Source organism: Molossus molossus, unplaced genomic scaffold (assembly GCF_014108415.1).
Source record: "Molossus molossus isolate mMolMol1 unplaced genomic scaffold, mMolMol1.p scaffold_m16_p_4, whole genome shotgun sequence".
In the NCBI taxonomy this organism is placed as follows: Eukaryota; Metazoa; Chordata; class Mammalia; order Chiroptera; family Molossidae; genus Molossus; species Molossus molossus.
In genome coordinates this window covers 86,314,976-86,387,064 of record NW_023425377.1, presented here as the reverse complement: position 1 = coordinate 86,387,064, position 72,089 = coordinate 86,314,976, and the positions used below count along the sequence as shown (strand labels likewise).

Genomic DNA, 72,089 nt, shown 5'->3' with positions numbered 1-72,089 from the left:
ATTAACAATCATTCTCTATCTTCCCCTCCCTTCAGACCCTGGCAATCACTAATCTGCTTTCTGTCTCTATCAATTTACCTTTTCTGGACATTTAATATAATCATACAATATGTGACCCTTTGTGCCTGTTTTCTTTTACTTAGCATAATGATTTTCAAAGTTCACCCATGTTGTAGCATGCTTTAATATTTAATTTCTTTCAACTGATGAATAGTGTTCTAGTAAATGGATATACTACTTTTTATTCATCCATTCATCATTGATGGGTTTTTGGATTGTCTCTACTTTGGACCTATTATGAATGATGCTGTAATGAACATTTATGTCCAAGTTTTAGTGTGGACATATTTCTGACTCTCTTAGGTAAATACCTGGGAATAGAATTGCTGTGTTATATAAGTAACTATGTTTAACTTTCTGGGGACTTGCCAAACAGTGTTCCATGGCTGCAGGCTTCATTTTACAATCTCACCAGCAATGCATGAGAGTTTCAATTTCTCCACATACTCACCAACACTTGCTATTATCTGTCTTTTTTTATTATAAGTAATCTTAGTGTAAAGCAATATCTCTTATAGTTTTAATTTGCATTTTACTTTGCAGTTCATTTGCAATGTTGAACATCTTTTCATGTGTTAATTGGCCACTTGCGTATCTTTTTTATAGAAATATCTATTCAAAGTTCCTCACTAACTTTTAATTAGGTTGTCTTTTATTATTGAGTTGTCAGTTTTTTACATAATCTAGACACTAAAACTTTAATATATATAAGTTTGAAAATATTCTCTCCCATTCTGTGAGTTGTTAGGTTTTTTTTTAATATTTTACTGGACATGCTTGCTGTAGCAGTACGTGTTTCCAGGCTTCGAGTTACAAACAACTCAAACTCACTTGGCTTAAACAATAAATAAAATATAAATATATTATTACACATAACAAGAAGTCCAAAGATTAAATAATTCTGAAATTGGTTAATGCATCAGATCATCCATCCCATTAAGGGTCAGAAAAGTACCTGATTTATCCTTAACTAGTTCCTCTTGAGGTCTGAAGATAGCGGTTGTTGTTGTAAACATCATATCCAGACTCACCAAGTTACACCAAAATAAAAAAGGGGCACTTCTTCTTATATCAGCAAGGAATACTTTCCCAGAAGTTCCCAAAAAATGGATATATCCACCCCCAAACTAACCACTGGCAAAGAAATGAAGAATAAGACTATCGGCTTCGACGAATACAGATTTGCGCTGAGGGTATCTAGAAAAGCGCTAGACAACTGAACAGTATCAGGACTCTGGCACCGAAGCACATCACATATCTATACTGTCTAGTTTTGTCACATTGCTTTAAAATGTACATAAATAGAACTATTCAATAATCCTTTTCTATCTGGCTTAGTTCACTCCATATTACATTGATAAAATTAAACTATGTTGCTGTGCATAACTATAATTCATTAACTTTTATTTCTATATAGTGTTCCATCACAGAACTATACCACAGTTAATTTATTCATTTTACCTTTGATGAACATTTTGACTATTTCCAGGTTCTGGATGCTATGAAGACTATTACTGCTAAAACTTTTCATTAAGTGGTTCTTGTTGTATATGTGAACACATATTTATTGGGTACATATTGAAATAAAAGTGTTTGTCATAGGACATGTGTATCTTCAACTTTAGGAAGGAATGTCAGTTTCCCAGGTAGTAGAGCAAACTTTCAAGTGTTCCGCCCATTATCCCATTGAGTACTTGTCATTTTCTCGGTAATCTGTACGCTTTCATTATAAATTCTGATGTAGCTCCTTCTTGGGTCACAAGTATCTTCTGCTTTATGGCTTGCCTCTTCACCCCCTTTATCATGTCATTTTATAGACAGACATTCTTAATATTAATGTAGCACAACTTATCAAACTTCTTTTCAATTTAGTGCTTTTGTGTCCCTTTCTCCACCTAAAGCTCACAAAGATATTCTCTGAATATCTTCAAAAGCTTTTCTTTGTCTTCCAAAAGCTTTATTATTTTGCCAATGACATGTAAATTATAAATTTCTACCTGATGTTGCTTTTCATGAAATAGGGGTCAAATTTGTTATTTGTTTTTACCATATGGGTTACTAATTGACCCAGAACACTTTCTTGAAAAAAAAACACCACCTTTTTCTCAATGACTGACAGTGGCCTCTCCGTCATAAATCTAGTGTCTGTTTTAGGCTATCTACTCTGTTCCATTGCTCTATTTTTCTCTCTCAGCATAAATAATACACTATCAGAATTCATGACAATTTTTATGTTTTCATATCTTGGAGAGAAATATATCTACATTTTCTCCTTTTTAAAAGAGTATTTTAAATATTCTTATTCCTTTGAATTTCCATATAAATTTTAGAATCAGCTATTCAACTATACATATACACACATTGAATGAGGATTTTCATTAAGATTGCAGTAAATTTAGAGATCAATTTTGTAAAGCTAACATCTTTACAAAATTGAATCTACAGCTTTGTAATATTTTGAAATCAGAAAGTGTAATGCCTCCATTTTTATTCTTCTTTCTCAAGATTGCTTTAGCTATTCAGTCTTTTGTGGTTCCACATGAATTTTAGAATTGCTTTTATTTTTATTTTTTATTTAATTGTGTTGAATCATCATTGCATCATTTTAAAAATATAAAGTCTTCCAATTCATGAACATGCAACTTATTTTTATGTGGACTTTATATTCTATAACTTTACTAAATTTATTTATTAGTTCTAACAGTTTTTGGTAGAATCATTAGCGTGTCCACATGTAAGATCATGTGACTGAAAAACAGAAATAATGTTATCCCTTTCTGGTTTGGATGCCTTTTATTTCTTTTTCTAAAAGCAGTATGGTACTGGCATAAAAACAGACATACAGACCAAGGAAATAGACTAGAAAGTTCACAAGTAAACTGATTCAAATATGTAATTTTTTACAAGAGGGCCAAGAATATATGATGGAAAAGGACATGCCCTTCAATAAATGGTGCTGGGAACACTTGATATCCACATGTAGAAAACTGAAATTAAATCTTTATTTTACACTATACACAAAAATAAACTCAAAATGGATTAAATTTATTAACTTAAGGCTGAAACTGTAAAAAATACTTTAAAAAAAACATAGAGAAAAAGTTTTTATTAATTTATTTTTGTTACAGATGTTTCTCCTTTTTCCCCCCTCAACATCCTCCTCCCTATCCCACCCCCACCCCAGCATTGTTGTCTGTGTCCATTAGTTATTCCTACATGCATATAAGTTCTTTGTCTCATCCATCACTGACACACCCCTCCTCTGAGGTTTGTCAGTCTGAACCATACTCCTTTCTGTCTCTGAGTCTATTTTGTTCATCTGCTTATTTTGCTCATTATATTCCATGAATAACTGAGATCATGTGGTATTTGTCTTTCTCTGATTGGCTTATTTCACCTAGAATAATGCTCTCAAGGTCCCTCTATGTCGTCTCAAAGGATAAGAGGTCTTTCTTTTTTACAACTGCATAGTGTACCATTGTGTATATGTACCACAGCTTTTTTATCCACTCATCTATTGATGGACACTTGGTCTGTTTCCAGATTTTAGCAATTGTAGATAGTGCTGCTATGAACATAGGGGTACATATATTCTTTATGATTGGTGCTTCACGCTTCTTAGGATATATTCCTAGAAGTGGGATCAGTGAGTCAAATGGCAGATTAATATTTAGTTGTTTTTTTTTATTAATTTATTTTCACACATTGATCCCCTCCTCCCGATCCCACCCCCACACATGTCCCAAGCATTGTCCATGTCCATGGTTATGCATACCTGCATATAATTCTGTGTTTTATCTCTTATCTCCCTGACCCCCCAAACCCCCTTCTGAGGTTTGTCAGTCTGTACCCTGCTACTATGTCTCTGAGTTTATTTTGTTCATCAGTTTGTTTTGTTCATTATATACCACAAATAAGGGAGATCATGTGATATTTATCTTTCTCTGACTGACTTGTTTCTCTGATTGGCTTAGGATAATACTCTCCAGGTCCCTCCATGTCATCTCAAAGGATAAGAGATCTTTCTTTCTTACAGCTGCATAGTACTCCATTGTGTATATGTACCACAGCTTTTTTAGCCACTCATCTATTGATAGACATTTGGGCTGCTATGAACATATTCTTTCTGATTGGTGTTTCAGGCTTCTTAAGATATATTCCTAGAAGTAGAATCACTGGGTCAAATGGCAGTTCAATTTTTAACTTTTAGAGGTAACACCATATTGTCTTCCATAGTGGTTTCATCAGCCTATATTCCCACCAGAAGTGTAGTAGAGTCCCCTTTCTCCACACCCTCACCAGCACTTGTTCGATGATTTGTTGATGGCAGCCATTCTGGCAGGTGTGAGGTGATACCTCATAGTTGTTTCAATTTGCATCTCTCTGATGATTAGTGATGTTGAGCATTTTTTCATATGTCTCTTGTCCATTTGTATGTCCTTTTTGAAGAGGTGTTTATTTAGGTCTTCTGCTCATTTTTCAATTGGGTTCTTTGTCTTCCTTTTGTTGAGTTGTATAAGTACTTCATATATTTTGAAATTAACCCCTTATCTAATGTATCCTTGGCAATTATGTTTTCCCATAAAATAAGTTCCCTTTCCATTTTGATGGTTGTATCATTTGCTGTGCAGGAGATTATTAGTTTGATGTAGTCCCATGTATTAATTTTTTCCTTTGTTTACTCTTACCTTAGGCATTGGATAAGTGAAAATTCTGCTGCATATGATGTCTGAGATTTTGTTGCTCACAGTTTCTTCTAGGATTTTTATGGATTCACAAGTCACATTTAAGTCTTTTATCCATTTTTAGTTTATTCTTGTGTATAGTGTAAGTTGGTGGTCTAGTTTCACTTTTTTGCATGTAGCTGTCCAATTTTCTTAACACCGTTTATTAAAGAGGCTGTCTTTACTCCAGTGTATACTCTTGCCACCTTTGTCAACTATTAGTTGAGTGTAATGTCTTGGGTCCATTTCCAGGTTCTCTGTTCTGTTCCATTGATCTATCTGCCTGTTCTTATGCCAGTACCAGGCTATTTTGATTACAATGGTTTTGTAGTGTTACGTGATATCCAGTATTGTAATTCCTCCTACCTTGCCCTTCTTTCTTAAGATTGCTGTGGCTATTCAGGGTCATTTTTTGTTCCATATAAACTCTAATTGCTATGGCTAAGACTTCCAATACTGTATTAAATAAGAGTAGTAAAAGTGGGCATCCCTGTCTTGTTCCTGTTCTTAAAGAAAATGCTTTTAGTTTTTGCCCATTTTGAAGTATTTTCTAGTTCTGTGAAATATGTCATTGTATTTTAATGGGTATTGCAGTGAATCTATACATTGCTTTGCATAGTATAGACATTTTAATGATGTTGATTTTTCGAATTCATGAACAAGGTATATGCTTCTACTTTCTATATCTTCCTCTATTTCTTTGTTCAATCTTCTGTAGTTTTCTGCAAATAAGCCCTTTACTTTTTTGGTTAATTTTATTTCTAGGTATCTTAATTTTTTTTGCTGCAATGGTAAATGGGAATTTTTTTAGTTCTCTTTCTGTGAGTTAACTATTGTTGTATAAGAACGCTGTCAATTTCTTGACGTTAATTTTGTATCCTGCTACATTGCCAAATTTGTTTATTAAATCTAGTAGTTTTTTCATGGAGTCTTTAGGGTTTTCTATGTACAATATCATGTCATCTGCAAATAATGACAGTTTCACTTCCTCCTTCCTAATTTGGATCCCTTTTATTTTTTCTTCATGCCTAACTGCTGTGGCTAAGACTTCGATTACTATGTTAAATAAGAGTGATGAAAGTGGGCATCCCTGTATTGTTCCTGTTCTTAAGGAAGATGCATTTTTTTTTTTTTGTCCATTGAGTACAATATTGGCTGTAGATTTTTCATATATGGCCTTTATTATGTCAAGATATGATACCTCTATTCTGCTGAACATTTTTATCAGAAGTGCGTGCTGGATTTTTTCAAATGCTTTTTCAGCATCTATTGATATGATCATATGGTTTTTAACTTTCATTTTGTTTATGTGTTGTATCACATTTATTGATTTGCAAATATTGTACCAGCCTTGCATCCCTAGAATGAATCCCACTTGGTCATGGTGAATAACTTTTTTAATGTGCTGCAGGATCCGATTTGTTAATATTTGTTCAGGATTTAGGAATCCATGTTCATCAGGGATATTGGTCTGTAGTTTTTCTTCTGTGTAGTGTCTTTATGTGGTTTTGGAATTAGAATTCTGGCCTTATAAAATCAGTTTGTAAGTCTTCCTTCTTAAATTTTTTGGAATAGTTTGAGGAGAGTGGGTGTTATTTCTTTGAATGTTCAGTAAAACTCCCCCGTGAAGCCATCTGGCCCAGGCTTTGTTTGCTGGGAGTTTCTTGATTGCATCTTCAATTTTCTTAGTTGTTACTGGTCTGTTCTAGTTTTCAATCTCGTCCCAGTTCAGTTTTTGGAGACTATGTGTTTCTAGAAATTTTTTCATTTTGCCTAGGTTGTCCAATTTGTTGGTGTATAATTGTTCATAGTATGGATAAATGTTCCTTTGTATTTTTGTGGTGTCAGTTGTTACTTCTCCTCTTTTGTTTCTGATTTTGTTTATTTGGGTACTCTTGTCTCTTGGTGAGTCTGGTAAGGGTCCATCAATCGTGTATATCCTTTTTTTCTTTTTTTTCTCTTTTATTACCGATGTTCCTAATTTTTCCCCCATTGACCCCCTTCTCCTCACTTTGGCACCCCTCCCACATCCCTCCCACCTTTTCTCACACTGTTGTCTGTGTCCATTGGTTATGCATATAAGTTCTTTGGTTTATTTCTTCCTACTCCCCAACCTCCTTCCCTTTGAGGCTTGTCAGTCTAACAACAAATTTGTACTTCTTAATCCCTTCACCTTTTTCACCCATTCCCCCAAACCCCGTCTTATCTGGCAACCAACAAAATGTTCTCTGTATCTATGAGAATGTTTCTGTTCTACTTGTTCATTTTGTTTGTAGATTCGATTGCCGATAGATATGTATTCATTGTCATTTTGTTTGTTCATATATTTTATCTTTTTCTTCAAAAAGACCCTTCATCATTTCATATAATAATGGTTCGGTGGTGATGAACTCCTTTAACTTTTTCTTGTCTGGGAAAGTCTTTATATGGCCATCAATTCTAAATGACAGCTTTGCAGGACAGAGTAATCTTGGTTGTAGGTTCTTGCTTTTCATCACTCTGAATATTTCTTGCCACTCCCTTCTGGCCTGCAAAATTTCTTTTGAGAAATCAGCTGACAGCCTTATGGGAACTCCCTTGTATGTAACTAGCTGCTTTTCTCTTGCTACTTTTAAGATTCTCTCTTTGTTTTGAACCTTTTGCATTTTGATGATGATGTGTCTTGGTGTGGGCCTCTTGGGGTTCATCTTGTTTGGGACTCTCTGTGCTTCCTGGACTTGTATGTCTGTTTCCTTCACCAAGTTAGGAAAGTTTTCTGCCATTATTGTTTCAAACAGGTTTTCGATTTCTTGTTCTCGCTCTTCTCCTTCCGGCACCCCCAAGATGCGAATGTTGGCACACTTGAAGTTGTCCCAGAGGTTCCTTACACTAGCCTCATTTTTTTAAATTCCTTTTTCTTTTTGCTGTTCTAATTGGGCGTTTTTTGCTTCCTTATATTCCAAATCAATGGTTTGTTTCTTGGATTTACATGCTCTACTATTGAGTCTTTGTAAATTATTCTTTATTTCAGTTAAAGCCTCCTTTGTTTCTAACTGTGCATCGATCATTTCTGACATGTCCTTTTTTATGCTCTTGAGGCCCTCACTGAGTTCATTGAGCATCCTTACAAGCAGTATTTTGAACTCAGCAACTGTTAGGTTACTTATCTCCATTTCGCTTAGTTCTTTTCTTGGGGTTTTGTTCTGTTCTTTCATTTGGGACCTGTTTCTTTGCCTCCTCATTTTGGCTGCCTCCCTGTGTTTGTTTCTGTGTATTACTTAACGAGCGGTATGGGGCTAGCTGAGACCAGATGCTGCTTGTTTGAAAGAATTTAGGAAAAACCTGAAGCAGGATCCAAGACAGGCCAATCCTATGGTTAGGCGAGTAGCAACAGCTTGGGTGGGCCTGAAAGTTGGGTGGGGTGGGGCGGGGCCTCAAGGAGTCACCAGGGCAGGGCTACCAGTGTGAGCTAGATTGCTGGAGTCCCAGATATGGTGGCTGTCTGCCACCCCAGGGAAGGGCTCATCAAAGGAACAAAGGCCTCTAACAGCACGTTTGTCCCGGAGAAAGCCCCCTCTCCAGTCCTCGCTACAGTGCCAAACAGCTCAGTTCTTCCCTGTATGTCTCTGGTGTCCCTCGAGCTGCCTCCCCTCCAAGCTTAGAGGGAGAGAGTCCAATAAGTCTGTGTTCGGGCCCTTTAAGGAGCTGCCTGGGGCTCCAGCCCCATCAGCCTCCCTGAGCCTCAGTTCCTGCTGGTTTTTCCAGCCAGAAGTTATGGGGACTTCTCTTCCTGGCACTGAAACACTGAGCGGGGCACCTGGTGTGGAACAGGGACCCCTCAGTCCTCAGGAAGGACCTTCCCAGCCGAGGTAGCCTCCTGATTTTTATCTGCCACATGTGGGTGTGGGATCAGCCCGTCCTGCACCTCCGCCCCTCCTACCAATCTCGATGCAGCTTCTTTAATTCCGTAGTTGTAAGACTTTCATTCAGCTTGAATTCAGGTGGTTTTGAATGATGGTTGTTCTGTAGTTTAGTTGTAACTTGGATGTAGTTGTGGGAGGACACGATACTGCATTTACCTACGCCGCCATCTTGACCAGAAGTCCTCATTTTACCTCATTGATCTTTTGAAATTTTTTTTTTAGTCTCTATGTCATTTATTTCTGCTCTGACCTTTACTATTTCTCTTCTTCTACTTGCTCTGGGTTTTTCTTTTTGTTTGTTTTCCAGTTCTTTGAGATGTGAGGTTTCATATTCAATTAGAAATGTTTCTTGTTTCTTGAGGTTGGCCTGTAGTGCTAAGAACTTCCCTCTCAAGGCTGCTTTTGCTGTGCCCCATAGATTTTGTGTTGTGTGTTCATTGGTTTCCAGAAAGATTTTAATTTCTTCCTTGATCTCCTTGGTAACCCATTCATTGTTTAAGAACATGCTATTTAGCCTCCATGTGTTTAAATGTTTTTGTGTATTTTTGTTGTAATTGATTTCTAGTTTCATGCCAATGTGATCTGAGAAGACGTTTGATATGATGTCAATCTTCTTGAACTTGTCAAGACTTAGTTTGTGTCCTAACATATGGTCTACCTTTGGGAATGTCCCATGTGCACTTGAGACAAATGTGAATTCTGCAATTTTGGGCCATAATCTTCTGTAGATATCTTTAAATGAATTTGATCTAGTGAATCATTTAGAATCTCTGTTTCCTTGTTAATTTTTTTTTTTAGAGGATCTATCCATTGATGTCAGCATGGTGTTGAAGTCTCCTGCCATGATTGTGATTGTATTGCTGTCAATTTCTCCTTTGTAGTCCTCCAGAAGTTTTTTAGTATATTTTGGTGCTCCAATATTGAGTGCATATATGTTTACCAAGGTTATATCTTCCTGTTGGATAGATCCTTTCAATATTATGTAGTGGCCTTCTTTGTCTCTAGTTATGGCCTTTATTTTGAAGTCTATTTTATTGGATGTGAGTATAGCTACCCAGCTTTTTTTTTTTTTTTTTTCCATTTGCTTGGAAATTTTTTTTCCATTTCTTCACTTTCAACCTGTATGAGTCTTTTGTTGTGGAGTTGGTCTTTTGAAAATGACATATATATATGAGTCATACTTTCTTATCCAATCAGCTATTCTGTGCCTTTTGATTGGAGTATTCAATCCATTTACATTGAAAGTTATTATTGATATGTGTTTATTTATTGCCATTTTTGTTTATTATGGTTATGTTTCTCTTCCTATTTCTTCTGCTTATTATAGCAGTCCTTTTAACATTTCTGGGAGTGCTGGTTTGGTGCTAATATATTCCTTGAGACATTTTTTTTTTTTTTGGTCTGGGAAGCTCTTTTATTTTATATAATAGCCTTGCTGAATGAAGTAGTTTTAGATTCAGATCCTTGTTTTTCATTATCTTGATTACTTCATGCCATTCCCTTCTGGCCTGTGGTGTTTCAGCTGATAGCCTTATGGGGGGGGGGGGTCCTTTATAGGTGACCTGTTGCTTATCTCTTGCTGCCTTTAGGATTCTCTCTTTGTCTTTAATTTTTGACATTTTAATTATGATGTGTCTTGGTGTGGGCTTCTTTGGGTTCTTCTTCCTTGGAGCTCTCTGTGCTTCTTGAACTTGAATGCCTTTTTCCTTCACCAAGTTAGGGAAGTTTTCGGTCACTATGTCTTCAAATATATTCACTAATCCTTGCTCATTTTCTCCTTCTTCTGGAACTCCTATAATACTAATGTTGTGACATTTCTTATTGTCCCACAGTTCTCTTAGGCTGTCTTCCTGTTTTTTAATTGTTTTTTCATTTTGGTTTTCTGATTGGGTAATTTTTTGTATTTTCTTTTTTTATTGATTTTTAGAGAGGGAGAAAGGGAGAGGGAGAGAGACATAGAAACATCAATGAAAAAAAACATTAATTGGCCACCTCTGGGGATTTCCCTCCACTGGGGATTGGGCTCACAACCTAGGCATGTGCCCTGACTGGGAATTTAACTGGCAACCTCTTGGTGCAGGAGTCGATGCTCAACAACTGAGTCACACTGGCTGGGCTTGGGTGATTTTTTCCTACCCTGCCTTCTAATTCACTGATCTAGTCCTTGGCTTCCTCTACTCTGTTACTTATTCCTTCCAGTGTGTTCTTTATTTCTATGTCATTCTTTATTTCTAATTGTTTGGTTTTCAATGTTTCTATATCTTTACTCATACTGTTGAGCTCTTTACTCATACTGTTGAGCTTCCTCGTTATCATCCTTCTGAACTCTGCCTCTGATAACTTGCTTAACTACATTTCATTTATCTCTTTTTCAGTAGAGTGCCCTTGTTTTTCATTTGGGATTTGCTTTTTTCTTTCACCATTTTGGCTGTCTCAGTGGGTTTTGGAACCTGCTAAATTTTTCCTGTGAGTTTGGTGTTCCACTGATTGTGGTCCCTCTACTGAATTTGGATGAGTATGGGAGGAGGCACATTAAATGCTACTGTCAAGTCTTACATTTCTGGGTAGGTTTGCAAGCCCAGGAAAGTTTTGGTTATCCTCTAGCTTTTTACCTGGAGACTATACGTCTCAGTTACTTGATGAGCCTTGAGTTGTAGCCCTCAACTGAATGAAAAAATTCCTCAAGTGTCAGGGTAATAGGAGTTCCAGAGGGTGGGACAGTTACTTGCTGGCTGTTAATGAGCCTCAGTTTGCATTTCTCTAGCCTGGCTAGGTGTTGTTACATTCCTGAGAGAAGGGCTGTTGCTTCTCCCTGAGGCTCTGGAAGGGGCTCTTTGAGTATGATGGCTACTGTTCTGTGAGGCAGTGATTTGGCAAAAATCTCCCAATCCCCTCCCAGCTCTCCCTGCTCCTGAGTCTCCATACAGTTCTAGTCCGGTCCACCCTCCCTCTGCTGGAGCCCAAGATGAGTGGGTGTAGCTAATTTAGTGCTCTGTCCCAACCCTCTGCACTGTGGAGCCAGCTTGGGATGTTAACCCTGAGGGAGCTGCTCACAGCTAAAATAGCTGCTGTCCATGAGGTCCCAGCCCACCTCTCGAGCCTCCACAGTTTCTACCTGGCTTGATTTAGTGTCCTTTTTTTTTTGTTCCTCATTATATAGATTCTCTCTGGCTGCTTTTCTGTTGCTTTTTCTCAATGATTTGTCTTTATTTTAGTTGTAATTCCAGTTTGGTTCTGTGAGATGGTCTGTGTAGCTTCTATTCACTCCACTACCATTTTGGAATCTTGGAGAAAAGTTTCTTGACATTGGTTTTGACATTGCTTTCTTAGCTATGACACCAAAAGCCCAAGCAGCAAAAGAAGATTAGATAACTGGGACTGCATTAAACTTAAAAGCTCTGAGCAGCAATTGAAGTCATCAAAGGGTAAAAAGACAATTTATAAAATGAGGTAAAATATTTTCAAACCATGTATCTGATAAATTAAAATCCAACATATAGCAGGATCTCATACAACTGAATAACAAAATGGGCAAGGTACCCAAATAGATATTTTTCCTAAGAAGATATACACACAATCAACAAGAATACAAAAAGGTGTTCAACATCACTTATCATAAGGAAAATGCAAAATCACAATGAGATATCACTTCACACCTGTTACAATGGCTATTTTTTTTTCTCCTCACCCAAGGACATTTTTGCATTTATCTTCAGACAGAGTGGGAAGGAGAGAGGGGGAAAGAGAGAGAGAAACATCGATGTGAGAAAGATACATCAAGTGGTTGCCACCCACACAACCCCAGCTGAGGCCAGGGACAAACTGCAACTAAGGTACGTGCCCTTAGCGGGAACCAAACCTGGGACTCTCTGGTACACAGGCCGATGTTCTAACTGCTGAGCCAAACCTGCCACGGCAGCTTTTTTTTTAAAGATAACAAATGTTGGTAAATATATGGAGTAAAAGGAACCCTTATACACTCTTGGCAGAAATGTAAATTTTTACAGCCATTATGAAAAGCATTATGAAGCTTCCTCAAAAAATTAAAATTAGAGCTGCCATCTGATCCAACAATCCCACTTCTGATTTATATCCAAAGGAACACAATTGAATGTTGACAAGATATCTGCACTCCCATATTCATCACAGTATTATTTACGCTAGTCAAGATTTGGAAACAACCTAAGTGTCCATCAGTTGATGTATGGGTAATGAAATTGTGTAATATATATACAACAAAATATAATTCAGCCTTAAAAAGAAGGAAACTAAGCAATTTGCAACAACATGAACGAGCCTGAAGGACATTATGCAAGTCAAATAAGTGAGACACAGAAAGATCAATACAATATTATCTTACTTATATGTGAAATGTAAAAATGTCAAACTCAAAGAAGTAAATAGTGTAATGGTGGCTGCCAGAGGATGAGGGAGAAGGAATGGAAAGATATTGGTCAAAGGGTACAAACTTCCCAATTTAAGGGAGAGAGAGGAAGAGAGAGAGAGAGAAACATCGATGTGAAAGGGACACATCGAGTGGCTGCCACCCGCACAACCGACCAGGGCCGGGGACAAACTGCAACCAAGGTACATGCCCTTAGCGGGAACCGAACCCGGGTCTCTCGGACCGCAGGCCGACGCTCTAACCGCTGAGCCAAACCGGCCAGGGCAACTTCCCAATTTAAAATGAACAAGTTCTGGAGACTTAATGTATAGCATGGTGACTATAGTTAATAATGTATTGTATGCTTGACATTTGCCAAGAGAGTAGATTTCAGGTGATCTTACCACATAAAGAAAGAAAATAACTCTGTGAGGTAGTGGATATGTTATCTCATGGTGGTAACAAGTTCACAATGCATATTATATCAAAACATATTGTACACCTTTAATATATTCAATTTTATTAATCAATCATTCATCAATAAAGGTGAGAAAAATATATGCACAAAACTATGTGATACATACATAAAATGGATCACCATTCAGCCTTAGGAAGGAAGAGAATATTGCCATTTGCAACAACATGGGTGGACCTTGAAGCACTAAGCTAAGTGAAATAAGCCAAGCATAGGAAGACAAATACTGCATAATCTCACTTACATATTGGATCTAAAAAAGTCATACTCATAGTAACGGAAAGTAGAATGGTGTTTACCTGGGGCTGAGGGGTAGGAAAAATGTGGACTGTTGGTCAAAAATTCAGTTATGCAATATCAATAAGTTCTAAAGGTCTGATATACACACAGTACCTATGGCTAACAACACAGTATTGTATACTTAAAATTTGCTAAGAATATAGAACTTATGCTAAGTATTCTTGCCATAAATAATAACATTAATAATAATAATGAAGAAGGTGGGAGAAAACTGTGGTAGGTGATGGATATGTCTATGACATTGATAGTCATGATGGTTTCATAGGGGTACACTTGTCTCCAAACTTATCAAGTTCTATACATTAAACATGTACAGTTTTTTACATCAGTCATGTCATGATAAAGTGGTTAAGATTGATTAAATAAAATGTCTTTTTATTAAAATATTGCAACAAAACAATAAAAAAGACATGATATATTTACAAGATCATCAGTGTGCAACCCCCATTTTATTAATGAATCTAGCCGTTGAGCATCAATAGCTGCTATCATCTCCAGAAGAAAGACGACCAGATATCATGAGTCTCCTTAGAAAAGAAACACACACACACATACACAGACACACATCCACACCAATACATTGCAGCCAGCTAAAGAAATCAAACATGAGTCTGATCAAGCCTCTGAATGGTACTGTTCTGAAAATATAGAAAACAGAGCAACTTGAATTCTCTGAGAGTATAAAATCAGAAACTATCAACTCTGGGGAACACTACAAGTTAAACATTTCAAGTTCTTCAGTATAAAAAATTATAAGAAAAGGATTTGGGAAGGACATGTAGATTTAAAGGAAATATCAAACATTGTGATGAGAAAAAAATTAAACTGTAATGTCTAGGGATGAAAATGCAGGTAATAAAACAAATATTAAAAAGTAAGGAAATGATTACTATAAAACAGAATACTTTGGGGACAAAGGATAGAGGAAAATGCTGTGTGTGTGTGTATGTGTGTGTGCGCACACACGTGCACAAGAGAGAGAGAGAGATTTGGGAACCAAAGTGAGAGATTATGGTTTGTGGGATCTTGTACAGATCTCAGAAACTTCCTCAGTAAACAAGACATAGTTTAGGGCCTAAATACACTGGAAAGTTGGAACCAAACCCCAACTCCCTCTGTTCCGTCTCACTCTCTATTGGTGACATTTTTTTAATAAACCAAGAAAGTAAAGGGAACAAGAGATAACTTCTCATATTCCCACCACTATATAGCCTCTAATTTTAGCTTACTCTTGTCTTCTCTAGATTTTCTGATGTAAAGCTAACCCTTCCTCTTATACACGGAATTTTATCCCCACTCACTTTTTAAGACCTTCACTCTTGAAATTAAACATTCTTTCTTGCATCACAAATTCTCACCCTTAAATGGATGTTTCATTTGAGACAGAAATATGCTGTAACAGTTCTCATCAAAAACCCTTCCCCTTTTCAGATACTGCCTCCTATATCTGTTCTCTTATAGAAGATATACGCACTTATCTTTATTTATTATCTCCACTTTTCTCTATGGCAACCTTTTTTGTTATTTTTTTCTGGGCAAGTTCTTTATTGTTATTGTTTTAATTTATCATGAAACACTTTCAATATTAAAATATGCAAATAACTAACAAAATACAATATCATGTACTTTTTCTTTTCAAAGCCAGAAGCTTATATTTTAACAGAAATTGTGCTTCAGCAAACTATAAATGCAGAATGACGTGCAATTCAGATGAACGTGCAGTTAAGTATTGTAATGACTGGAGCATCTGCTGCAAAACGAAGACTTCTCAAAAAAAGAAAAGAAAGAAGTGGTGAAAAGTCCAACTCTATCTCCTTCAGACTCCAAGAAAAGAAACTGAAGATAAATAAGATTCCCTTGTCTATATACAAATAATTAATATGGTTGATAATGGAAATTCATGATAATTCTGTTGAGATGGTCAGGTTAAAGTAAATATATATTTTATAAAGGCTTACACTCTATTCTCATGTGTGCACTTTTACATTAATTTCCTCAGTTTACATCCATAACCACATTGTTGTTTCATCAATTATACTATAGCCCAGCCTCACCACTTATCAACTTTTTAATCTTGGGGAAATTCTTTAGTATCTCTCTACCTCGGTTTCCTTATTTATAATGTGGGATAACAATAGTACCTTGGTGTTATGAAGATCATATGCATTAATATCATAAATTCTTAAGTAGCACCCGACCCCACTGTAAGTTCCATATGTGTTCATTATAATTTCATGGACCAGAGGATGTGATCTGCCTTATAACATTTTGGAATTCATTAACTCATTCTTTGTGGTCTAAGATAAAATTGATAGTTGTTAAAATTCCCCATGGTTTTGAAAATAAGGTGTATTTTCTGTTTCTAGGATAATACGATCTTATATAAACACAACATATTTATGCAACATATTTTGGTAATCTAGGACTGGAACACTGGCGGTGAGGACTAAAAAGAAAGAAGAGAGTTAGATGGATTTCAGAAGAAGAATTGACAGAATTTAGTGGCCACATAAGAATAAAGTATAAAAGGAGATCCTGAGATTCCACAGCTGGCAAAGGGATGGTTAGCAATGTAGCTCACTAGAGTCCAGAAAGAAAGTAGGTTGGGAGTGTGGGGAAGGTCAATAGAGCTGTTTTAATATAATGGGATTTTGGCAAAAGGGGATATAAATACCAATCCACTAGGTACATTTGTAAAAGTATAACTTTTTTTTTTTTAATAAATGAACTTAGCTCCTATGATGAACCTCATTCTGCCTGGTCACAGAAACTTAAACACATTCAATTCACGGTTGCTCGTCTTTTCTCCAAGTTACATGTAAGTTCCAGAGGAGTTAAACAGTGGTGAGGCATCTGAGAGATCCTTGATTAAGAAATCCTCCTGACTTAGTCTTCCGTCACTAGTCAAGGTACAACTGCTGAGTTGCCTCTTATTTTTAATAAAATTCTTAAAAGTCTTTGGGTGAGGCTCATTCCTTAGTGCATAAGATGATTCTTCTGCTTGTGCATCATTCTGGGTTCCCAGAAATTCAGATAGCGTAAACCTATGACGTTCCATCCATGTTGATCTCAGCCATACAGGGATTATACTACTGCTCCCTTCCCATGCTGGGAGAAACTGTGTGAGGGAAGGGGAACCAATGCTGTGACACTGTCTACTAAAGAGAACCATGCAGTCAATGCTAAGCTACGTTCTTTTTTTAAATATGTTTTTATTGATTATTTTAGAGAGAGAGGAAGGAAGAGAGAGATAGAAATATCCATGTGTGAGAGAAACATCGATTGGCTGCCTCCCGCACACCCCTTACTGGGGATCAAGCCCTGACCAGGAATCAGACTTGGACCTCTCAGTCCATGGAATGATGTTCAAACTACTGAGCCACACCAGCTGGGCCTAAGCTATGTTCTTGCCACCTCTTTGGGCTCCACTTACCTAAGGAAACACTGGTGCATTGTGCTCTCAGAGTTTACACATTGCTTCAGTCCTCCATTACCCAATACCATTTCCCTCCTCTCCCATTACATAAATCCCAGGACTGAAGACAGAAACAATGACCCATCACATTCTAAGCTGGCCTTCTTCCTTCACTCCTATACTCTTCTTCTGCCTCTACCTTATTCGAGACTTTGTTTAGGAAAGGAATGATGTCCTTAATTCATCTGCATTCTCCAAAATCTATCATAAAGTCTGAATCCAAGAGTTCCTGCTAGTGCCCAAGAGAACATGGTTTTGAGATGAGGAAATGTGCTCTTTATTTCTCTCTTTTTGAGGGGAAAAGTACACCACAAACCACCAGAAGCTGGAAGAAAGGCACAAAACAGATTCTTTCTCACAGTTTTCAAGAGGAAACAACACTGCCAAAACCTAGATCTTGGACTCCCAGTCTCCAGAACTATGGGACAATACATTTCTGTTGTTTGAGCCATCCAGTTTGGGGTAATATATTATGGCAGCTCTAGGAAACTAATACACTATACTTCTTTTTTGTAATTTTTTTACTTTTATTTATTTTTAAATGTATTAGGCTGATATCAACATAAGAAATGTCTAGTCCGGGCGGTGTGGCTCAGTGGTTGAGCGTCAACCCATGCACCAAGAGGTCCCAGTCAGGGCACATGCCCAGGTTGTGGGCCAACTCCCCAGTGGGGGGCATGCAGGAGGCAGCCAATTGTTCTCTCTTATCGATGTTTCTCTCTCTCTCCTTCTTCCTTCCTCTCTCTCTAAAATCAATAAAGATTGGGGGGGGGAGTCTAAACCTGTAAGAATTTTTATGAGTTTATTTGAGCCAAACTGATGACAATTGCCAGAAGCAAAATCTCAAGGGATTGAGAAAAAACTCCAGAGAATGGCAGTTTTGCACCTTCTGCTATACATTACAATTAAAGGGGGTTACGTGAAATTCACTGGTGATAGATTAGGGAGGTGGGAGAGAGCAAAGCAGGAAATCTCTGGGATTGGATAAAAAGTAAAACAAATAGACACATACTTCTTTTACATTTGCAGATACAAAATAGTTAACAGTCAATAATTAATATGGTAATAATAATAATGAAGGGATTTGTGGACTTTGTTCTGGTGTGGTGGTTGTGCTTTGAGGGATCTGAAAAAAAGGAAAGTATTTGAAGTAATTATTTTAAAGGTCAGTTATCAGGTACGTTATCATAAATGGAGAAGGAAAAAAAGATGACAGGCTCAGTTAAGGTGAAGACTGACCTTTGTTAGGGAAAAATACTGCCCTAGAACATGACTACCTGCCATGAACTATTTTTAGTTAGAAAGTTTTCATTTCAGACCATCCTATGTGGTTACTCTAGGTCTCTGAGTTTGTAAGGCCACTATGCAGGCCTCCCCTGAGCTTGTCAGGTTTAGTATGTGACCCTTTTATTGTCCACAGTAACATTGATTAGTAAGATTATATGTTTCACGTGTACATTTCTATGATACATGATCTGTATATTGCATGGTGCACCCACCACCTGAAGTCAAATCATCTTTCATCACCATTTCTTATCCCTTTTACCCTTTACTATCCCCATGCTCCCTCCTACACTGTTGTCTATGTCTATGACTTTTTGTTTGCTTGCTTTTCTTGTTTGTTCCTTTGTTGCTTTCAGTTTTATATCCCACATATAAATAAAGTCATAAGGCTCTTAACTTTTTTTTGTCTGACTTATTTAGCTTAGCATGATATTCTCAAGGTGCATCCAGGATGTCACATATGGCAGTATTCCACCTTTTTTATGGCTGAGTAGTATTCCATTGTATATGTACCACAACTTTTTTTAATCCTCACCTGAGGATATGTCCATTGATTTTTAGGGAGAAGGAAAGGGAGAGAGAAAAAGAGAAATTAAAAAGTGTATGTAAGCCCTGGCCGGTTTGGCTCAGCGGTTAGAGCATCGGCCTGCGGTCCGGAGAGACCCGGGTTCGGTTCCCGCTAAGGGCATGTACCTCGGTTGCAGTTTGTCCCCGGCCCTGGTTGGTCGTGCGGGTGGCATCCACTCGATGTGTCTCTTTCACATCGATGTTTCTCTCTCCCTCTCTCTTCCTCTCTCTCTCCCTCCCACTCTATCTGTGCAAAAAAATGGAAAAATGTCCTCGGGTGAGGATAAAAAAAAAAAAAAATTTAAAAAAGTCTATGTAAGACAGAACATCAATTGGTTGCCTTTCCATATGTGCCCCAACTGGGGATCAAACTCACAACCTAGGTAGGTGCCCTGACAGAGAATAAAATCCTCAACATTTCAGTATATGGGATGATGCTCCAACCAGCAGAGCCACACCAGCCAGGGCTGTAACACATCTTTTTTATCCAATCATCTATCAAAGGATACTTCAGTTATTTCCATGTCTTGGCCACCATGAATAATGTTGCAATGAATACAGGGTTGCATATATCTGCGAATACATGTTTTTAAAACTTTTGAGTGGATATTTAAAAGAGGAGCTGCTGGGTCATATTGAAATCAGCCCTAATGACCCTTAGGTTCTTTTGCCTGCCAGGGTGAAGCCAAATGCACAACATAGGTGTTGACAGAATGAAAGTGATTTATTCAAGTGCTGACTACCTGATAAGATGGCAGGCTTATGCCTTAACCATCTTAATATCTCAGGGAAGGCTTAAAAGGCTTTAATCGGGGGTTGTGGGAAAAAGAGGAACTAAGTAATTCTGGCAATGTGCAGTTTCACATTCCAGCTCTCGGGTGGTTTTAATGTCCTCTTTCGTGTGTCAGTGTCTGGTATTGTTTTTTTTTTTCTCTGTGGGTTTTATTGTTGATGTCTGGGAACAGGATGTTGCAGGTCTGGCTGGCCATAGGCATCTGCTACACTCCTGTGGTCAAGGCTGGTAAAAAAGGGAATTGGAATTGCTGTTGCCTATAACATGCTTAAATATGAAATGGTTAATATTTTAGACTAGAAGTTTTGTAAGTATATTCTTATTTTTAATTCTTGGTCACTTAGCTAATTGAATGTGAGGTTTCTGTACCCTGTACTCTGTTACAATATGGTAACTCTATTTTCAATTTTTTTGAGGGACTTTCATACTGTTTTCCATAGTGACTGTACCAGTTTATATTCCCACCAGCAGTGAGCAAGAGTTCCTTTTTATCCAGAATCTCTCCAACATTTGTTATTACTTGTCTTGTTGATAATAGCCATTCTAACAGGTGTGAGGTGGTATCTTATTGTAGTTTTGATTTGCATTACCCTAACAGCTAGTGAAGTTGAGCATTTTTTCATATATCTATTGGCCATTTGTATGTCTTCTTGAGGAAGTGTTTGTTCATGTTCTCTGTAAATTTTTAATTGGATTTTTGTTTGATTGGTGTTGAATTGTATAAATTCTTATATAGTTTGAATATTAACCCCTTGTCGGAGCTGTTGTTTGCAAGTATCTTCTCACATTTGGTTGGTTGCCTTTTTGTTTTGTTGGCTGTTTCTTTCAGAAGCTTTTTAGTTTGATATAGTCCCATTCATTTATTTTTGCCTTTATTTCCCTTGCCTTTGGGGTCAAATTCATAAAACCTTTTATAAAATCAAGGCTCTATAAATTTAGTACCTATGTTTTCTTTTATGTAATTTATTATTTCAGGTCTTACTTCCTAAAATTGTACCTAAATAATTATTGAGTTAAATAAGAAATACCTGAATACTGAACATATTTTGAACTGAATAAAAACAAAAACAAAAATGTATTTCAAAAACTGTAGAATACAACTAAAATACTCAGATAACAATTATATCTTTAAATTAGAAAACTGAAATCAGAAAATGGGTTTTCTCCCTTCACCTCCCAAAAAAATAGAAACTTGAAATAAGAAAATAATGAGAAAAAACATATTAATATAATGGTAACTTTAAAATGTTAGATAAAATAACAAATGTATAGAAAAAACAACTTACTCAAACTGGCACAAGAAGAAATGAAAAACCTAAATAGTTCTAAAATTCTTTCAAAATTTGAATCTTTTAATTAAAAGCATTCCCACAAATAAATTCCAGACCTAAATTAACTGCTTGGTATGTAAGATTTATAAAGACAAAAAATGCCATTGTACACAATTCTCCAAGAGAAACGAAAAAGAGGGAAGATGTGTCTTCTCATTTCTAAAGCTAGCATAAACTTGACACGAGAACCTGAATGAAGGACACTATAAGAAAGGAAATTTTAGACCATTACACTTATACCCAAGCAAAAATTTCAAACAAAACAGCAAATTACTCCAACAATATATAAAAAAATCTAGATCCAGATTATTAAAAAAAATGTTTTGGCAACCAAAAAGATGACAAAAGAGATCCGAGCCTCCTTTTCTCCACAATGATAAATAATAGTTATACATGAAAAAAAAGAACAGCTCTGGGAGAGCTCTAGAATTCATATAAGAAAGTTTAGCAACACAATGGAACAAGAAACCTGAGAATAATTACACAAGAAAAGATATGTTGAAGCCTAAACCCCAAGGTGGTGGTATTGAGAGGTGGGGCTTTCAGGAGGTGATTAGGTCATGTAGATAGAACCCTAATAAGTGGGATTCATGCCTTTTAAAAAGAGACTCCAGAGGGCACCCTTATCCCTGTTTCTTTGTGTGAGGACACAGAGAGAAGATGGCTATCTTAAAGCCAGGAAACAGGGTTTCAGCAGACAGCAAATCTGCTCATGCCTTGATCTTGAACTACCCAGACTCCAGAACTGTGAGAAATAAATAAATTTCTGTTATATGTAAGCCACCCATTCTGTGGTGTTTTTTGTTCCAGCATCCCATTAAAAGGATCATAAGATGTGACCCAATGATAACTCCCTGGGATGCAAGAATGGTTCAACATATGCAAATCAATAAACATGATATACCACATCAATAGAATGGATGATGAAATTATATAATCATCTCAATAAATGCAGACAAGCATTTGACAAAATATAACATCCTTTCATGAAAATTTCTCTATGTAATTGTTATAGAAGAAATATACCTCAAGAGAATAAAAGCCACATATGACAATCCCACAAGTAGCATAATGGTCAACGCTGAAAGTGTGAAAGATCACACTTTGCTTCTAAGATCAGGAACAAGACAAAGATGCACACTCTCACCATGTAGTACTGGAAATTCTACCAGAGCAATTAGGCAAGAAAAAGAAAGAAAAGGCATCAAAATTGGAAGGAAGAAGTAAAATTGTCACCACTTACAGAAAACCCTTACGACTCCACCAAATACTGTTAGAACTATTAAGTGAATTCAGTAAATTCACAGGATACAAAAATTAATGTATAGGAATTTACGGAATTTCTACACACTACTAACAATCAGAAAGCAAAATTAAGAATATAATCCCCTTTACAATTGCATAAAAATAATAAAATACCTAGGATTAAATGTAAACAAGGAAGTAAAAGACCTTTACATGGAAAACTATGCAACAGTAATAAAAGAAATTGAAAATGATACAAATAAATGGAAAAATATACCATGCTCATGGATTGGAAGCATTAATATTGTCAAAATGTCCATACTACCCAAAACAATCTACAAATTCAATTCAATTCCTATCAAAATTTCAATGCATATTTCACAGAACTAGAACAAATAATGCTAATATCTCTATGGGGCCATAAAAGATCCTGACTAGCCAACGCAATCTTGAGGAAAAAAAAACAACAAAGCAAAAGGTATTACACATCCTGGTTTTAAACTATGCTACAAAGTTATTTTAATAAAAACAGTGTGGTACTAGTACAAAAACAGACACACAGTTTAATTTTTAAAAAAAGAAAAGAAAAAATTGAGAGCCCAGAAACAAACCCACACATATATGGACAACTAATTTATGACAAAGGATCCAATAACATACAATAGAGAAAAGATGGTCTTTTTAATAAATGGTATTGGGAGAACTGAACAGCTATATACAAACAATGAAACTAGACCAGTATCTTACACCACAAAAAAATTTAACTCAAAATGGATTAAAGACTTGAATGTAAAACCTAAAACCATAAAATTCCTGAAAAAAAAATATATATAAGTGGCAATATTAGCAATATTTTTGTGGATCTGACTCCAAAAACAAGGGAAACAAAAGCAAAAATAATGAGTTTATATCTAAACTAAAAAAGTAATAATAAAACAAAAGTAAACAAATTTGGCTACATCAAACCAAAAAACTTCAGCAAAACAAACCATCATCAAAACAAAAGGCAGTCTACTGAATGGGAGAAGATATTTGCAAATCATACATCCAACAAGGGTTTAATATCCAAAATACAGAAAGAACTCATAAAACTCAAGAACTAAATAACAATCTTATTTTGTAAAATGAGCAGAAGTTCTGAATAGATATTATCCAAAGAAGACATATAGATAGCCAACAGATACATGAGAAGATGTTCAATCTCACTAATTATTAGGGAAATACAGATCAAAACCACAGTGAGATATCACCCCACAGCTGTTAGAGTGACTATTATCAAAAAGAAACAAGTGTTGGAAAAAATGTGGAGAAAAGAAAGCCCTAGTACACTCTTGGTGGGAATGCAGATTGGTATAGCCATTATGGAAAACAGTATGGAGATTCCTAAAAAATTAAGACTAGAACTACCATATAATCCTGCTATCCCACTCCTGGGTATTTACCCAAAGAACAGAAAAACATGAATTCAAAAAATATATATTCAACTTTACGTTCATTGCAGCATTATTTAGAATAGCCAAGATACAGAAATAACTTAAGGGTTCATCAATAGATGAATGGGTAAATAAAATGTGATATATATGATGGAATATTACTCAGCCATAAAAATGAATAAAATCTTTCCATTTACATCAACATGGATGGACCTTTAGGGTATTATGCAAAGTGAAATAAATCAGAGAAAGAAAATTATGATTTTAATCATATGTAGAATCTAAAACAGAAAAAAAATGTACAAGTAAAACAAAATTCATAGATACAGAGAACAGATCAGTGGTTACCAGAAGGAAAGGTTGTGGGTGGGAGAAAGGGGTGAAGTGGTCAATTGTATGCTGATGGATAATTACTAGACTTGGGGGCTTATCACTTTGTAGTATATACAAATGTCAAATTATAATGTTGTACACCTGAAACTCATGTTTTAAAAAGACAAGAGATAGCAAACATTGGCAAGGATATGAAAAAAGGGAAAAGGGAAACATTTGAGCACTGTTGTAAATGTAAATTGGTATAGCCATTATGAAAAAGAGTATATAATCTCCTTAAAAAATTAAAAATACCATGTGATCCAAAAATCTCATTTCAAGGAATATATCCAAAGGAAATTAAATCAGTATCTCAAAGAGGTATCTGCACACTCATGTTTATTCCAGCATTGTTTACAACATCCAAGATATGGAAAAGACCTCAGTGGCCATCAACACTAAAGGGATAGAGAAAATGTGGTGCAATACAATATTATTTAGCCATGTAAAAAAGATAAATCCTGCCATTTGTGACAACATGGATGAACCTGGAGGACATTATGCTAAGTAAAAAAAAAAAAAAGCCAGACATGGGCAAATACTGTATTAACTCACTTAGATGTGAAATCTCAAAAACTCAAACTCAGAGAACCAGAAAGTAAGGTGCTGGTTGCCAGGGGTTCAGGGGGTGGTGGGGGTAGGGGCAGGGATGGGGAGATGTTGATCAAAGGGAATAAACTTTCAATTATAAGATCAATAAGTTCTGAGAATCTAATGGATAGCATGGTCACTCTAGTTAATAATATGGTATTATTACCCCGAAGTTTGCTAAAAGAGTAAATCTTACTCTCACCAAACCAAAAAAAAAAGACTATTTGAGGTTAAGGATGTGTTAATTAGTTTGATTGTGATAATTATTGCACAATGTATATGTACTTTAAACCACCACATTTTATTTCTTACATAAATATGATTTTTATTTGTTAATTATACCTCATTAAAGCTGGGGAGAAAAATTCATGAAGAGTGATTGCAGGGAGAGGATATTTTCATTACCTTGGATGTGATGAAAAAACTGGATGTGTGTCAAAAGTTATCAACTTGTGCACTTTAATATCTGCAGTCTTGATGTCATTTATATCACAATAAAGATGGTTTTAAATAATGAGTTATAAAAATATGTTCTTGAGAGAATATTGTGCAACTTTAAAAAAAATCCTACCTAAAGAGTTTATAATGACACAGAATATACTGTATAGAGCATGTTACAAAAGCAAGATAACTAATTACTAGTATATTAAGTTTATAACTATGCAAAACAAAATATTGAACAATAAACCAGGTATAAATAAAACTTTCTTAAGAAGCACACAGGTCAGACAAGAAAAAGTTAAAGGAGTTCATCACCACCAAACCATTATTATATGAAATGATGGAGGGTCTTTTTGAAGAAAAAGATAAATATATGAACAAACAAAATGGCAATGAATACAAATCTATCGACAATGGAATCTACAAACAAACTGAACAGGCAGAACAGAAACACTCTCATAGATACAGAGAACATTTTGTTGGTTGCCAGATGGGAGGGGGTTTGGGGGAATGGGTGAAAAGGTGAAAGGATTAAGAAGTATAAATTCATTGCTAGACTGACAAACTTCAAAGGGAAAGGGGTTGGGGGAGGAGAAATAAGCTAAAGAACTTATATGCATAACCAATGGACACAGACAATAGTATGGGAAAAGGTGGGAGGGGGGCGGGACAGGGAAGGAGGGGGTCAATGGGGGAAAAATGAGGAACATCTGTAATACATACAACAATAAAGATTTAAAATTTAAAAAAAAAAGCACACAGGTTGTCTCTGGGAGATAGGCTTTAAGTGTAACTTTTCTTTCCTTGTAATTTTTAATGTTTAAAATTTTATCTAAAGGTGGCACTTAATTTTTGTTGTAACATAAAGATCAACAAAATAAATTTTATTTATTTAAAAAAAAAGAGAAAGCATATGCCCTGGCCAGTTTGGCTCAGCAGTTAAAACTTTAGCCCACAGACCGAAGGGTCTCAGGTTCAATTTCTGGTCAGGGGCACGTACCTGGGCTGCAGGTTCAATCCCGAAACCCAGTCAGAGTCTTGCTGGAGGCAACCAATCGATGTGTCTCTCTCACATCAATGTTTCTCTTTCTCCCTCCCTCCCTCTCTTCCATTCTATCTAAAAATCAATGGAAAAAGATCCTCGGGTGAATATTAACAAAAAGAGAGAGAAAGCACATAGTTTTCAGGTCTCCATTAGTATTTTTGGAAAACCTAGGTTGTGGGGTGCTTTTTTCAAATAGAAAAGCTGTCAGAGTTTCCTCAAAAAATTTAAAATGGAACTGTCAAAGAGATCCAGGGACATGGAAGCAGTGAACAGACTGACAACCCTCAGAGGGAAGTGGGGAGGGAGGGCAGGAAGAGAAAAACCAAAAAACTTATATGCATATATGCATAACCAATGGACACAGATGACAGTGTGGTGAAGGCAGGGGGGGCAGGAGTGGGGAGGAGGGTGTCTATGGGGGAAAATGGGAGAGCATCTATAATACTTTCAACAATAAAGATAAATTTTAAAAATGTATATTCACAATCAAAGACAAATCACAAAAAAAGAAAAAGAAAGAAATGGGGGGAAGCTGTCCAACAGGAATGGCTGTCAGTTTTTTCTTCATATAAGCACTGTCTCAAGTTGCTGCCTCAAGAGAGATCAGTGTCGCATATCTGCCTGGAGCAGGGCACACCCCAGACCTGAGAGCTTTGTACAGAAAGGTGTGCCCAACCTTCCCTTTCTGCTCTCTGAACACAGTGTCACACCCTGACACCAGCCTCCTCAACAGAAGATCCTGGCCATGAAGCTTCTCCTCGTTGTGTTTGCCCTACTCATCTCCAGGGACACAGCACTGGCAGGTAAAATGGAAATCTTCTGGTGGGGGCAGGGGTGAGAGATCCTTTGTCTAGAAGAGCAATTCCACTAAGCAAACCTATGAATGTCCCACCAGAGACCCTTTACTTTTCAAAGTAAAAAAAAAAAAAGCACCTTGAATCTTGGCTCTCCAACTTGTTAGCTGTACTGCTGCAGGCAAAACTCTGAGCTTCTCTGAACCTTACAAAACGAAAATAACAACACTGCCCTCAGAGTCGTGCAAGAATTAAATGGGATAATATATAGAACATGCCTATACATAATATGTACAGTACCTGACTTATGAGAAGTATTGTTATATTTTCATTAGTAACACCCCATCCTGCTTTGCCACTATTTTGTCTTTAATTTGGGATTATATCTAGTTCTACCAGTCAAAACCAGCAAACAGTGTTAACATTTTAAGCTTTCTAAAATGCAGAAATTGCTTATAGTAAATTTACTATTTGTAGATTCCTTAGGTACATGATGAAACAGATTTGGAACTGCTAATTCCAAGAGAATTAATAAGCTTTATGTGATACAAAGAAATGTCTGATTAGATGAGGTAACAGCTCACGAGACATGAGGGAGAACACTGACTGGTGCCATGTTCTGATTTATAAATCTCATGTTGATTATTCTCTTCACTCAGTGTTATTGAATCAATTCAAATCCATGTGTTATAGGGTCATTATATGTGTCATTTAATTCCTCACCTTCCCTGAAGTATTCTTTAGCCAAATGAATCAGATTTTCAGATCATGTGACTCAACACACTGGATTTAAGAATGCATAGAGTCCAGGTTTTTAAAGCTGTTGATGGGACCAATTCCACTATGGTTTATGGCGACGGATTCATGGTCTCTAGACAGTCAACAATTGCATATAGTCTACAGTATTCCTTTTAGTGTCTCATACATTCCCATAGCTAGTCTTTTTTACAAGACTTTCTTGTCTTTTTTGCAGACCATTACATTTCATCTTCTTGGGCTTCCATCTTGCCAGCTAAGTAACATTGATGACTTCTTTTTCCCTATAGGACAATTATCCTCCAGGGCATGGTGACTTGGATAGTGTATGTGTTGGCTCAAAATATCTACAAATGGCCAAATATTGCCATTCTTGTCCTTTTAACACCAACTTATATATGAACATAAACATTCACATTTTGATGATTCTGTGGAGTAGCATTTAAACAAAAATGTAAGCCCAGTTCATATGCCTTGGGCTCTAGTAAGACATCTCAGATCTTCAGAACTGATTTCATCCTCCTCTGAACTCACACCATTCCTTGATGCAAATATTTCACTGGAGTTTTTATGTTTTTTTCCGCTCTCACAGGTACTTTATGTTTCTTCTCTTTTTGTCTAGACTGAAAATTCTTTGAGATTAAGGTCTATATCATACTCAGATCTGAACCCCAACAGTACCTGAGTTTATAAAAACTGGTTTGGGAATGAATAAATAATTTTAAAATGTGTACATACAGAGGCAACTTGATTGTTTAGAGTATATTCACTGACCAATTTGGGCAAACTTCCAAGTGACTAATGGTCTTAGTTCAGACTACCATAACAAAATACCTCAACCTGTATGGCTTAAAATTTTCTCATAGTTCTAGAGACTAGAAAGTCCAAGATCAACTGAAGATCAATTCAGTTTCTGACAAGAGTTATATTCCTGGCTTATAGACAACATCATCTCCTTTCTGCGTCTTCTACCAATAAGGCAAAAATCTTATTAATTTAGGCCAACTAAATTAGGGCCCAGTGCATTAGGGCATTAGGGTCCCAATTTTATTAACTTAATTAACTTTAATTACCACCTAAAGTCCTTATCTCCAAATACAGTCATACTGAGGATTAGTGTTTCAACATATAAACTAGGGGGGGAAGGGGGGTGCAATTCAATCCATAGCACAAGTTAATTTTCTTCCATCAGAATTAATTAGAATTAATTGATTCCATTCCATCAGAATCAATTGATTCAAACAAAATCATTCATATGACCTAGTTTCCTTGGAATCCCAGTGTGATAAAAAATGGAGGAACTCATCATTTTATAGTGCAACAAGGCCTATAATGAATTTTCTTCCATTCCTTTTCTTTCCAGGCTTGAATATAATATCATCAGAAATGTACAAGAAATGCTATGGAAATGGCACCTGCAGACTTGAGTGCTATGGAAGTGAAATGCTAGTTGCCTATTGTAGGCTTCGTTTGGAGTGCTGTGTCAAAGGAAACCCTGAGCCCTGACATGAGACGCCAGTGAATGCCAATTAGCTTGAAAGTCCTTGACCACGGCCCATCGTTCGCACAGCCAAGGAATTTAAACTGTGATATCATGATGTGCCCACAACTGTTGCTTTTTAGCATTTGTATAAGCTTTCAGATTCTTATGATTTTGGATTTTAAAAGTTGGGCAGCAGTCCTGGCTGGTTTGGGTCAGCGGTTAGAGAGTTCTGGGTTCAGTCCCCGCTAAGGGCAGTATCTCAGTTGCGGTTTTGTCCCCAGCCCTGGTTGGGGCTGTGCAGATTGACACAGCCAGTCAATGTGTCTCTCTCACGTCAATGTTTCTCTCTCTCTCCCTCCCTCTCGCTCTATCTGAAGACAAATGCAAAAATGTCCTCTGGTGAGAATTAAAATAAATAAATAAATAAATAAATAAATAAATAAATAAATAAATAAATAAATAAATAAATAAATTTTTAAAAGCTGGGCAGCAGCTTTCCTAAAAAGAGCTAAGCTTCTCATGAAAACAACTTAGATGGTATTTTCTCATTTCAAAGTGATATCCATGTTCTCCTCAGTGACTGTCTCTTTACTCATAAAAAGGATGTCTTAATTATTCATAGAGGCTTCAGATTACAAAAACATCCTTTTATACCTAGGCTTTACCATCCCCACTCACCTCTTCTTGAATCCTCCCATCTGTAGAGGAACAGATCTGCCTTGGCCCCACCCCACACACAACCCCACCCCCATGACCTTATGCATCCCTTAAATAGACTACACAGGCAAGGCTTAACTGCAGGCTGGCTCCAGTCTTGACTGAGTCTGACATGGCAATTCTTGAAATACAAGGAGAAAGGTCATGTTGTGATGGGATCCACAAGGCAAGTTTTCATTCACCTCCCTAGTTTTAGAGAATGAAAGCATGGGACTTTCCACCTCAGCCTAGTTAGAGTCCAGCTACAGACTATAAGACCACTTGGCTATGATTTAGAGTTGGCCCCTGAGCAACAGAGTGGCCCACCACCTTTGTTGTCCATCATCTGTCCCCTCTGGTGGGGTGTCATTCTGTGGGACTAAGGTCTAACACTATGTTTTGCTGTGTTTGTCAGCAATAAATTATCTAAATCCATCTGGTTTCATTGTTTTCTTTACCAGCTAACTTTATGAAAGTCTAACAGTCCAACCTGTGCTGGTTGTCCTACTGAGTACTGTGATGCTGCTGAATGTCTACCCAGCTGCTCAACACCATCAACCTATATACAAATGCTTAAGTGTGTGAGGGCTGCATATGCTACTTGGGAAGAGGGGTTCAGTGGCAGAGGTGAGTAGAGATTCTGATCGTGGAACAATTTTTTTGAGCATTAATGCTGAATACAGCAGGACTCTCTAGTAATTGTGAGGATAAAACTCTAGCTGCAAAGAGTCCATTGCTTACTGTATACAGGGCTGAGGAAACAATGGCTAAGTCCTGGCCTGAAATCACAGTACAGTACTGCCTTTCTAGCCCCCTCACTGCAACTGGGAAGAGATGAAGGAACAGAGCATGAGAAAGAATAAGGGGTTATGAGGTGTTCTACCCTCCCAGACATTGTTCATCCTGTGATAAAAATCCAGCGCTGGTGTCTTTAGTTGGGAGATACTAAGAATACAGTAGAGTGTATTCTCCTCTCAGAGGCCCTTACTGTGGAGTCACTAGGGGAGATAAGTTAAAACAGAATGGGATTAGAGATGGCCTGGAATGGTAACCTTGGTTGTTAAGTACCCATAGTATAGAATGTATCACAACACAGCCTAAGAAAACTATCATATTCTGAAGGAGGCAGGTAATCCTTATTTGAAGAACACCAAATCTTCTGGACCTGTGGCCTATAACATCCCAGGTAGCCTTATTTTATTTTTTCACTTCAGATGTATGTTCTCTAAACACACAGATAAACTAAAACTTGAAAACAATCCAGCCTGCTGATTATCTGAAGAACCTCTTTGCAACTAGATGAGGGGACACTGTTAGAGACCCACTAGAGTGGTAATCCGGGGTTCTCTCTGCTGGAAGAATCAGAAATTTTCTGGACTTGGCCTAAGTCTTAAATGGACAGAACTGCCCACCACTACAAGAAACCTAAGTAAGATGTAGAAGCCAACAGTACACTTCCACAAACCCAAAAGTCTGCATTCACATACTGTCAGGAGATCAACTCCATTATTAACAATGGTAGCTACAAACTGCTTTATTCTTTTGACACAAAAGTGTGTGTATTACATGAGCAGCTCTAGGTTTTCTAAGCTTTTTTAAGCTCCAAAGCCTTGTAAAAAATTATATACTGACCAAATCTCCCAGTAAAGCCAAATATAGAAAGGTTTTGATACAATATAGAGCAAACTTCCTTCAAAATTCTTACTGGATATCATTCTCTGATATACTACTCATTCAACAGTAAAAACTGCATTGATTCAAAGTGATATCTGGGATGTCTAGAGTTTGTAATGAGATTCTCAGAAACCTCAAGGGCAAGAAAAAGCTCTGTCTTTAATAAAGCTCATTTTTGCTTAGGGCTGATTTAAATAAAAAGTGAAATTGCTGTCTCTCATTTAGCTAAGGAGATGATCAACTTGAACTGATCCACAGATCACAAGAACCACAAAGATACATTTTAACTCTGCCTTCTCCTTTTGCTCAGCTTATGCAGAGTGAGTCAAGATAAGGTAGAAGGGGAAAATGTTCCATTGGTTTTCCAATTGTTCTGAGTGACTCTCTCACCCACTTGCTTCCCATGACCATAGCCAGGGAAACAGAGATGTCCTTATTTCTCTCTCTTTATCACATCTCACAGAATGGTGGGATGGCCCCTGTGGTTTAAACTTAGGCTGTAATCAGCTATAAGATTAAAATGATCGTGGGTGGTTTACTTAATCAGATTGAAATCCCACAAAGAGCAAGATTTGGGTTTTCTTATTCTTTCTATTCCAGAACACATTTTTCATTCAGGATTTGTATTTCAAATCTTGTTAGCTTGCTTAAGTATTGGAAACCCTCAATCATTTCTATAGTTGCTCGAATTTGTAATGCATGCTATCCTGAGTCAAAAACTATGAATTATTTGTTTTAATCCAAAAAGTTCATTCTCGCCCAGCTGGTGTGGCTCAGTAGTTGAGTGTCAACCCATGCACCAAGAGGTCACTGGGTCAATTCCCATTCAGGGCACATGGCCAAGTTGTGGACCTGATCCCCAGTGCGGGGCAAGCAGGGGGTGGCCAGGCGATGTTCTCTCTCATCAATGTTTCTCTCTCTCTTTCCCTTTCCCTCTAAAATCAATAAAGAAAAAAAATGTTTTAAGAAGTTCATTCTCGCCCTGGCCGGTATTGCTCAGTGGTTAGAGCGACGGCCTCTGGTCCAGAGAGACCCAGGTTCAGTTCCCTCTAAAGGCACGTACCTCAGTTGCAGTTTGTCCCCGGCCCTAGTTGGGTCCTTCGGGGTGGCAACCAGTCGATGTGTCTCTTTCATGTCAATGTCTCTCTCTCTCCCTCCTACTCTACCTGAATAAAACATTAAAACATGTTCTCGGGTGAAAATAAAAAATAAAGAAAGAAAGAAAGAAGTTCATTCTCTTTTCCAAATTAATTATACTTCTAAACTTCCTTCAAGTATGGAACACAGGTCTAACTGCATAGGCAACTTCCTTGAGTATGAAGTTAGCTGTCTTATATAAGCTTGCCTACAATTTCTTTCGGTTTCCACTTGAATGAACTACCTTTTGTGTCCCTTTCCTTTGCCTATGTGAGTCCTGAAAGCTGAAGGGAGTCTCTTATAGAAGCATGTAGTTTGGTCTTGTTTTTTGTAATTGTTGTTGCCTGTTTGTATGGTTGGTTGTTTGCTTTTGGTTTTTATCCATGCAGTCACTCTGTCCTTTTGATTGGAGAATTAAATTCATTTTTATGTAGGTTAATTATTAATATATAAGAACTTACTGATGCCATTTGCTTTCTGGCTATTTTGTAGTTCTATTTTTTCCTCTCTGGCTGCCTACATTTGTGAATTGATAATTTCAGTGATGAACTCAGATTCCCTTTTCTTTATCTTTTTCTTTCTTTTTTATTTTATTTTATTTTTGTCACATATGTTTCTCCTTTTTTATTCCATTGACACCCTCCTACCCATCCCCCCACTCCATCCCCAGCTTTGTTGTCCATGTCCATTGATTATACATACATGCATATAAGTTCTTTGGTGTGTCTCTTCCCTCCCCCCCCCACCCTCTCTTCTGAGGGTTGTCAGTCTGTACCCTACTTCCATGTTTCTGGGTCCACCCTATTCCTCACACTGTTATGTTCATTATATTCCACAAATAAGTGAGATGATGGGGTATTTGTCTTTTTCTGCTTGGCTTGTTTCACTTAGGATAATACTTTCCAGGTCACTCCATGTCGTCTCAAAGGATAACAGATCTTTCTTTCTTACAGCTGCATAGTACTCCATTGTGTATATGTACCACAGCTTCTTTATCCATTCATCTACTGATGGACACTCAGGAAGTTTCCAGATCTTAGCTATTGTAAATACTGCTGCTATGAACATGGGGGTACATATATTCTTTCTGATTGGTGTTTCAGGCTTCTTAGGGTATATTCCTAGAAGTGAGATCATTGGGTCAAATGGAAGTTCAATTTTAACTTTTAGAGGTAGCACCATATTTCATAGTGGCTACACCAGTCTGCATTCCCACCAGCAGTGTACTAGAGTCCTCTTTTCTCCACACCCTCGCCAACACTTCTTGTTTGATGATTTGTTGATGGCGGCCATTCCGACAAGTGTAAGGTGGTACCTCATTGTTGTTTTAATTTGCATCTCTCTGATGATTAGTAATGTTGAGCATTTCTTCATATGTCTCTTGGCCATTTGTATGTCCTATTTGGAAAGGAGTCTATTCAGCTCCTCTGCCCATTTTTTAATTGGGTTCTTTATCTTCCTTTTCTTGAGTTGTATGAGTACACTATATATTTTGGAAATTAACCCCTTATCTGATGTATCATTGGCAATGATGTTCTCTCATGCAGTGGGTTGCCTTTCCATTTTGATGGTTGTTTCTTTTGCTGTGCAGAAGCTTTTGAGTTTGATGTAGTCCCATGGGTTCATTTTTTCCTTTGTTTCAGTTGCCTTAGGTGATGTATCAGTGAAAGTTCTGCTGCATATGATGTCCAAAATTTTGTTGCCTACATTTTCTTCTAGTATTTTTATGGATTCACAGGTCACATTTAAGAATTTTATCCATTTTGAGTTTATTTTTGTGTATGGTGTAAGTTGATGGTCTAGTTTCATTTTTTTGCATGTAGCTGTCCAATATTTTCAACACCATTTATTAAAGATGCTGTCTTTACACCACTGTATGCTCTTGCCACCTTTGTCAAATATTAATTGAGCATATTGCCTTGGGTCTATTTCTGGGTTCTCTGTTCTGTTCCACTAGTCTATATTGCCTATTCTTTTGCCAGTACCAGGCTGTTTTGATTACAGTTACTTTGTAGAATAACCTGATATCTGGTATTGTGATCCCACCTATTTTGTCCTTCTTTTTCAAAATTGTGAATGTTGTACCAGTCTTGCATTCCTGGGATGAATCCCACTTGGTCATGGTGGATAATTTTTTTGGTGTATTGCTGGATCCGATTTGCTAGTATTATGTTCAGGATTTTGGCATCTGTGTTCATCAGGGATATTGCCTGTAGTTTTTTTTCTTTGTAGTGTCTTTTTCTGGTTTTGGAATTAGAATTATACTGGCCTCATAAAATGAGTTGGGAAGTCTTCCTTCTTCTTGAATTTTTTGAAATCATTTCAAAAGAATGGGTGTTAGTTCTTCTTTGAATGTTTGGTAAAACTCCCCTGTGAAGCCATCAGGACCTAGGCTTTTGTTTGCTGGGAGAGTCTTGATTACATCTTCAATTTTTTCTGTTGTTATTGGTCTGTTCAAGTTTTCTATCTCTTCCCTGTCCAGTTTTGGGAAACTGTGTGTTCCTAGAAATTTGTCCATTTCGCTTAGATTGTCGAATTTGTTGCCATATAGTTGTTCATAGTAGCTGTTAATGAGCTTTTGTATTTCTGTGGTGTCAGTTGTTACTTCTCCTCCTTCATTTCTGATTTTGTGCATTTGGGTTCTCTCTCTTTGTTTCTTGGTGAGTCTAGCTAAGGGTCCATCAATCTTGTTTATCTTTTCGAAAAACCAGCTCTTTGTTTCATTGATCCTTTGAATTGTTTTTTTGGTCTCTATGTCATTTATTTCTGTTCTGATCTTTATTATTTCCTTCTTTGTACTTGCTCTGGGGTTTTCTTTTTGTTTGCTTTCTAATTCTTTAAGTTGTGATATTAGACAGTCAATTAGAAATTGTTCTTGCTTCTTGAGGTAGGCCTGTAGTGCTATGAACTTCCCTCTCAGAACTGCTTTCGCTGCATCCCATAGATTTTGTGTTGTTGTGTGTTCATTTTCATTGGTTTCCAGGAAGTTTTAATTTCTTCCTTGATCTCCTTGGTAACCCATTCATTGTTTAATAACATGCTATTTAGCCTCCATGTGTTCAAATGCCTTTGCATGTTTTTGTTGCAATTGATTTCTAGTTTCATGCCATTGTGACCTGAGAAGATGCTTGATATGATTTCAATCTTCTTGAACTTGTAGAGATTTAGTTTATGTCCTATTATGTGGTCCATCTTTGAAAATGTCCCACGTGCACTTGAGAAGAATGTGAATTCTGTAGTTTTGGGGTGTAATTCTCTGTAGATATCTATTAAATCCATTTGGTATAGTCTTCATTCAGAGTCTTTGTTTCCTTGCTAATTTTTGTCTAGAGGGTCTATCCAGTGATGTCAGTGGGGTGTTGAAGTCCCCTGCTATAATTGTATTGCTGTCGATTTCTCCTTGGAAGTCCTCCAGAAGATTTTTAATATATTTTGGTGCTCCTATATTGGGTGCATATATGTTTATCAAGGTTTTATCTTCCTGTTGGATAGATCCTTTCAATATTATGTAGTGGCCTTCTTTGTCTCTAGTTATGGTGTTCATTTTGAAATCTATTTTATCAGATATGAGTATTGCTACTTCCTGCTTTTTAATTGTTTTTTCAGCATCTATTGATATGATCATATGGTTTTTGTCTTTCGTTTTGTTTATATGTTGTATCACATTTACTGATTGGCAAATAATGTACCAGCCTTTCATCTCTGAAATGAATCCCTCTTGGTCACGGTGAATAATTTTTTAATGTATTGCTGGATCAATTTGCTAATATTTTGTTAAGAATTTTGGCATCTATGTTCATCAGGGGTATTGGCCTGTACATTTCTTTCTTTGTGGTGTCTTTATCTGGTTCTGGGATTCAAATTATGCTGACCTCATAAAATGAGTTTGGAAGTCTTTCTTCTTCTTAAATTTTTTGGAACAGTTTGAGGAGAATGGGTGTTAGATCTTCTTTACATGTTTGGTAAAACTACCCCCGTGAAGCAATCCAGGCCTGGACTTTTCTTTGCTGAGAGTTTCTTGATTACATCTTCAATTTCCTTAGTTGTTATTGGTCTCTTCAAGTTTTCTATCTCTTCCTGGTTCAGTTTTGGGAGACTGTGTGTTTCTAGAAATTTGTCCACTTCACCTAGATTGTCCAATTTGTTGGTGGACAATTGTTCATAGTATTTTTTAACCATCCTTTGTATTTCTGTAGTGTCAGTTGTTACTTGTCCTCTTTCATTTCTGATTTTGTTTATTTGGGTCCTCTCTTTTTGTTTCTTGGTGAGTCTGGCTAAGGGATCATCAATCTTGTTTATCTTTTCAAAGAACCAACTTTTTGTTTCATTGATCTTTTGAATTGTTTTTCTAGTTTCTATGTCGTTTATTTCTGCTCTAACATTTACTGTTTTTTTTTCTTCTACTTGCTCTGGGTTTTTCTTTTTGTTTACTTTCTAGCTTCAAGTTGCAGGGTTAGAAAGTCAATTAAGAGTTTTTCTTGCCCTGGCCAGTTTGGCTCAGCGGTTAGAGCTTTGGCCTGCAGTCCAGAGAGACCCGGGTTCAGTTCCCGCTAAGGGCATGTACCTCGGTTGCAGTTTGTTCCTGGCCCTGGTTGGGTCGTGTGGGTGGCCCTTTCACATCGATGTTTCTCTCTCTCTCTTTCCCTCCCACTCTATCTGAACAAAAAAAATAAAAAAAATGTCCTCGGGTGAGGATTTAAAAAAAAAAAATTTTTTTCTCGTTTCCTGAGGTAGGCCTGTAGGGCTGTAAACTTCCCTCTCAGGAATGCTTTCACTGCATCCCATAGGTTTTGTTTTGTTGTGTGTTCATTTTTATTGGTTTCCGGGAAGATTTTAATTTCTTCCTTGATCTCCTTGGTAACCCATTCATTATGAACATGCTATTTAGCCTTCATGTGTTTGAATGTTTTTGTTGTAATTTATTTCTAGTTTCATGCCATTGTGATCTGAGAAGATGTTTGATATGATTTCAATCTTCTTGAACTTGTAGAGACATATTTTATGTCTTAACGTGGTCTATTTTTGAGAATGTCTCATGTACACTTGAAAAGAAGAATAATTCTGCAGTTTGGGGCTGTAATTTTCTGTACATATCTATTAAATCAATTTGGTCTAGTGTATCATTTAGAGTCTCTGTTTCCTTGTTAATTTTTTTCTAGAGGATCTATCCAGTGATGTCAGCATGGTGTTGAAGTTCCCTGCTATGGTTGTATTGCTGTTGATTTCTTCTTTGAAGTGCTCCAAAAGTTTTTAATGTATTTTGGTGCTCCTATGTTGGGTCCATATATGTTTACCAAGGTTATATTCTCCTGTTGTATAGATCTTTTCAATATTATATAGTGGCCTTCTTTATCTCTAGTTATGACCTTCATTTTGAAGTCTATTTTATCAGGTATGAGTATTGCTACCCCAACTTTTCTTTCCTTTTCATTTGCTTGAAATTCTTTTCCATCCCTTCACTTTCAACCTATGTGAGTCTTTTGTTGAGAGGTGGGTCTCTTGTAAACAACATATATGTGAGTCATGCTTTTTTATCCAATCAGCTACTCTGTCTTTTGATTGGAGCATTCAATTCATTTACATTTAAGGTGATAATTGATATGTGCTTATTTATTGCCATTTTTATTTATTGTGGTTATGTTTCTCTTCCTATTTTTTCTGCTTATTAGAGCAGTCCTTTTAACATTTCTGGGAGTGCTGGTTTGGTGCTAATATGTTCCTTGAACCTTTTTTTGTGTGTCTGGGAAGCTCTTTATTCACCTTCTATTTTGAATGATAGTCTTGCTGGATAGAGTAGTCCTGGATTCAGATCCTTGTTTTTCATTACTTTGATTACTTCATGTCATTCCCTTCTGGCCTGTGGTGTTTCTGTTCAGAAGTCAGCTGAGAGCCTTATGAGGTTTCCCTTATAGGTAATCTGTTGCTTATCTCTTGCTGTCTTTAGAATTATCTCTTTGTCTTTAATTTTGGCATTTTAATTATAATGTGTTTGTGTGGGCCTCTTGAAGTTCTTCTTCCTTGGAGTTCTCTGTACTATTTGGTCTTTTATGCCCTTTTCCTTCACCAAGCTAAGGAAGTTTTCTGTCATTACTTCTTTAAATATATTCTGTAACCCTTGCTCATTTTCTTCTTCTGGCACACCTAGAATTCAGATGTTGCTGTGTTTCATGTTGTCCCACAGTTCTCTTAGGCTGTCTTCCTGCTTTTTAATTGTTTTTTTTTTTTCTTTTTGGTTTTCTGATTGGGTGATTTTTTTTTTACCCTGTCTTCCAATTCACTGATTTGCTCCTCGGCTTTCTCTACTCTGTTAGTTATTCCTTGCAATGTGTTCTTTATTTCTACTATGTCATTCTTCATTTCCAATTCTTTGGTTTTCACTGTTTTTGTATCTTTACTCATGCTGTTGAGCTATGTCATGATTATTACTCTGAACTCTACCTCTGATATCTTGCTTAATTTCATTTCATTTATTTCTTCTCCTGAAGAATTATCTTATTCTTTCATTTTTCATTGTTTCACATTTCTGGCTGTTTCCAGAAGCCTGCAAAATTTTTCCTGTGGGTGTTGGTGTTCCACTGGTTTGTCTTCCTCTATTGAGTTTGGATGAATATGGAGGACCCACATTAAATACCACTGTCAAGCCTTACTTTCCTGGGTAGATTTGCAGGCCAGTCAAATGTTCAGTTATTCTCTAGCTTTTTGCCTGGAGGCTATTAGTCTCAGTTGATGAGTCTTTATTTGCAACCCTCAAATGAATAAAAAAAATTCCTTAAATGTAAGAGGATTTTTCATGCGTGGGGCATTTGCTTGCTCTCAGACTTTAGATGTTAATGAGCCTCAATTTTCATTTCTCTGGCCTGGCCTGGTGGTGTTGAATTCTTGCAGGAGGGGCTGTTGCTTCTCCCTGGTACTCCAGAAAGGGGCTCTTTGAGTAAGATAGCTTCTGTCCTGTGAAGGAGTGGTTCAGCACAAAACTCCTTGTGTCCTCCCCTCCAGCTCTCTCCTGAACCAGAAGCCCAGGACCCTCTCCACACAGTTCCAGTCCAATCAACCCTCCCTCTGCTGGAGCTGAAGGTGAGTGGCTATAGCTGATTGGTGCTTTTTATACTTTTTTAAACTTATTTTTATTGTTGAATGTATTACAGATGTCCCCCCCCCCTTTGACCTTCTCCTCCCCAATCCCACCCCCCTCCTGCTTTCCCCACACAACTGTCTGTGTCTATTGGTTATGCATATAAGTTATTTGGTTTCTCTCTTTCCTCCCCACACCACCCCGCCTTGCCTTTCAGGTTCATCAGTCTAACAACCAATTTGTACTTCCTAATCTCGTCATCATTTTCACCAGACTCCCCTTCCATCTGGCAACCAATAAAAAGTTCTCTGTATCTATGAGTTTGTTTCTGCTCTGCTTGCTTATTTTGTTTGTAGATTCAATTGTTCATAGATATGTATTTATTGTCATTTTATTCTTTCTATTTTTTTATCTTCTTCAAGAAGACCCTTCAACATTTCATATAATACTGGTTTGGTGGTGATGCACTCCTTTAACTTTTTCTTGTCTGGGAAACTCTTCATATGCCCATCAATTCTAAATGATAGCTTTGCAGGATAGAGTAATCTTGGTTGTAGATCCTTGCTTTTCATCACTTTAAATATTTCTAGCCACTCCCTCCTGGCCTGCAGAGTTTCTTTTGAGAACTCAGCTTACAGCTTTATGGGAGCTCCATTGTAGGTAACTAACTGCTTTTCTCTTGTTGCTTTTAAGATTCTCTCTTTGTCTTTAACTTTTTCATTTTGATGATAATGTGTCTTGCTGTGGACCTCTTTGGGTTCATCTTGTTTGGGGACTCTCTGTACTACTGGGACCTGTATGTCTTCTTCACCAAGTTAGAGAAATTTTCTGTCATTATTTTTTCAAATAGGTTTTTAATTTTTTGCCCTCTCTCTTCTCCTTCTGGCACTCCCATGATGTGAATGTTGGTACACTTAAAATTGTCCCAGAGGCTCCTTACACTATCTTCATTTTTTATTATTATTATTATTCTTTCTTTTTGCTGTTCTGATTGGATGTCTTTTGCTTCTTTATATTTCAAATCAATGGTTTGCTTCTTGGCTTCACCTATTCTACTATTGAGTTCCTATAAGTTATTCTTTATTTCAGTTAGTGAATCCTTCATTTCTGACTAGTCCTTTATTATGCTTTTGAGGCCCTCAACAGTTTATTGAGGGTCCTTATAAGCAGTATTTTGAACTCTGCATCTGTTAGATTGCTTATCTTCATTTCATTCAGTTCTTTTCCTGGAGTTTTGTTCTGTTCTTTCATTTGGAACGTGTTTCTTTGTCTCCTCACTTTGGCTGCCTCCCTGTATTTGTTTCTATGTTAGGTAGAGTTGCTATGTCTCCTAGGCTTCCTAGAATGGCCTGTTATAGTAGGTGTCCTGTACGATCCAGTGGCACAGCCTCCCTGATCACTCAGCTGAGCCCTTGAGGTGCACCCCTTCTGTGGACTTTATACCCTTCCATTGTAATTGAGTCTTGATTGCTATTGGCACATCAATGAGAGGGTTTTACTCAGGCTGATCAGCTGCAAGGACTGGCTGTGCCCACTAACCACCTACCTCTGACACCCTTGCATGATCAGCTGTTTAGGGGCCCACCACACAGAGCAACACTCACTTCAGCAGTGCTCTGGTACCCACTGAGTCCACTCATTGTGTGTCACTTGTAGAGGTAATTGGGTGATGATGCTTCAATGCGGTCTATAGCTGTCTACAGGGTGTGCTGGCTCTAGGGCAAGGTCAGACACTGTCTGTGTTCTCTCCAGGGCCACCAGGCATAAGCTGCAAAGGATCTGCAGATGGCTGCTTCTTGTGCTGGGCTTGGAGTTGCCCAGGTGAAACCAAGCTATAACCCAAGGCTGGCTATTTCTAGTGCCAAGCCTAGGACCACTGAGTGAGAAGTATGGGGCTTGCTGAGACCAGATGTTGCTTGTTTGATAGAATTAAGAAAAATCTGAAGCAGGAACCAAAACAGGCCAATCCTGTGGTAAAACCACTGGAAACAGCTTGAATGGGGCTGAAAGTTGGGTGGGGCAGGGCCTCAGGGAATCACCAGGGTGGTAAACAGTATGAGCCAGATTGCTGGAGTCCCAGATATGGTGGCCATCTGCCTGCCCTGTGTAGGTAGGGCTCACCAAAGGAACAATAACCTCCACCAGCACATCTGTCCAAGAGAAAGCTGCCTCTCTAGCCCTTGTCCCAAGGCCAAAGAATTCAGTTCTTCCCTGCACGTTTCCGATGCCTTTCAAGCTGCCTTCCCTCCATGCTGGAGCTCAGAGGTAGCAAGTCCGAGTAAGTCCCTGTGGGGGCCCTTTACAAAAGCTTCCTGGGGCTCCAGCTGCCTCAACCTCCCTGAGTCTCAGTTCCTTCTGGTTTTTCCAGCCAGAAGTTATGGGGACTTCTTTTCCTGAAACTGGAACCTTCAGCTGGGTGCCTGGTGTGGGACAGGGACCTCTCACTCCTCGGGGAGGACCTTCCCAGCCAAGGTACCCTCCTGATTTTTATCCTGCACATATGTCTGTGGGACCAGCCCGTCGGCGCCTCTGCCCCTCCTACTAGTTTCATGTGGCTTCTTTAACTTCGTAGTTGTAGGACTTCTATTCAGCTTGATTTCAGGCAGTTCTGAAAGATGTTTATTCTGTAGCTTAGTCGTAATTTTAATGTGGTTGTTGGAGTAAGCAAGATCTGCACTTACCTATGCTGCCATCTTGACCGGAATCTGATTTGGTGCTTTTTAAAACCCCTGGTGGGAATGCAGACTGGTGCAGCCACTATGGAAAACAATATGGTGTTACCTCAAAAAATTAAAAATTGAACTTTCATTTGACCCAGTGATCCCACTTCTAGGAATATACCCTAAGAAGCCTGAAACAACAATCAGAAAGAATATATGTACCCCCGTGTTCGTAGCAGCACTATTTACAATAGCTAAGATCTGGAAACAACCCAAATATCCATCAGTAGATGAATGGATAAAAAAGCTGTGGTACATATACACAATGGAGTACTATGCAGCTGTAAGAAAGAAAGATCTCTTATCCTTTGAGACTACCTGGAGGGACCTGGAATGTATTATCCTAAGCAAAACAAGCCAAACAGAGAAAGACAAGTGTCATATGATCTCACTTATTTGTGGAATATAATGAACATAACAGTCTGAGGAATGGGGTAGTCCCAGAGACGTGAAAGTGGGGTACAGACTGACAATCCCCAGAAAAGGAGGTGGTGGGGGAGAGATAAACCACAGAACTTATACGTATGTATGCATGAACAATGGACATGGACAACAAAGCTGGGGACAGAGCGGAGAGGGAAAGGGAGGGGGGAATCAGTGAGGAAAAAAGGAGAAACATCTGTAACAAAAATAAATTAATTAATTAATAAAAAAATAAAAATAAAATAAAACCCCTGCTTTACCCCTGGCCCGTTTGGCTCAGCGGTTGGAGCATCAGCCTGAGAACCAGAGAGTCCTGGGTTCGGTTCCCGCTAGGGGCACATACCAAAAAAAAAAAAAAACTAACAAAAAAATAAAATAAAAAATAAATAAAACCCCTGCTTTCTCAGCAGTAAGGACACACAGCTAACACTGCTCTGCACAGCTGTCCATGGTCTCCCAACCCACCCTCGTGCACCTCCACAGTTCCTACCAGGCTCAATTTGGTATTCTCTTTCTGTCCCTGGTTATATAGGTTCTCTCCAACTGCTTTTCAGTTGGTTTTTCCCAGTGATTTGTCTTTATTTTAGTTGTAATTCCAGTTTGGTCCTGGAAGACGGTCTGTGTAGCTTCCATTCACTCCACCACCATTTTTCCTCCTCTGCATTTATTTTAAATAGCAGTTTGTGCCAATTATTATTAGCTGCCTTCATATGGAAAGTATATTTTGTTGGTCTTGCTTATAGCTGGAGTTTTTTCTGACTTTCTGTGGAAAGATCTGCTCCATATTTCATGCATCCTCTTGTGGCAGAATTCTTAATTTTCTATACCTTCTCTTAATGTTACAGTGCACCAGGCTGAGTACTGAAAAACTCTTTAAGTTTTCCCAAAGATGACACCACAGCTCAAGATAGTGATTTCTTTCTTACCCACAAATTTGGCTTCTTTTCCGTGCATCCTTCCTGTCTACCTGAGCTCATTCTCACCACCACCATCAGGAGTGCACACAAGAAGCTGGCAACAGAGTCAAGGTGAGTTTGGCACACAGACTAGATGAGGAATCCTCAAGTGAGGTATTCCCAGTGGTTTATGGGCAATCTTCCTCTTGGAATCCAGAACATAATCTGGAGGAACCACATCCTTTTAATTCACTCTAATATTGAATCCGCCTCTCTCCTAGTGGTCACCCTAATGCCAAATATGGAGATGTCATCATTACTTTGGGGGAGAGAGGAGTTTCTGTAGCCATGTCCTGCACAGCTGTGGAAGCCAGACACTCTCTAATTGCTCTCCCTTTTCCCCCACAGGTGAGATCCCCAGCTCCCTATACTTTCCAGCTATGCCACTTTGTGGGGAAGAGTGATACTGGTACAGTTCTTCTTGCCCACTCTAATACATTCAAATTTTCATTTTCAGCTCCAACCAAGTGTTGGAACTTCTCTGTAAACACTTATCTGTAAACTTCCACAAAGACTCTCTTGCCCGTAGCCAAGTCAGCATTCTACAGTACTCCCAGACTACAACCAACAAGTGCTGAAGCTGATTTTCAGGCTCCTGCTTGTTCCACAGCCCAAAATCTGTCTCTCAGTTACCAGATGTATAGTTGATTGAGACTCCCATCAGGTGCCTTGGTGTATGGTGTTGAATCACAATGTTATGCAACTAGAATTCAATAATAGGACAAAAGATGTGACTTTCTCAATATGTCGAAATTTTAAAACATACTCCTGGATAATCAGTGAGTCAAAAAAATTAATATAAAATAATAACTTCAAATAAATTAAAATGCAAACTCAATAGGCCAAACCTATGAGAGACTTACGGTCAAGATGGCAGTGTAGGTAAACGCGGTATCGCATCCTCCTATAACCACATCAAAGTTACAACTAAACTACAGAACAACCATCATTCAATTCTATCTGAAATCAAGCTGAATGGAAGTCCTACAACTACAAAATTAAAGCAGCAGCCACATGGAGACTAGTAGGAGGGGCAGAGGCAGACGGGCTGGTCCCGCACCCACGTGTGGCGGATAAAAATCAGGAGGACACCTCGGCTGGGAAGGTCCTCCCTGAGGACTGAGGGGTCCCTGTCCCACACCAAACGCCCCACTCAGGGTTTCAGTGCCAGGAAGAGAAGTCCCTATAACTTCTGGCTGGAAAAACCAGCAGGAACTGAGGCTCAGGGAGGCTGAGGCAGCTGGAGCCCCAGGCAGCTCCTCTTAAAGGGCCCACACAGGGCCTTACTTAGACTTGCTCCCTCTGAACTCCAGCATGGAGGGAAGGATGCTTAAAAGGCACCCAAGACATGCAGGGAAGAACTGAGTTCTTTGGCCTGGGGATGAGGGCTAGAGAGGCAGCTTTCTCTTGGACAGATGTGCTGGTGGAGCCTATTGTTCCTTTGGTGAGCCCTTCCCCATTGGGCCAGCAGATAGCTGCCATATCTGGGACTCCAGCAACCTGGCTCACACTGTTTGCCCCACCCTGGTGACTCCCTAAGGCCCCGCCCCACCCAATTTTCAGGCTCATAAAAGCTGTTTCCAATGGCTTTACTATAGGATTGCCCTGTCTTGGATCCCGCTTCAGATTTTCCTAACATCTCTCAATCAAGCAGCATTTGGTCTCAATGAGCTCCATACCTCTCATTAAGTGGCCCCAGGCCTGGCACTAGAAGCAGCCAGCCTTAGTTCACAGCTTGGCTTTGCCTGGGCACCTTCAAGCCCAGCACAAGAAGCAGCCATCAGCAGATCACTTTGTGGTTTATGCCGGGTGGCCCCAGATAGAACACAGGCAGTGGCTGACCTAGCCCCAGAGCCAGCACACCCTGTGGACAGCTTCAGACCATGTTGAGGAACCACTGCCCAAACACCTCCACAAGTGACACATTCAGTGAGTGGACTCAATAGGTACAGAACCCTGATAAAGTAAGTCTTGCTCTATGTGGTGGTCCCCTACACAGATGATCCCCCAAGGTAGTCAGGGGCCAGTGGTCAGTGGGCACAACCAGTCCTTGCAGCTGATCAGCCTAAGTGAGTTTCTCTCATTGATGTGCCAATGGCAATCAAAACTCAATTACAACAGAAGGGTGTACAGTCCTCAGAAGGGGTGCACTTTGAGGGCCCAGCTGGGGTGATCAGAGAGGCTGTGCCACTGGATCCCACAGGACACCTACTACAATAGGCCACCCCATAAGGCCTAGGAGACATAGTAACTCCACCTAATATATAGAAACAAACACAGAGAAGCAGTCAAAATGAAAAGACAAAGAAACATGTCCCAAATGAAAAAAAAAAAAAAGAACAAAACTCCAGGAAAAGAACTACACAAAATGGGGATAAGCAATCAATAAGTAGCAGAGTTCAAAACACTAGTTATAAGGATGCTCAAGGAACTTATTGAGACCTTCAAGGAACTTATTGAGACCTTCAAGGAACTTAAGAGAACTCCAAGGAACTTAGTGAGAACATCAACAACATAAAAAAGGACCAGTCAGAAATAAAGGATGCACTAACTGAAATAAAGAATAATTTACAGGGAATCAATAGTAGAGTAGGTAAAGCCAAGAGGCAAACCATCAATTTGGAATATAAAGAAGCAGAAAACACCCAATCAGAACAGCAAAAAGAAAAAAGAATCTGAAAAAATGAGGCTGGTGTAAGCAGCCTCTGGGACAACATCAAGCATGCCAACATTCACATCATGGGGGTGCCAGAAGGAGAAGAGAGAGAGCAAGAAATTGAAAACCTATTTGAAAAAATAATGACAGAAAACTTCCCTCACTTGATGCAGAAAACAGACATACAAGTCTAGGAAGCACAGAGAGTCCCAAACAAGTTGAATGCAAAGAGGTCCACAGCAAGACACATCATCATCAAAATGCCAAAGGTTAGAGACAAAGAGAGAATCTTAAAAGCAGCAAGAGAAAAGCAGTTCATTACCTACAGAAGAGCTCTCATAAGACTGTCAGCTGATTTCTCAAAAGAAACTTTGCAGGCCAGAAAGGAGTGGCAAGTGATATTCAAGGTGATGAAAAGCAACGACCTGCAACCAAGATTACTCTATCCTGCAAAGCTGTCATTTAGAGTTGATGGACATATGAAGTGTTTCCCAGACAAGAAAAAGCTAAAGGAGTTCATCACCACCAAACTAGTATTATATGAAACGTTGAAGGGTCTTCTTGAAGCAGAAGAACAAAAATATGAACAATAAAATGGCAATTAATACATATCTATCAATAATTGAATGTACAAACAAAATGAGCAAGCAGAACAGAAACAGACTCATAGATACAGAGAACTTTTTGTTGCTTTCCAGCTAGGTGGGGGCTGGAGGGATGGATGAAAAAGATGAAGGAATTAAGAAGTACAAATCAGTTGTTAGACTGATGAACCTCAAAGGGAAATGGGGAGGGAAGGTGGGATTGGATAAACCAAAGAACTTCTATGCATATATGCATAACTAATGGACACGGACAATAGTGTGGGGAAGGCAAGAGGGGGGCGGGATTGAGGAGGAGGGGTCAATGGGGGGGAAAAAGAGATATCTGTAATACATTCAACAATAAAGATGTTTTAAAAAATAAATTAAATTAATAAATGAAATTATTTTTAAACAAAGGAAACTTCTGATCATATGATTCAGCTATCATGCTCAGTGGTATTTATCCAAAGGAGTTGAAAACCTGTGTCCACACAAAAACCTGCACACACGTTTGTAGCAGCTTTGTTAATAATTGCAACATCTTAGAGTCAACCAAGATTCCTCCCGTAAATGAATGAATAAATAAACTATGGCACCTCCGCAATGTGTGACATGTGGGTCCAATCAACCATCTTACCAGAAATGCTTCCAGCTTGGACGGAAGGTGACAGAGACAAAACCAAAAGAAAGGCTGACAGACTTGTGGGATTCCGTAGACAGGAAATGAGTGGACAGAGCTTTCAGCTGCGAACATGAGGTAACAAAGGAAAGAAAGACATTCAAGGTCATTCAGAAATTAGTAGTGCCACAACTTCCACTGCAGGCCCAGAGGGGTAGGTAGTGAGGCCACTGTCCTGGTGGTTCCAGAGGGCAAGGCCACCACCCCAGGAAGCCTGGAAGAAAGAGCATTAAGCCAGAGTGGATTATTCTCATGCCTTCAAATCTAATGCAATTTGCCCTGCTCGGTTTCAGACCAGTGTAGGATTCATGACTACTCTCTTCTTCTTTCTTTCTCATTTTGTCTATCCTATGCCTATCCACCATTGTATTTTGGTAGCAGATAACTTGTCTAGTTCCAAAAGTTCACACTAGAAAGCAATTTTGCATCGGGATAAACCATACCCCAAATCTCACCTATACCTATTTTAGATGATACTTAGATTAGATTTGGGACTTAAGAGTTGATGCTGGAAAGAACAGTGGTCTTTGGGTATGTTGGGATGGGATGAATATATTTTACATGTGAGAATGACATGAATTTTGAAGGGGCTATAGGGCAGAGTGTTATAGATTAAATTGTGTGCCCCCAAAAAATACATACTGAAGTTCTAACTCCCAGTTTCTCAGGATGTGATTTTACTAAAAATAGGGTTGTTGCAGATGTTAGGATGAGGTCATTAGGATGGTCCCTAATTCAAAATGACCGATGTCCTTATACACAGGGAAAATTTGGACACATACACAGGCAAACTATGAGAACGCTGTGTAAAGATAATGACAGAGCCCTGGCCGGTTTGGCTCAGCAATTAGAGCGTTGGCCTGTGGACCAGAGAGGCCAGGGTGCAGTTCCCGCTAAGGGTACGTAGCTCAGTTGCAATTTGTCCCTGGCCCCGGTAGAGGTCGTGTGAGTGGCAACCACTCAATGTGTCTCTCTTACATCGATGTTTCTCTCTCTCTTTCTCCCTCTCCCCCTCCCACTCTATCTCAAGATAAATGGGGGAAAAAATGTCCTCGGGTGAGGATGAAAAAAAAAAAAAGACAATGAAAGAGATTGGGGTGATCCTTCCATTAACCGAGGAATGACAGAAAACCACCAGAAGCTGGGTGAGATGCATGAAACAGTCTTTCTCACAACCAACACTGTGAACATCTTGCTCTTACACTTGCTAGCCTTCAGAACAATGATATAATAAATTTCCATTGTTTAAGCCACCTGGTTTCTGCTACTATGTTATGGCAGCCCTAGCACACTAACACAGGGAGTAACTGCTAGAGTTTATTTGAGGAGTGATAAAAATATTCTAAAATCGATTGTAGTAATGGTTGCTCAACTCTGTGAATATACTAAAAACCACTGAATTATACACTTTAAATGGATGAATTTTATGACATGAAATGTGAATCATAGATCATAAAGCCATTTATAAAGAAACCTAAACATTCCTGGCAGTTTTTCTCAGTGGTTAGAGCATCAGCCCGTGGACCAAAGGGTCTCAGATTCGCTTCCCAGTCAAGGTCACCCACCTGGGTTCAATACCAGGCCCTGGTCAGGGTGGTGCAGGAAGCAGCAACTGGTGTTTTTCTCTCACATTAATGTTTTTTTCTCTCTCTTCTTCCCTCCCTCCCTCTCTTCCACTCTATCTAAAAATCAATGGGAAAATATTATCATGTGAGGATTAACAAAAAGAAAACTAAATATCTAATTAATCTATGTCTGAGAAATTCCACTCATAGGTATTTACCCCAGAGAAATAAAAACTTATTTTCACAAAAGTATTTGTACATTGCAGCTCTATCACAATAACCAAAAATGTGGCAACATCTTGCATGTGCCTGAAGAGGGGAATAGATAAACTGCAGTGAAGTCATACAATGGAATACTACGTAGCAGTAAAAAGAAATGGACTAGCCCTGGCTAGTTTGGCTCAGTGGTTGGAGCGTCGGCCTGTGGTCCAGAGAGACCCAGGTTCAGTTCCCACTAAGGGCACATACCTCGGTTGCAGTTTGTCCCTGGCCCTGGTTCCTGGTTGGGTTGTGCGGGAGGCAGCCACTCGTTGTGTCCCTTTCACATCGATGTTTCTCTCTCTCTCTCTCTCTCTCTCTCTCTCTCTCTCTCCCCCCCCCTTTCTCTCTCTCTCCCCCTCCCTCCCTCCCACTCTATCTGAACAAAAAAATGGAAAAATGTCCTCGGGTGAGGATAAAAAAAAGAAAGAAAGAAATGGACTATGGGTATAAGAAATGGACTATGGGTATAAGCAATATCATGAAAAAGATGTAAAAATATTGTCTAAGTGAAAGTAAAATCCTTACACAAGAGAGGATGTACTCTAATGATACCATATATATAAAGTTCTAGAATAGGCAGACGTAACCTGTGGTTAATATGAAACCACACAAGTTGCTGCTCAGAAAATAACAAAGTTGCTGGTGCTGCCCTGTACACCAGATATCAAGTGGAAAGGGGAATGAAGGAATTTTCTGGAGTGATGTACATGTTTGATATCTTGATAAGGTTTAGATTACATAGATAGGTATATGCATTTGTCAAAGCTCTTGGAATGGTCCACTCAAGATCTTTGCATTTCATTGTATATAAATTTTATTTTTTAACATATTAAAAGAAACTGTTAAACTCTAAGTAATAATATCATTCTGGAGTATTCAGGGACAAGTGTATTGATGCTTGTATCTTACTTTGAAATGCATCCAAGCAGTTAGATGGATTGTTGCATGTATTTTTTTACATCCATAGAAGTGAGTTTTTTGTGTGGAGTTGAAGGGCTGAAATTCATCTTAATCTATTGGCATAAGTTCAGTTGTGTGTGGTGAAGGGTGTGGATGTAAGGAGGACAATTTTTGCAGAGATTCCTGGAAGGAGAGAGGAATATGGACTCCACAGAATGGTATCTCTTTCTCTTCAGACCTCATAAGCATCTGCCTGAGTTCTGTGCAGGGAATAGAAGTAAATACTGTTTTCAAATGAGACTCTCTGAGACCTGAGACCATAAGCAGCACTGATTTGATGTCTCAGTGATGAATACAATACAGAACAGAGGTGTTAACCCTACCTCAGTATGGACCAGCATGAGGCTGGCTCAGTGAAGCCTACACCGAATGTGGCAGCCCTTCCTTTTTTCCCAAATGATATGGAGAGACATCCGTGTAAACAGGACAATACCAAGTATAATGGCAGCGACAATCAAATGTCAGTGGTAGATACCAACACAAGGACCCAGTTAAGAAAAGCATGAAAAAGTTTTTAGGTAGGTCACATAAGACACATCCAAGGTCTCTCAGCAGTAAATGAGAGATCTGAGGTAGACAAGATGAGAAAGTACAACTCAGTACAATTATAACCCCATTGCTATTCAGAGGCCTGATGACATTTATATATCACAGAAGGCTAGTAAGTTAGAAAAATTAACCATAGTCCATTTTAATCTACTTTATTTCACAAACACTAACGGACCAAATGAGCTTGCAACAGCAAACACTTTAAAAAAAAAAAAAATGAAGAAGAAGAAAAGAAAGCGCCCTGTTTATTGGTTGTGGTAGAAAAGAACCACCTGTACTACCTGAGCAGGACATGCTCAGGATGGATGTAGCTGATTGTAAGAGGGACATTAATGACATTGAAAATATGACTTGGGCTGTGTATATAATCGCCTTTAACCTTTTTTTAGAAGAGCAAAAAAGAGTCTAGTTTAGTGTTAGGATGTAATCTGCACAGGATGAGTGCTTCAGCCATCACATCAGCCAGCCCCAGACTTGATAGTGTCCCCTCCCAAGAGTTTGCCCAACAGAAGCAAATTGATTCTTTCTTTCCCTGTCATGTTGGAAACATATCTTCTCTCTCATTGGCTTAATTTCTCCAAAAGTCTGTTTTAAAGCCCTGGCCAGGTGGCTCGACTGGTTGGAGCATCATCTCATACACCAAAAGGTTCCGGGTTCAATCCCCAGTCAATGCATACAGGAGAAAACCAATCAATGTTTCTCTCTCTCTCTCTCTCTCTCTCTCTCTCTCTTCCTCTCTCTAAAATCAATAAACATATCCTCAAGTAAGGATTTTTAAAAAAGAAGAAAAAGAGTCTGAGTCATTATTAACTTGAATGATTTATCTTGTTCATAATAATGAAATTTAATAATGGCTAAGAATTGAAACTTTTTTTATAACACATTTTTATTGATTTTTTTTAGAGAGAGAGAAAGGAGGAGAGAGATAGAAACATCGATGTGAGAGAGAAACATCAATCAGCTGCCTCCTGTACACCCCCTACTGGGGATCGAGTCCACAACTCAGATATGTGCCCTGACTGGGAATCGAACCAGGATCTCTCCGTCCATGGGACAATGACACTCAATCTACAGAGCCACACCAGCCAGGCAGAATTGAAACATTTTTATGGCTGGCAAACAGCACCCAATTTCTCAGACTGTGCACTGTGAACAACAACACACAGTGTAATTAAACTTAGATATTTTCAATACAAATTTTACTTTATTACCTCCAGTGTCAAATAATGAGTGTTCTTTCAGAGATTCCCAATAGAAGAAGTTAGTCCAATAGAAAAATGGGTGAAAGTCAATAAACATGTGAAAAGGTGCTCAATTTCATTAGTCATCAGTCAAATGCAGATTAAAAGACCACATGCCATCATTCTATGCCCCCAGGATGGAAAAAAAAGAAGCAGAAAATGCTAATTATGGAAAGGGATATAAGGCAGCAAGAACTCTCAAATGCTGTGGGTGAAACTGCAAATTGGTACAACCTGTGTGGAAGACAATTTGGCAACATCTACTGAAACCGAGTACAGGTATGGCCTATGATTATCAATTTTACACCTGGCTATATTCCCACAGAAATATTTGCATAGAAGTCTCAAAAAATACATACAAGAAGATTCATCATGGCACTATCCACAAGAGCCCAAAACTAGAAACTACACAAATAATCATCTACACCAGAATATTCAAATAAATTGTGATATATTCCCCAATATAATACTATACAACACTGAGAATGAATAAACTACAATTACATCAAAAATGTAAATAAATGTCATAAAAAAATAATGTACATTAGAAGAAGCCAGACGCAAAGGAGTACGAACTGTATAATTCCGTTTATATAACATCTGAAACAGGTACAGGGTGTATGGTACTAGAATTCAGGCTAGTGAATTACCTTTGTTGTCCTGACCGGGATGTAGAAACATTCCTTTCTTCTCCTCGTGCAGGGTACACGGGTGTGTTAGATTTGTGAAATTCATTAGTATGTTTGCTTATGATTTGTACACTTTTCTGATTGTATGGCAAACTTCCAAAAAAAAGGTTTTAGGAAATTTTAATAAAAAATAAATTAACAAAAAGTACTGAAGACAGGGCATTTAACTAATAAATTATTAATTATTTCCATAGGAGACACAATGAATGCCCTTAAAGAGAAATGAAACAGACACAGAAACATGAAGAAGCTAAAGCCATTGTTTTAATGAGATGGTGTAACTGAGAAAGATCTGGGTCCCCAGAAGAAATCACTGAGACTCAATCACTGGAGGTAAGTCCTTTTTGTCTATGCAGCACAGATATGCAGTATCACAGAAAATATGATATTCTTCTTTTTTTCTACATGTTGGCCTGCAAAAGCCTTTCAGTCGCCAGCACGTAGCAAAGAGTTTTCTTATGTACGCATTCACTCCACTTCGAACTGCCAACAGAAACAAAGGTAAATGCACAGTTTCCTGTGGATCAATGAGATTGCAGGCTATACTTTAGAACTTTTCCATGGTAAATTGGACAGGATCAAAACATCCCAGTCATGTTGTGGCTGGATGCTGCTTATTTAGTTGCTTTTAAGTCATTTTCCAGAAACCCTGTTATACATCTTTAGTTCCCAGGGTCCCCACGTACATGTTCAGGTCACAGTCCCAGCAGATTCAGCTTGGGACAATTTGCAATGGAAAGATCACTGAGACCTGGGAGTATTCCCAGGAGTCTTCAAAGGCCCCAGTGCAGAAGACATGAGAGTCTGGGATAGTACCAGGCAGTGTGAGATTGTGACCACGTTCACTTGGAGAAGGAACAGTCACTGATTGAGAGTTACAAAGTCCGCTGTTCTGGCCCTGCATTCCCAATAACATTCTCCGTGACTCTTTGCCAAGTAGTTTACTACCTGCCTTGGCGTAATCACAGGGCACATGAACATGCCCAAAAGATAACGAGTGCGAAGTTGTTTGAATACCTAAAATACATAACTAAATCTATTGCTAGTATTTTTCCTAACCTTAAGACCTGGGTACCTCTAGAAGCTGAGGGGTAGGGGAGGAGGGGAAGGAAGGAAGTTTAAGAAGGTCGGGGTGGCTCGGAGTCACCCTACTGAATTATCCACTCTGTGTGCTAAGCCTTATCAGTCTCTCCACCCAGCTGGTTCATGGGACTATCTATTGGGGCTTTATGGTGTGAGGATAATCAATGTGGTATGAGCAAATTTGCCTATTAGCCCTGGGACACCTCTCTAGGGACAAAGGAGTCCAGAGGTCCTGCCATCCTGGACAGCAGCATAGCAGCAATCTTTACACCACGCTCATCTGTGCCTGTCTTTGGAATATTTCACGTTTGGCCGCTAAGTGCTATCTTTTGAATATGCAGGTTTAGGTAAAAGCTGCAGACCCCAGCAAACCAGAGCAAAACAATTTTTGAGGACCTCCACTTTAGTGATTTAGAGGACCCTTCTCCATGTTATCAAGTTGCTGGCTTCTGTCCAGAGAATGCAAACTCTGACTCCTCTAACTGATATTCCATAGGATCCCATCATGCTGTAAGGATGTTTGAACAACCTGCTCTGTATGCAGATTCTGCTCAGCATCAAATTTGCCTTCATTTCTAAATCTGTGAGAAATTATGCAGGTAACTGACTTAGGAGTGTAATTTCTAAGAGTTCTAAAGGAACAGACCCCTACCCCCACCACCCTGAAACCCTACTTTACCTCTAAAGGTCTCATGCTTTTGCTCTGCTCCACTTCTGCCAATACCATCAGTCCAACTTTCCCCTCAAGCTTTACAAACTCCCCAGGCCAAAATCCAGACCCATTTCTTCTCTGAAGAGAGCCACCTCCTATTACATGTCCTTAACATCTCTCCATTTCCTGGAACAGCCCAGAGCATCCATCTCTGCTCACATCCCTCCCTGTTTCTGCTTTTTTCATCCAAGTCCTGCTTTCTTCCTATTCCTATAGAGCCTCACATCCTTTTTCCCTTCACTCTTCTAATTCCACAGGGAGGGAATTCCATTTTACCTGGTGGAACATAGGAGAGCAAGACAAGGATCACGAGGACCAAGAATAAATTCCTCATGGCTGAACCAATCAACAGAGACAGCTGAGAGACAAGGGAGAGTCAGTCCATATGTAGCTCTTGAAAGATGAGGTGCTGCCTGGCTAGTGAACCCTTCAAGAACAAGAACATCTGTTTGCTCCACTGAGCAGTCCAATAAACGAACGGTCTGACTTTGAACATGACATCTCCTCATTAAAACACACTTCCTGAGTGCCACTTACATGCTGGCAACCGAATTCCCACTGTGTCAACAGCCCTATCTAATCCCTAGTAGGATGCTGTGTAGGTCTATTTGTATCTTCGTTATACATCTATTTAACAAATGCCTATAGTGTGTGAAGAACCAGAAAGGCTATCTTATATAGTTGACAAAGTATTTTCAATCGTTGTTTTCAATCTAACACACAGAAAGAAAGAAAAAAAAAAACAGGTAGATATTGTTCTCTCATTTTAAAAGCAAAGAACACAAGGCTCAGCTGGAATAAGTAACTTTCCCAAGTTGCCACAGGTTGTAAATTGGCAGCAACATGACTTACATACATGTTTACCTAACTCCTGAATGCAGATTTAAAGTATGGCCCAGCTCAGTTCTAGTGTATCTAAATAGATTTTCTAATATATTTAGGGAAATAATAGCTTTCCAAAGGACATGGGAGAATCCCTATAACAACACCAACATGAGTCTGAGGGGCACACTGAGTGAACACAGGCTATGTGCTGGGTAATGTGGAATAAACAAGAAATTACAGAACTCTTGCTTTGGGGGACTAAAGGTCAACAGTTTGACAGTTTACAGAGTGCTTTAAACTTTATGGACACTCCATCTGATATTGTATAAAGAATATGGAAGCCAGAAGCAGATAACCTGACTTCTTATCTGGACTCAGCTCCCTGGGCTTCCAATGAGGCACTTACTTCACCTCAAAAAGTCAGCTTTCACTCCCATAAAATTGGTTGTACACCCTCAGTGCTACCTATCACCAAACCTGTGGTAAGACCAAATAAAATCATTCTTGTAAAAAGTTCTTTAAAACTGTACACTGTAAGGGACTGTCAGACCCATGTCACAGAAGAAGACAATTAAAACTAGAGATGACAGAGACAGTGCTCCAACTAGAGAATGGAAGGGCTAGGACAGGAACCAATTCTTCCATCACTCTGTCCTGTGTGTTTTTCACCACATTAAATATATATATATTAACATATTTAATTGTATGTAATTCAATCACTTCGGTGGAGTCTTGTTTTCTAACTTTAGGAAATCTGTGATGTGATTGAGATTACAGATGTGGAAAGACACACATGAGAACTTCAGAGCAAAAGAAATCACTATGTAGAGAAAGAATGGAAGACATGAGTTTGGAGGGACCCAGAGGGAAATGACCAAGCAAGTCCAAGTGTACTGAGAGGTCCTGAGGACCAATGTCTAAGCTGGAGCATTAGGTACAGGCAGATCTGCGTTCTCTCAACCCATCTGCATCTGATCTCTTCCCCAACCAACCTCCAACTCCGCTCGTCCCACTGTGCCCTCCAGAACCCCAATTTCTTCTACTTCATATCTTCTCCCCAGCAAACTCTTCTGCATCTGTGCCCCAGTGAAAAGCTGGGTTTTTGTCTGAGGACACAGATTCCCAGTAGCCTTTGCCAATTGAACACTATTCATCTACTGGGATTCCACACACCATGAGACAGGCAAGCAGCATTTTACAATCCCCTAACAGCCCCTGCTGATCCAGAACATCAGATGTGTTCCCAACCCCTCTTTTCCCTCACCCTACCTGCACTAAATTGATCATCAAATCTTACCAACTGCCTCCAACATATAGCTCACCCCATCCATTTCTCTGCATCTCCACTTTCACCAAGCCATTCAAGGCATCACTATCTGTCACTAATTCAACAGCTTCCTAACTGAGCTCCCATATCATTTTTGCATATTTACCATTCATCCTTCATGTAGTAACTAAAATGCCCTTTATTTAAAAATTGGATCATGCATTTGTCCTTTGCAAAACCTTTCACTGGCTCCCTACTGGGCTAATGGAAAAATTGCTCGTGTGAGTGACAAGGCCCAGCCTAATCTGACACCTGATTGCCTCTCCCAGCCCAACTCCTCTCAGTCATCCACTTCCTCACTGTATTCCACACTACAACTTTACTCTACTCAAACATACCCACCCCAAAGCTTTCACACATGGTATTAACACATGCTGGATATCTGCATCAACTTCCCCCAAGTACTCACTTAACACTTACTCATTTAAAGGGATGGCTTCAGTCTGTTCTATAGCATGAATTTTTTTGAACACTTCCCACCTAAATTATATCCCTTCTTGTTCATTTCTCTTCTAGGACCCTGTTTCATTGTTAGCATATAACATGGTAGAACTCTATATTTGTGTTTCTTTTTCTTGATTTAACATTTGCTTCCTCCACTTGACTCATGTATGTCATATATACATGATATCATATCAATCAAATTCTTTTTTTTTTTTTCTAGGACACTGTATTAGTTTCCTAAAGCTGCCATAATAAAAGACTAAAAACTGGGGGGGGGGGGGGGGTAAACAAAAGAAATATGTTATCTCACAATTCTGGAGGCTAGAGTCTGAAATCAAGGTGTCTGAAAAGTTGGTTCCTTCTGAGGGTTGTGAGGGAAGGCTTTGCTCTGTGTCTCTATCCCAGCTTCTCCCAGCTTCTGGTAGCCTCATGCAATCTGTGACCTGGAGATGGTGTTCTCCCTGTCTTCACAAAGCCTTTCCTCTGTATGTATCTGTATCTGTGTATAATTTTGCTCTTCTTATAAGGCACATTAGTTTGTCATTAATCTCCTCTTTCAAATATATATGTGTATATATATATCTCACTTTTTATTGTAAAATATATAACACAGAATAGTCACAGAGATGTACATTACAGCATAGGGAATATAGACAATAATATTGTGCTAACTTTGTATGGGGCCAAGTGGGTACTTGAAATATCAGGGTGACCACTCTGTAGAGTACATGATTATCTAACCACTATGCTGTGCATCTGAAACTAACACAGAATAATATTGAATGTAAACTGTAATTGAAAAATAAATAAATAAAAATGTGCACATTTGGAAAAATTAAAAAAAAAAAACGTTTTGAAGAATAAAAATTTAAAAATGAAACTTTGAAAAAAATAGTGTTTGTGACCTTAAAAAATAAAATAAAATATATATAACACACATGCAAAAGAACCCACAAAGCAAATACAGAGCTTCACAATTATTATTAGGTTAACCCCATAGTAAACACCACCCAGATCATGAAATTGAACTTTGCAGCCGTCCCAAAAACCCCTCCATATACCCATACCCCAATCATAATCCCTCCAAGTTACCACTACCCTGACTTTTAATGTAATTGTGTCCTTAAATTTCTTTATACTTTTATTACCCAATTGTTCATCCTTACAAACTAAAATTTGATCTTGCCCATTTTTTGCATGATTTTTTTATTTCACTTTTTCCATCATTATTTGTCCCCTCTTTGCCCTCTTTCACCTCCACCATCCCCCTCCACCCCCACAATCACCACACTGTTGTCCATGTCCATGAGTTCTCTCTCTTCTTTAATTTTTTGTTTTTGCTCAATCCCTCCATCCCCGCCCTGCCTCCATCCTGAGCTGTCTGCCTGCTCTCTTTCTGTGAGTCTGTCTCTATTTTGCTTGGTAGTTCAGTATGTGGAATTTAATGAACAAACTGATCTTGCCCTTTTTTAATTTGATATGTCTTTTTGGTCCCTTTTGGTTTATGTGTTGTCCCTCCTGCTCTCTTACAACTTACCTGTTGAAGAACTTAGGACACTTGACCTACAGAGTTACCTACAACCTGGATTTTGCTGGATTTTTCATGATGTGGTTTAACTTGTATCTCAGTCCTCATATTTCGGAGGCTTGATCAGACTCAGTTTAATCCCCATAGCAGGACTATAGGTTTTCTTGTATCTTTTCATCAGGAGGCTCACACTATCTGGTTGACTCTCTTTTTTGTGCTTTCCAGAGCCATTGATACTCAATGCCTAGATACATTAATTCATCAAGTGTTGCAAAAGGGTGATATTCTAATTGCCAAATGAATTTTTAAAGAAACAGAAAAAACAATTTTAAATTTTCTATGGAGCTACAAAAGACCCCAAATAACCAAGGTAATACTGAGAAAGAACAATGCAGGAGGCATCACACTTCTGATTTTAAAATATATTTCAAAGCCATGGTAATCAAAACAGTATGGTACTGACAATAAAAACAGGCACTTAGACCAATGGAACAGAAGCAAGAGCCCAGAAATAAATCCATGCATATACTGTCAACTAACATTTTATAAGGAGAAAAAAGTCTCTTCAATAAATGGTTCTTGGAAAACTGGATATTTACATGTAAAAGAATGAAATTACATCATTCAAAAAGCGAACTTAAAATTAAAGATTTAAATGTAAAACCTGAAACTATAGAACTCCTAAAACAAAACGTGGGGAAAAGCTCCTTCATATAAGTCTTTGCGATGATTCTGTGGATATGACACCTAAAGCACAAGCAACAAAATAACAAATCAACAAGTGGGACCATATCAAACTAAAAATTTTCCACACAGCAAAGGAAACATCAACAAAATGAAAAGGCAATATACAGAATGGAAAAAAGTATTTGCAAACCACACATCTGAAAAGGGGTTAATGTCCAAAACATATAAGGTAATCATACGACTCAATAGCAAAAAAATAAAAATCAAATAATCCAGTTAAACATGGGCAAAGAACATAAATAGATACTTTTTCAAAGAATATGTTCAAATGGCCAACAGGTATATGAAAGGTGCTCAGCATTACTAATCACTAGGAAAATGAAAAATCAAAACGATAATGAGATATCACATCACACCTGAGAGTATGGCTATCGTAAAAAAGTCAAGACAGCCCTGTCTGGTGTGGCTCAGTTGGTTCATTGTCCCATGCACCAAAAGGTTACTGGTTTGATCCCCAGTAAGGGCACATGCCTGGGTTGTGGGCTCAGTCCCCCAGGGTGTGCAGGAGGTAGCTTATAGATGTTTCACTCTCACATCTCATTCTCACTCCAATGTTTCTCTCTCTCTCAAAATCTTTTTAAAAAAAGAAGACAAGACATAACAAATGCTGGAGAGGATGTGGAGAAAAGAGAATGCTTATACACCACTGGTAGACTGTGATTGGTACAACCCTGTAGAAAACAATACAGAGGGTCTCAAAAAATTAAAAATAGAATTACCGTATGATCCAGCAACTCCACTTGTGGGTATATTTCCAAAGGACACAAAACCACTATCCTGAAGAAATAGCCTAACTCTCATGTTCATTGCAGCATTATGCAAGACAACAAAAATAGACACGAATTCTCAGATTCAGAAAATACAAAATCCTGAGAAAGAACAAATTTTCAAAAATCTACATCTGGACACACTGAGGTTCTCAAATTGAATTTTTTTAAAAACTTTGCATTAACCTGTTTACAAGAGTGACACCAAAACCTAAGGAAAAGAAAGGTGGAATATAAAAGATGAAAAAATTATGTCAGCTCCAGCAATGACTGCTGATTGCATACCCCACTATACTTTCTCCTATTTTCCTTTAGTAATCAGCCAGACTTCACACTGGGCACTTTTATTCTTTAGCTGCAACTCAGCAGTTCATTCCCTAATGAGTTTTATAATTGCATATCTCCTAGAAGTTATAAACACTGGAGCCGACAAACTAGATTTGCACTGTTGAGCAGAAACACCTAAGACCCTCCTGGCTTAGAGATAAGAGCTCTAATATATGCTTGGCTGAGGACTTTCCTCTGTATTTTAATGAAATAAAAATGAGTACCTATAATAAGTTTAGAATTATTATATCTCCCATTTCTTAATCATTATATAGTAATCTTTGCCTTTTTGCCCCTAAACAGTTATTTTTCTTGTCTCAAATGTTCCTTTTGCTAATGTTTATGTACCTTCATCAGCCTTCTATTGAATATAATTAGCCTGTGGTGACCATTAAAATTTAGTATAATGTAAATAATGAGAAACCCCTAAATAAGAATGACTTACATAAGATAGTTTTATTTCTCTCATATAAAGGAGACCTAGAGGAAGTTGCCATTTGTTTCTGGCCAAATTCTCATCAAGGTAATGGTGAGCATAAAACACTCCAGCTGTGCCTATCCTCCAGCATAGCATGAGTACCCTTGTTATTACCCAGTTGCCATAAGAATATACCAACCTCATGATGATTGTTTCTCATCATAAATTAATAAATTGTGATACTTGTTTTGTAGATCAATCTTATGAGCCTGGTTTATGTGACCCTAGGAGATGGATATGCTTTGGGGGAGTGGAAAACCAAGAGATAAACCTTTGATATGGTAAATGAACCAGTGTAATGAATACCCCAGAGTTGAACCACTCTTCTTCAGATATTGACATTACTTCTCCCCTCAACCTCTGCCTAAGCTTTGCTTTTATAATCACATTCTTATTACTAATTTTATAATGGACACTACCCATTTGAATAATGTTTCAGTGTAAGGGACAAGCCAACAAAGGTGTTACTTAAAGAGCTGGAAAGCCTTCTAACTTCCTGAATTCTAATCTTGCCCCATAAATCCATCCTGCACAGAACCGCTCAATGTATCTATCCAAAAGGCAGATCAGATCTGTTCACTTCCTTGAACTCCAGTTGGTAGTGTCTCTTTACTACTTTCAGTCTATATTCATGAAATTTTCACTCCTGGACCTTTGTAACTTGGCTCTGTCCTCTCAACAGCCTCATCTCTAACCCTACATTCTAGTGACACATAAATATGTGTTCATACCTGCACATACCATACTCTACTATACCTCTGTGCCCCAATCCTGTGCATCTACTGAGTTTTCCTGAAGTCCCCTTTCCTGTTCTTTCTGGCTAATTCTTACCCATAGAGATTCTACTCCCAGGAATTATCTCCTTCAATAACACTTCCTTTCTTGCCCCAAAGCTTGGTGCCCCAAGTTTCCACAGCATCCTGTACATAAAACTATTGTAGTTCTTACCTCATTATAACCTCATGAAGTATATGGCTGTGAGGGCAAGAATCTTCTCTATTCTCTACATCCCCGGAACCTGGCACAAAGCTTGGCATAGAGTGCCACAAATGTTGGCCACATTGAACTGAACTGAGTCTCACCCTCTTTCTGCTCTCCAGAGCTCTCTATGTCCATTCCCCATGCTGGATTTCTCCTCCACACCTACAGTGACCCTGGCCCTTGTATGTCTTTTCACATTGGGTCTGTGCCTTACTTCTTACAGATATGAGTCGGAAGACGGGAAGGGTAGGCTGATGATCTGTTCACAGTTGTAAGTAAGGCTGAATATTTGTCACATGGCAGATTCATGGTCAGTGTTGCAGAACTTCCTTTCTCTACAGAAATTCATGGAGATAAGAACAACTAATATGAGGAGGGGAAAGAGATTTAAATGCCCAAAGGGGAAAATTATGTCCAGACAGTCTGGAAGGAGCTAAGAAAGAATGTAAACTAGACCACCTGGGGACTTCTGGGCACTAGTTCCAATGGTTTGAGGGCATCTGACCTTAAAAGCAAGCACTGAGGCCTTTCTTCTCTGTGTGTAGCCAGTGACTAGCCCCAAGCCAGTATCTCCTCACAGAATGTCCTAAGACTCACACATAATCAAATCTTCTAATGAATTGATTCACCTGATTACACAGTTCCTCCCAGTAGATGTGTCTCTTGATCACTTGGGACAACCAGATCTCACTGTCTTTTCTGAACTTCTTCAGGAACAGAGAGTGATTTACCATCCTTGTGTCGAAGTAGATGTTATCTATAATGAGCTGGATTCTTTCTGCTTGGGTTTGGGCTTGGGATTGGGTCTGAAGTCATCTTTCAGAGCTTGTAGGGTCTCAGAGAGACTGAAACTATAATTTTAACCATCACTGTAAGCCCTGCCCCAATGTAAAGTTAGAGAAACATGGTGAAAGGGTAGAGGGTCCAGACCCTGCCCTAGGAAAACCAGATTTAAGTCAGCTTTTTCCAGTAACCAGAGAAGTAGTTGTGCTCAGCCCTTCATTCCTCTGGTCTGAAGTCTCCCAGTTGTTAAGGAGTAGGCAGCAATATACTCTCACCTCCTAACTTCCATGGGTTCTCCCATCAGATCTACAGGGCAGGATGGGGCCATACTGCAGCCCCAACCATTCATCCCAGCTTGAAGAGGGGGTCTCTCTATCTCCTACGGGAAGTTCTAAGCTCTGGGATTTCTTCATCAGACATGAGCCTCTACCTCCTTGTATTGACTCTGATCTTTCTTTTGACATGTGTGCTTCCAGCTAACAGGAGGAATGTAAATTAAGCTGGGCTATGGGAATGTGTTCCAGGTTGTCCCCAGCTGACATCTCCAAGGATTCTCTAGAGATGGGCTGGATGTGGGAGCAAAAATCCTACAGGAGAAGGCAAATGCATGAGCCCTCTATAAACCTCGTGATCCTGTGCTCTGTTGTGAAACATGGGGCTTCTGTTCAAAACCTCAAGACTCTCCACTCTCAGGTTCCCTAAGCTCTAGCAATTAGCCAGGGTACTTAAGGGGCGAGAGCTCTGTGTGCTCACAGATGTCTCCTGGGATTAGTGAGATGGGGGACAGATCACCAGGATTTTCACTGTAGAATCTCTTCCAACTTTATTTTGGATAAAGTATTCATTATAACATGAACATTCTGAGCACTGAGCCATCCATGAAGGTGGTGTACAGCAGATTGTGCATCACAAAAAAAGAACAACTAAGGTTGTAACAGCATAAAGATTCTGTTGTTGAAAGAGGGACAGAATCTCTTGGGGAGACTTGGCAAAGCAGTACCTCCAGAAGACACACCTGAGAAAGCTATTGCTTGAGTATCCATACCTGACCCTTATCTGAAAGTTTTCCAAAGAAAAAGCTGTGTGTCTGCTAGCACAACCAGCTTTGTAGTTATGTCATCAAGATCTGGGAAGAGGAGGCCAGGGGTGGGGGGTGGGGGTGGAGAAGAGAAAAATTGGCAGAGAGCCCCAAGTTCTGCAAGTCTTATTGAAGAAGAACCCCAGTGCCAAAGGCCCTTCTGTTCTCTTCCTATCCCTCTCTCTCATAATTTTTTTGATTTATAGGATTATACAAATAAAGTCGACCCACTTTCTACTCTTTATCTTTTCCTGATAAAAATGGGAAAAAGAAAAGAACTAACCATTACCAAGAGCCCACGGTCTCTTGTATTTATTACTTTTTTTATTGTTGACAATATTACAGATGTTCCCCATTTTCCCGCTTTAGTTTATATTTTTATCTCCAATTACCCACACACTAACCTTATAAAGAGATATTTATTTTCAATTTACAGATAAATAAACATAGATTCAAAGAAATGAGGTAACTTATCCAACATCACATAACTCTTAAGAGTAGAGCCCAGAGACCAACCCAAATCTATCAGAATCCAAGATTTGTCCTGGCTAGTAACTTGGCTGGTGGTAATGTTGTCCTGTGCACAAAAAAAAGGTGGATTCAATTCCCAGTCAGGGCACATAACTAGGTTTTGGGTCCAATCCCCAGGCAGGGCAGGTCCAGGAGGCAGCCGATCAATTTTTCTCTCAAATCGATGTTTTTCTCCCTCTCTCTCCCTTCATCTCTCTAAAATCAATAAATATATCCTTAGGTGAAGATCTTTTTTAAAAAATCCAATGTGTATGTTTTTTCCATTGTACCACACAGCCTCCCTCAATGGAAGACTGATAGAGAAGTTTGGGGATTTACAAAAGAGAACATTCCATCTCATTTGTTCCCATTTGGAGCCATGAGTTTGAGTATCTGAGCATGGACCCTGGATACAGAGCAAGTCTTCTTTAAGCTTTCCCACCAAATGAGATTGTTCTCACCTGTCCAGCTCTGGGAAGTCAAACACTCAAACACTGGCATGACACAGCCCTCATGTCTCTAATGCAGGGTTTGTGGCTTCTTGACTTTCTTTTTTTACCCCTTACCTGTCTTGAAAATCTTCTCTTGTTCTTGAGTAAGTTGAATACCCTGTGTCTAACATCTGTTAGATACATGTGTCTAACAGAAGACCAAACTCCTTGGCAAACAACAACAACAAGTAATGGAGAAGAGTGTAAACTCTGGAATCAGTCACCTTAGTTTAAATCATAGCCCTTCCAAATGAATCTCATCTCCCCAAGCATCATTTTACTTCCCTATAAAGTGTGTATCAAAACATTATCCATAAAAATATGGCAAAGGGAAAACTAGAATGAATACTGTAGTCTTACAATGAAATTGGAAGTATCAGTGTGAAATATTGATTAAAAAGTGCTGTGCATATACATGTATGTGTGTGCACACTTATATATAGATGTACATACATACATGTCCTAGTTCAGACCACAGAGAGAATCTGGAAGAAGAGCACCCTGAGTGTAACAAGCATATTTAGAACCCAGATCTTCACTTCAAAATACCAGTCTCTGTTGAACAGAACCAGAGATCCTTGGATAGATGGCTCATTGCAAGTTTGGATCAGGGAGAGAACAAGATAAGCTTAAAAATGATGTGGCCCATGCTCACATCTCTATCATTATTTCCTGAACCCCAAACTCACAGCTTAAATTTCAATCATTGAAAATGACGTGAACTTCACCATATGTCAGATGCTCTTTTTCATTTTCCAGCCTTTGCACATGCTGATACCATCCTACTCTACATGCTTCTCCCCTTCCTCCCATTTTCTTAGCTAAATCCTACAGTACATTCAAGACACACTACAGTGTCTCCCATTCTCAGAAGCTTTTACAGACCCTTCCAAGTTGAGTTCATGCCCTGACTCTTTGCTTTCATACAGTATTATCACTGTTGCCATGTCTGTGTTTTTGAGAAAAATGGGCTTCTTGGAGGCAGGGTCTTTAGGCTATTCATCTTTGTATCTCCAATGCCTGATAGCGTGTGCCACATGGTATATACCCAGTGATTCTTTGGTGCCTATAAATAAATAAATAAGTCAATGACTTTGCAATTCTTTTTTGAAGTTAATCTAATAATTTCAGTGTGCTAAGTAAAACACGTGATTGTTCAGATCCTCAGTTTTGTCATCTAGAAAGAAAGGGAAGATCACCACTTAGAGCCCTTCTCATGCCAGGAGTCATTGATTCCACAGACTCTTCTGGCCTCTTCTAGTGTTCATCCATTTTAGTGTGTGTATCTTATGTCTTCACGTAGACAGTAAGCTCGTTGAGGACAGAGACTATATATGTAGTGTCTTCTCTGCCTTGAAACTCTGCTATACAGATAGGCAAAATAAACTGGTATCTAAGGACTATGAAATCAGTATCACCTCAGAGACTCCATGTCTCCCCCTAAAACAAACCTCTCTTCCTCTCCACTCCTCCCTGCACTTTCCCACCTCTCTCTCTCTCTCTCTCTCTCTCTCTCTCTCTCTCTCTCTCTCTCACCTCTGATTCCATCAATCATATCTCTTTTCTGACTCTAACCTTCCTGCCTTCCTCTTGTAAGGACCCCTGTGATGCCAATGGGCCCACTCAGATAATCCAGGCGAATCCCCACATCTCAAGATCTTTAATTTAACCACATATACAAATTCCCTTTTGCCAACTATATATGCACAATCACATGTTCCGAGGATTAGGATGTGGAAATCATGGGGGTCACCACAGATACCATTAAGACAGTGAAATGGCAAGACCCAGAGTGGGAGAAGATATTTGCTGCACATATAATCAACAAAAGGTTTGTATAAGTAAAATGTAAAGAATGTCTAAAAATTATTTTTAATGGACAAACCAATAGGGAAAATAAAGGCAAAAGACTTGAACAGACATTTATCAAAAGAGAAACTCCAAATGCCTGATAAACATATGAAAAGACACCCGCACCTTATTTGTAATCAGGGAATGAGGTACCACTAGATAACTATCAAGTTGTCTAATGTGTAAAGATCTGATGATACCAAACAGTGCTAAGGATGTAACTAGAGTTCTTATACATTGCTGATAGACACATAAATTAGGACAAAGTACATTGGTAAACAGTTAGGCATTTAGACAAACTGAAGCTTTGCGTACACTGTGACTTAGTCATTTCATTCCAAGATACCCGTCCTCCAGAAAGCAAGCCTGTGTGTGCAGAGTAGAAGTACAGGAATGCCCACAGCAGTCCTCTTTGTACTCTCTCTGGAAACAATCCAAATACTTATCCACGGTCATAATGTACTGAGATAAACACGAATTAATGTTGCTCAGGAAAACACAGATACATCTTTAAAACACGGTGAAGCAGGAAGCCAGCCACAAGAAATACATTTGTACTGCCATTTATAGATAGGTTGAAAATAGATAACTTAAACTACTCTGTGTAGTGATGAGTATTTAAGGAAAAAATCATAAAGCGAAGCCAAAAAAAGATTATCAAACTCAGAGCAGTGGTCCCGTAATGGAGAAGGAAGTGGGCTGTTGTTGCTTACTGGTGCACTGGGCCCTTCTGTGGTGCAGGAAAGGTCTGTTTTTTTCCCAAGTGATGGTTACCCAGTGATTGCTCCAATTCAGTCACCAAGCTATGTATATGATTTGCTTATTTTTCTTGAGGGATATTAAATTTCCTCTTTTATCAATGATTTATTTTAGAAGTTTAAAAATAAGAGCTATGGGGGGAAACAAACTTGCACGTGGAGAAAAATAAACAGTGAAGTCAGGAACTATCTGACTAGTGAATGAGGCAGCTGTAACAGGAGATTGCTCCTTCAGCAGGGTAATACAACAGTGTGGTGTAGGATGTCTTATGGATGCTTTATTCTTGAAGGTAGTGTGGGAGGGGAGGAAACTTGACTTGACCCTCAAGGTTTTTCTGGTTGGTCTAGTAATTGAATAGACATGAGACAGATTAGCAATAGAGAATAACCAAATTTAATACATTCATATGTATGGGAACCCCACATGCATGAGAGAGTCAGAGACCCCACATGCATGAAAGAGGTTCAGAGATAGAAAGAGGGGTGGAGATGCCCTGGCCGGTGTGATAGTCTCAGGGGAGGACTGCGTGGAGGACTCACAAACTCAGAGACCTAAAGTAAGCACATAGGATGGTCTGAAATTAAAACTTTCTAAACTAAAAGCAGTTCATGGCAGGTAGTCATGTCCTAAGGTGGTGGTATTCTTCTCTAACAAAGGTCAGTCTTCACCTTAACTGAGCCTGTTTATTGTCTTTTTTTTTTTCCATTTATGATAACATACCTGATAACCTACCTTTAAAATAATTGCTTCAAGGTACTTTCTTTATTTCCAGACCCCTCAAAGCACAACTACCACACCAGAGCAGAAACCACAAATCTCCTCATTGTTATTATTATCATGTAAACTCTCAACTGTTAACTATCCTATACCCACCTATGTAAGTATAAGTCTATTTCTTTTACTTTTTATCCAAGCCCAGAGATTTCCTGCTTTGCTTTCTCCCACCTCCCTAATTTACCCCCAGTGAGTTTCATGTAACCCCTTACATCTTGCCCTTTGATTCTGATGTATAAAATAAGATGCAAAACTGCCGTTTTACAGAGCGCTTTCTAAATCCATTGATATTTTGCTTCCTGGCAATTGTCAGTTTGGCTCAAATAAACTTATAAAAATTTATACAGGTTTGGAGGTTTCTTACATTGACATTGGGTAGTTCAGTTGGTTAGAGTATTGTCCTGATACACCAAGGTTGTGGGTTGGATGCCCAGTCAGGGCACATACAAGAATCAACCAATAAATGCATAAATAAGTGGAACAGCAAATTGATGTTTCTCTCTCTCTCTATCACTCTCTCAAATCAATATACTGAAAGAAATAAAGAAAGAAAGAAGAACAGAAAGAAAGATGGAGGTGTATATAAAACATCCTGAGCTGAGGTAACACACCTGGGGGGGGGGGGGGCTTCAAAAGGTCATTGCAGGATAATAATAACAACGTTTAGTGAATAGAAGTTTGCCCTAACCTATAGATAGGTCAAAAGAGGTTATCTCTGGTAATCTCTTATTATGGGCAAGGCTCCTGATTCAAGTTCTGCTAGGTAGTTAAGGGAGGGGCAGAAGTTACTCTTGAGTCCATGGCTGAAGTCTGCCTTTAGCTCAAAACAATCTGCATAGCACAGAGGCACATCTTGGGGTAACTCGGTCTGAACCTCCATAGTTGACATGATGAAAAGAGCTGAGAAGTCTAGGAAACAAAGATAAAGGGAGAAAACATCAACAGAGCACCACTAACGGGAAGAGAATGATACCATCTGTGCTTCTTGGGCCCAAAAGACCTCAGGCAAGAAACAGGGACACTCGGCACAACTGGAGAAGTTCCTGCCCAAAGGTTGGAACATGGGTGGGTGGAAAGGGAAGGGTTCATCCTGAACACATACCATGTCCACCTGCATTTTAGATCTGCTTTTTTAGGATTGTGTCCCAGAGGGGCTCAGAAGTATTTGGCAAATTTTGGGTTCAGAACTCCCATGTTCCCGAATGCATGACTGAACAATTTAAAATATATGGAGGACAGAGTTCCGGATCAAGAATCACAAGAACTGAATAGCTGATGGCAGCATAGCCCACAGCTTCTTTCCTTTATGCAGCCCATTCACCGATCTGAGCCTTGTTTTTTCTCTCTCTAAAAGAAGGAGGTGGTAGCACTGGGCCTGTGCTATGTCTGTGGTAGCACATGGCCAGGAGAAGGCCTGTGCTCTACAGGCTGGAATCACATGCCCAGTGCAGGGTCTCCTGGAATCCTTCCCTGGGGTTATGCAAGGGAATCGTCAGCTCCGATTTAGTACCAACCTACCGACTCTAGTTCACTAGCCCACCATCTCTGCCCACTCCCACTGCCGTGCTCTCAGCTGCGTGTACAGCGTTGGAACTCAGAAAAAAACTCTCCCAGTGATGTCTGACACTCGCAAAGAAGACTCTTGGTGAGGCCCTGTAAAAGAGAAAGCAACGCAGCTATTGTGGTGGGATGTAATAATAATGATGAAGGACAAGGAGGAGAAACCTAATCCATACCAGGATGAGCTCAATGCATTTTGTAAGCTGTATCTCATTTCAGCCTCAGGAAACCCTCCTACAGTGCACGTTTTGAGGAGAGGAAGCTGAAGAAGCTCCGAGATGCTAAATAATTTATCCAAGGGCATGTGGCTACAAAACAACATAACCAATAAAACCATGCCCTACTGCCACTGTACAGACTCAGAATTCTAGGCATGGGTGACTTGGGTACAAGCCTACCTCCAGGCACAAGAATAAAACCAATGTTTGTGTCTTCTCAATTCTCGGTCCCCCACCACCACTTGAAGGGGGGGGGGGACCTAATGACCCTTCCCCAGAGCTGCATCCTATAGCTCCAGGGAAGCACTGTCTTGTTCCAGTCCTGACAAAGGGTATCCAACCTTGAACACAGCACTGAACTGGCTCTTCCTGTGAGAGCCAAGAGAAAGTTCCATCCCACCCCCTCCAAAACAATAACTTTTCTCAGAACCCTCAAATTTCCCAAATTCTAGCCACCGCTTCCTACGAGCCACTTGAAAAAGACAGCCCCTTGGTGAACTTTTCTGGGGAAAGAGTTCCTGTCGCATGTGCCTCCAGCCAGGTGACTAAATCTGTCACCCACAGAGAAGGCCATTCTTTCTCTGCTATGTCTGAGCACCTACCTAATTCTTGGTCAGGCCAAGAGCCGACACCATCATCCCTTTGTTTCTCGCAACACAGCAAGTTCTTGCTCACATCCTTTCTGGCCCTAAATGAAGCCTGTGTCTTACAACATCATGTCTCTGGGCTCCTGTGCTCTCGGTGGCACTCAGAAGGAAAGGAGAAATAAAGTTGACCCTTTCCCTCCATTCTTCCATTGGTATATCTTTGAAGTTAGAGGGAAAGGGTTCGGATCTGCGCATGACAACACCAGGTCTCTGCCCCTGTTCTGCCTTGACCGAGTCCCTTGTTCCACGATTTGTAGAAGAGAAAGGATGAAATGACCCACGGACTCTGTTGTCTAACCCTGAATAAGCCTGTCTCCCCTGGGTGCTCTTCCAGGTAGCATGAGGGAAGCCCCACCCAGGCTCACCCAGCTCTATAAAGGAGCCTCACAAGCAGCCACCCTCAGGAACTTCCAGCCCTGTGCCCTCAGCCATGAGGCGCTGTCTCCCTGGGTTCCTCTTCCTCCTGGTGATCTCATTGCCTTCAGGTAAGATCACGAGTACTGTTCTGACCATGAAAGTGGGTTTTTTCCGGGGACTGTGGTACTTAAAACCCCTATGGAGATAAGCCTAGCGGGGGCCACCAACATCAGATGGACCCTCAGGCTGGGGATGGGATTGGGTTAGCGGTCTTCAGTCCCTGCTCTTTCCATCTGTGGCTACATCCTGAAGATCTGCCCAAGCGAGAGAGAGGGAGCCAATTTCACATGGTGCATATTGCTGTTCAGCTTTCCGAATTCCTGTTTCCCCTCGACTTCCTCGGATTAGCCTCAGACTCGAAGGCCCTCATGAAATAGGGTAGAAGATGAGAGGGCAGAGTCCAGAAATTAAGCCACGAAGTAATAAAGCATCCACCAGGAAAAGAGGACAGACCTAGGGCTTCTC

The 72,089-nt window shown here is 39.0% G+C and overlaps 3 protein-coding genes across 3 annotated transcripts in view; 2 read left to right on the top strand and 1 right to left on the bottom strand.

Annotated features, from left to right (window-relative positions):
• The first annotated feature begins 27,167 nt into the window (after window positions 1–27,167).
• Window positions 27,168–29,478, top strand: DEFB134 (defensin beta 134). The gene is made up of 2 exons (XM_036282257.1): window positions 27,168–27,225; window positions 29,336–29,478. Exons 1-2 carry the CDS (start codon window positions 27,168–27,170, stop codon window positions 29,476–29,478), a joined length of 201 nt encoding a protein of 66 aa, XP_036138150.1.
• A 24,149-nt stretch (window positions 29,479–53,627) lies between these two features.
• On the bottom strand, window positions 53,628–55,446 carry DEFB135 (defensin beta 135). The gene is made up of 2 exons (XM_036282255.1): window positions 55,389–55,446; window positions 53,628–53,800 (listed from the first exon to the last, which is right to left on the bottom strand). Exons 1-2 carry the CDS (start codon window positions 55,444–55,446, stop codon window positions 53,628–53,630), a joined length of 231 nt encoding a protein of 76 aa, XP_036138148.1.
• A 16,191-nt stretch (window positions 55,447–71,637) lies between these two features.
• DEFB136 (defensin beta 136) overlaps window positions 71,638–72,089 on the top strand; it is a 708-nt gene continuing 256 nt past the window's right edge. Inside the window, exon 1 of the mRNA XM_036282254.1 lies at window positions 71,638–71,692. Coding sequence (XP_036138147.1) covers window positions 71,638–71,692 — 55 coding nt within the window. The remainder of the gene's footprint in view (window positions 71,693–72,089) is intronic.

Bases quoted from the DNA above. Each gene is read 5' to 3' on its own strand.
- DEFB134 (XM_036282257.1), top strand. From the start codon at position 27,168: ATGAAGCTTCTCCTCGTTGTGTTTGCCCTACTCATCTCCAGGGACACA. The intron at 27,226-29,335 runs GTAAAATGGAAA...TTTTCTTTCCAG, and splicing joins CAGGGACACAGCACTGGCAG to GCTTGAATATAATATCATCA.
- DEFB135 (XM_036282255.1), bottom strand. From the start codon at position 55,446: ATGAGGAATTTATTCTTGGTCCTCGTGATCCTTGTCTTGCTCTCCTAT. The intron at 53,801-55,388 runs GTAAAATGGAAT...TTCTGTTGGCAG, and splicing joins GCTCTCCTATGTTCCACCAG to TTCGAAGTGGAGTGAATGCG.